This window comes from Sycon ciliatum, chromosome 1 (assembly GCF_964019385.1).
Source record: "Sycon ciliatum chromosome 1, ocSycCili1.1, whole genome shotgun sequence".
Taxonomy (NCBI): domain Eukaryota; kingdom Metazoa; phylum Porifera; class Calcarea; order Leucosolenida; family Sycettidae; genus Sycon; species Sycon ciliatum.
The window spans coordinates 63,722,433-63,794,521 of NC_088643.1; the positions used below are offsets into that span (position 1 = coordinate 63,722,433).

The 72,089-nt window shown below is 48.0% G+C and overlaps 4 protein-coding genes across 4 annotated transcripts in view; all 4 read left to right on the plus strand.

The window, feature by feature from the left end:
* The first annotated feature begins 9,374 nt into the window (after nt 1-9,374).
* LOC135806306 (uncharacterized protein K02A2.6-like) lies at nt 9,375-11,189 on the plus strand. The gene has a single exon (XM_065320479.1). The coding sequence runs from the start codon at nt 9,375-9,377 to the stop codon at nt 11,187-11,189; it is 1,815 nt and encodes a 604-aa protein (XP_065176551.1).
* A 9,051-nt stretch (nt 11,190-20,240) lies between these two features.
* On the plus strand, nt 20,241-44,045 carry LOC135807059 (uncharacterized). The gene is made up of 3 exons (XM_065321142.1): nt 20,241-21,339; nt 27,593-27,917; nt 42,040-44,045. Exons 1-3 carry the CDS (start codon nt 20,333-20,335, stop codon nt 43,384-43,386), a joined length of 2,679 nt encoding a protein of 892 aa, XP_065177214.1. The 5' UTR covers nt 20,241-20,332; the 3' UTR covers nt 43,387-44,045.
* Nucleotides 44,046-51,388: 7,343 nt separating this feature from the next.
* LOC135807060 (uncharacterized) lies at nt 51,389-55,900 on the plus strand. Its single transcript, XM_065321143.1, has 3 exons — nt 51,389-52,540; nt 53,158-53,482; nt 54,417-55,900. The coding sequence occupies exons 1-3, from the start codon at nt 51,483-51,485 to the stop codon at nt 55,884-55,886; spliced, it is 2,853 nt and encodes a 950-aa protein (XP_065177215.1). The 5' UTR covers nt 51,389-51,482; the 3' UTR covers nt 55,887-55,900.
* A 4,348-nt stretch (nt 55,901-60,248) lies between these two features.
* The window catches only part of LOC135807061 (protein nubbin-like), a 12,141-nt gene continuing 300 nt past the window's right edge, over nt 60,249-72,089 (plus strand). The window contains exons 1-3 of the mRNA XM_065321144.1: nt 60,249-61,348; nt 68,617-68,941; nt 69,917-72,089. The exon at nt 69,917-72,089 is cut by the window's right edge and continues 300 nt beyond it. Coding sequence (XP_065177216.1) covers nt 60,300-61,348; nt 68,617-68,941; nt 69,917-71,263 — 2,721 coding nt within the window. The 5' untranslated portion in view covers nt 60,249-60,299 and the 3' untranslated portion in view covers nt 71,264-72,089. The remainder of the gene's footprint in view (nt 61,349-68,616; nt 68,942-69,916) is intronic.

Genomic DNA, 72,089 nt, shown 5'->3' on the forward strand with positions numbered 1-72,089 from the left:
GACGCTCGTGCCATTGGAACACCTCAGCCAGCGGGCGAGATCGGTACGACTGTGCGTTATTATTATGGGGGTGGCTTTATTGGTTTTGTGTTTGTATTATGCAGCATCCCGGGTCATTTAAGACCATGGGGAGTACTGCTGTTGTATGTGAAGAAAATATAATAAGGAAGACTGAGAAAAAAGAAAGAAAAAAGAGAGAAATACTGTGAACAGCAAATCTACAATGATGCATGTACAATCTATTATACAACTAATCTGCGAGAATGAGACTTAACACAAGCAGGTACAGTAATAGCAAGAGAGCTAAATCAGAAAACAAAATCCGTTGAAAAGTAACCGTCATCAAATCTGAAATCGAGCCCTTCAGCGACACAATAGCACTGAAGGCAGCAATATAATTCTTCTCATTCGACATCAGTGAAGCACCGTCAAAACCGGTGAATGGGGGCTGATGGTATTATTGTTGTCTTTGTTATTGGCAAGTGATCAATATTACGATCATAATTATTTTCTGCAAATAGGTGCTTCAACTAATAGTTCAAACCATGGGCATTCGCAAACCAATGTAACTTATTAGAGTGTAATTATTATTTCATCTGAGTTATTGACCTGATGATGTCAACTGTGCCAAGGAGCGCCTCCTTTTGCAAGATCGATACACTGGCTGCGGCATCCAGTTCCCTCACAAAGTCAGCAGTCGAGGGGGTTAATCCACCTAATGCCCCCACAATTACTGGCACGATCTTGGCCCGCACCTGCCACATCTGCTCCACCTCACGCTTCAGGCCTTGATATTTCTGTATCTTTTCCACAGATTTTCGGCGGATGTTCCTATCCAGAGGGACACTTACGTCCCGAACGCTTCATCTTTGCCCTTGATAAGAATGTCGGGTCTGTTTGCTCCAACGGGCGCTGCTGTTGGAATTGGCACTTCCCAGTAGATTGACACATCCGTTTCAGCACTGTACACGACGTTGGTGAGTTGGTGACTTGTGTACTTATTCGAAATGTCCGATGCACCATACTTCCTGCACAATGTCCAGTGGAGATATTTTGCTAACCTGTTGTGGCGATTGATATAGTGACTCCCCGCACAAGCTGTACACGCTCCAATAAGGTGGAAAACCGTTTCCTTGTCCTTGCCACACATCCTGCAACTCGTTTTCGTTGACACACCTGTTCCTCGATTAAATATCTCTTGTAAGTTCCGTGTTGGGATAGCCTGGTCCTGTATGGCCATGACAATACTCTCTGTCGCCGGACGCAAAGCGGAAGGCCGCAACCACGCAAAGGAGAGCCCTCGATCCAGCTCAGCATCCTGCAGCATAAGCCAAAATTGGCCATGCAGAGGCTTCTTTCTGATTGTCTCCTCCCGATGCCGCTGGTATCCCTGGCGTATTTGCTCCTTTGTGGCCGACTCCTCCATACCAATCTTTGCCAAATATTTCGCAGCATCACTGGAGACAGAATATTTTGCTTTTTCATGATGGTACTGTTTTAGGAGAGCAATGGCAATGTGGTCTTGGTGGCCCTCGATGTATTTATTGATCTGGATGATGGATCGTTCATGTAGATCTACCACACTTTGGAATCCACGGCCGCCTTCGGCGCGCACCAAATGCACCCTCTCTCTGTCAGCCCGAGGGTGATGCCATCCCTTCTTGGTGAGCTTCTTCCTGAGCAAGATATCCAGCTGCTCCAATTCTACGGGTCGCCAGTTGATGATGCCAAAGCTGTAGGTGAGCAGTGGCACCGCGTATGTGTTTACTGCCTTTGCTAAATATCCAGCCGTTAATCCAGACTTGAAGATCGCATCTAATCGCTTTCCATAATCCTCACGAAGCTTGCTCTTTATCTCACCATGCGGCAGCGCAGCCGATTCAATGAATCCGAGATATTTGTACATGTTATCTTCTTGCAGGGTGGGTAAAGCCATACCCAACAGTGTTTCGACAGGTTCCGCATCACTTGACTCAAGCACTCCCCGGTGTACATGAAGCGTGGCGCACTTCGAAACACCAAACTCCAGGCCAATGGCCGAAGCTGTGATCTGGGCGACGTTGATCATGGGCTTCAGCTGGTTGCGATGTTTGGCATACAATTTAATGTCATCCATGTACAGGAGTTGAGAAACGACCTTTGAGACCTGTCCAATTTGCATTTGATATCCGCCGCCTGTCTTCTGCACCTCTCTTGAAATGCAGTTAATAGCTAAGCAAAACAAGAGGGGTGATAGCGTGTCTCCTTGGAAGATACCACGGCGAATCCTGACAGATTCTGTAGAGACCCGTGCATTTTGATATGATAAACTCATGTGTGTATTCCAGAGCTGCATGCTTGCCTCCAAGAACTTGACAAGAGCTGGGCTAAATTTGTACATCTCCAGCATCCGAATAATCCATACATGAGAAACGCTGTCATAGGCTTTCTTGAAGTCTATATACGCAACAGAGATATTGCGCTTATTATGCCGAGCGTGCTCCATTATCATCTTATTGACAAGAAGTTGCTCCTTACAGCCTAGTGTTCCCGGGGTACACCCTCTCTGTTCATCTGGGAGTATCGAATTGGTGTCAATGTGTTTCCACATGAGACTAGCAACTACGGCTGTCAGGATCTTGTATTGTGTGGGTAGACAGGTGATAGGGCGATATTGGGCTGGGTTAGATGTGGGTGGCTCCGTCTTGGGCAGCAGGATTGTGCGGCCAGTCACCAACCATTCCGGAATTGGCCAATCACCGACAAGGGTCTTCTGGAAGGCGATTCGCAGGGCAATGTGTAGATTAGATAATTTTTTCCACCAGTAACCATGAATTGCGTCTACACCACTAGCTTTCCACCTGCTGACCTTAGCTAGCGTGTCCTGGAGTGCCCGTTGAGTCACAGATACGGGTTCATCCTCTGCAATGGTAGTCTCATATTCCACTCTTTGTTCTTGATACCACCCTGATGACTCATCAAACGGCACAGGCTTGGCTAGTATACCAGACCAGAACTCGAATACGGCACCCTCACTCGGTATTTCCCCGGGATGCTGCTGCTCCGGTTCCTTTCTCAGTCTACGGTAGAATTCTTTCTCATTTGTGCGGAATAGTGTGTTAGCTCTCCTGCTCTCCCAGATGTGTTTATCACGTCTTGTCCTCTCCGCTAGCGCAAGCAATTCCAGCTTCCTCTGTTCCAGGGCGTATCCAATCTGGGAAGTGTTGGTTATTATTATTATTATTATTATTATTATTATTATTATTATTATTCAAAGGATCTGTCGGGGAAGTGAACTGCCTGAAAAGAGAAAAAAACGCCAGACCCACCAGGACTCGAACCCGGGACCCTGCTTGTCATGAGCAATGCTCTAACCACTGAGCTATGGGACCAGGCTGAAGCTAGAAGGCGCTGACAAGTTTTTCACTCCAAAGGCAGCTCACAACACGTGCCACACATACTGATGGCACTTGGGTCTTTTTCCCTCCCCCAGGGGACCAACCACGGTCAGTTTCTGGAAACTACCAGAGGTGAAAGAAAGTGATTAAATTTTGAAAGGATTGGGAGAACTTCAAATTCAAAGGATCTGTCGGGGAAGTGAACTGCCTGAAAAGAGAAAAAAACGCCAGACCCACCAGGACTCGAACCCGGGACCCTGCTTGTCATGAGCAATGCTCTAACCACTGAGCTATGGGACCAGGCTGAAGCTAGAAGGCGCTGACAAGTTTTTCACTCCAAAAGCAGCTCACAACACGTGCCACACATACTGATGGCACTTGGGTCTTTTTCCCTCCCCCAGGGGACCAACCACGGTCAGTTTCTGGAAACTACCAGAGGTGAAAGAAAGTGATTAAATTTTGAAAGGATTGGGAGAACTTCAAATTCAAAGGATCTGTCGGGGAAGTGAACTGCCTGAAAAGAGAAAAAAACGCCAGACCCACCAGGACTCGAACCCGGGACCCTGCTTGTCATGAGCAATGCTCTAACCACTGAGCTATGGGACCAGGCTCAAGCTAGAAGGCGCTGACAAGTTTTTCACTCCAAAGGCAGCTCACAACACGTGCCACACATACTGATGGCACTTGGGTCTTTTTCCCTCCCCCAGGGGACCAACCACGGTCAGTTTCTGGAAACTACCAGAGGTGAAAGAAAGTGATTAAATTTTGAAAGGATTGGGAGAACTTCAAATTCAAAGGATCTGTCGGGGAAGTGAACTGCCTGAAAAGAGAAAAAAACGCCAGACCCACCAGGACTCGAACCCGGGACCCTGCTTGTCATGAGTAATGCTCTAACCACTGAGCTATGGGACCAGGCTGAAGCTAGAAGGCGCTGACAAGTTTTTCACTCCAAAGGCAGCTCACTTTCTCTTTTCAGGCAGTTCACTTCCCCGACAGATCCTTTGAATTTGAAGTTCTCCCAATCCTTTCAAAATTTAATCACTTTCTTTCACCTCTGGTAGTTTCCAGAAACTGACCGTGGTTGGTCTCCTGGGGGAGGGAAAAAGACCCAAGTGCCATCAGTATGTGTGGCACGTGTTGTGAGCTGCCTTTGGAGTGAAAAACCTGTCAGCGCCTTCTAGCTTCAGCCTGGTCCCATAGCTCAGTGGTTAGAGCATTGCTCATGACAAGCAGGGTCCCGGGTTCGAGTCCTGGTGGGTCTGGCGTTTTTTCTCTTTTCAGGCAGTTCACTTCCCCGACAGATCCTTTGAATTTGAAGTTCTCCCAATCCTTTCAAAATTATTATTATTATTATTATTATTATTATTATTACGAAGTAGTGGTTGCGACTTCGGCGATGACTTGTAAGAAAGGGTTTGCTCCCCACACCGGAGCTCGCGCTATTCCGCCGACTTTACTTGACACTTGACTGACTCACGACTGCCATCCAGAGCACACGAGAAGTCCATCGAACCTTCGACTTGGCAAACCTGCAAGAAAGCACCGCTCCCTGCTCAATGCACAGTGTTTCGGGGAATTCACCCCTCATCAGTTGAGCTTGAGTAGGCTGAGGAAGTGTCAAGTAAAGTCGGCGGAATAGCGCGAGCTCCGGTGTGGGGAGTAAACCCTTTATTATTATAATATTTTTTAAATATGACCATACAGGACTCTAGAAGTAACAATAAATAAATAAATACAGTATACTAGTAATCAATCAACAAAAAATAATCAATAAATGCAAAGAAACCGCTGGAAACAGTACGAGTAGTAGTCTCCGGCCAAGATACCAGAAACCGTATCAAACTCAGCACGGGGTTCGAGGTACTACAACGATTACCAAACTAAGTCAAGAATTGACCATTACATGCTGCATTCTGCCACTGCTAACGTGATCGAAGGGCAGCCGTTGATTCTTGGCGCTTTGTGCCGATGACCTCTCAGGGCTGTGACTGCGGCATTGACCAGTGCAAAAGACCTCTCATTATAATTATTATCGACTTGAAGCAAACCTAGAACCAGTGAGTGAAATAATAACTTGGTGCTAAAAATTATTAATAAAAGAAAATGATAACACCCGAAAGCGCTAAATACAAAATTAAGAAAAAAGAAAATCATAAACCACGTAGCACTAAAAGTACACAAAATTATATTATAAATAATGAGAAAAGCCGAATGAAAAACCAAGAAATCACAACAAACAAAGCAAAATGATAATACATTGAAGCTCATTATCATGGGAACACCATAACCAAAGAAACTGTGCATGTACATGTATAATGTACACAGTTTATGGCACCAGGCCGGGCACATTCAGCAGCCTCTAGCACAACCGAACCAAACAGATGTTGAGGCGGGTTCCGACGGTGACCACGTAAACTGGCAACCATTGCCCGAACAAGGCAAAAAGAGATCTTCGCCCGTACGAAAGCCATCATGACCGGGAAAGGCTCACGACGCTTCTCACTCAGCTTACTGGTAATCCTGGCGAAGAGGGCCGAAGCAGCTTTCCCCTGCCCACCAGTTGTTGCGAAGAGTACGGAACAAACGAGGAATGCTCCACCTCCAGGACTCGCCGTTCATACTTGCGCCGCTTCTCCTGCTGGTGCTTTCTGTAGACAGACGGGATGGTAAGGTTTCGGTCGGAGGGGACAAAAGGATTAAACACTCGAACATCAAACATTTCCCTCTCTAACCTACTCACATACACTCCACGTGATGCCACATCCAGACGAGCATGAGCCTCCGTGTTGGCCGACCGGAGAGGGAATGTTTCACCAGAGAGGGGTTCCACCTCTGGCTCCACGCTGACGTCATGCGCAACCTCACCCAGCAGATTAGGGGTGAGATAGGCTCGGGGAGCCATAATGGCTTGTTTGAGCTCCAGTTCCACCTTTTTGACTATCCTCCTACCTTTCCAGCTTCTCCATGGCTGCGGTGAGCTCCTCCAGATTCTTCTTGGCACCATCCAACATTGCACCAATAGAGTTTGACTCCTCCCGATGTAGTTTTGTGACTCGATGCTAAGTCCCCGGCGCTGCCTGGCATGAAGCCAATGCCTCGTGTAGGACAGAATTCGCATTTCGAAACTCTACCAATTGCTTGTCCTTCATCTGCAGAATCTCAATTGTGACTTGACAACTAGGACAACCAAGCGGGGGGTGATGACCAGAATGACTGGCATGACTGGGATGAATACCGGGATTGAGTGGGATGTCTGGGATGACTCGAATAACCGGGATTAGTAGGATGAGTATGGTGACGTGTGTGCAGGCATGGTGGGCTGCTTCATCATGGCAAGATTGTGACGTCATCATGATGTACAAATAACCTACGTGGAGATAATAATTTTAATATAGCTATGAATAGGATGAAGGCCGCAGACATCACGCAACTACGTTACTTGTTTGACATGTATTACTGTGTATTTTATAACAAAAATATTATTGAAAACCCAGAATCGATTTTCTCGTTCCTATCATCAGTGGGAAAAAACGGAACTAAGGATACAACCAAAGAAACTGAAGTTAAGTACTGAAAATAGAAAAGGACATAAGCATGTTTTCAAGAGTCCATAAACATGATAAACAAGAGTATGCAACTGTGATCTCTTTTCTATGGGCCAGATGCGCGGCGCGCTGCCTTCATTACATCATTCAGCTGCAGTCCGCGCACTGCGGACAATCAAACACCACACTTTCCCTCTGGTTTGAAATGAACTTTCGTACGGAACTGGAGTTCACGCGCCAGAATTTAGAGATCGCGTAGGTACTGGAACGAATCAAACAAAAACGGATGGGCTCGTACGAGAAATTGTGAGTTTGAATGCATGCTTTCAGAGCGTGATCAAGGCAAGTTACGTAATGAAGGCAGCGCGCCGCGCACTAGGCCTTGACGGATTATGCTAGCATAATTTTTCGCATAATTCCTACCAAAATCGAATAACTGCATAATTCGAGGCAAATTGCATACAAATCGCATAAATTGGAATAATCCGACTGTTCGCATCAAATTCCATACAGTTGTACATGTTTTACAAGTACAAGTACAAGTAGATGCACCAGGAAGTCGAAGGTTTACGGCTCCCTTGATAACATGTCCAGTCCACTACAATCAGTGACGGTCGTAGCTGGGTCGGACAGTGCGCGTTGTCCAGACCTCGTTGAACTTCTGCTACTACAGTACAACGCCCTCTACAAAAAATTCCCCTGTTATTTTGCACAGAACCATCATATACATTAGCAGCATATGTGAGCATGATGCGGCATAATTATGATAACTTTTAGCATAAAAATAGCATAATTCTGCCATTTTTTCAGCAATGCGAAAAGCATAATTTCACGAAAATATTAGCATAATCTGTCAAGGCCTACCGCGCACTGACCCATAACCACAGTTGCATACTCTTGTTTATGCACTCTTGCTGTTTTGTGTAAGCAGAAAGAGCACGTTGTTGCACTGAAGTTGTATTCGTAGGTTGACACTTCGTTCAGTGCCTTCTCGCCTTTGGTTACGTAATCTTGTTACCTTTTTTGCGTTTCGTGGTTTTATTGCACCTGTATCTTGATGTTATTTCTAACACCTTTCTATTTACAGTACTTAACTTCAGTTTCTTTGGTTGTATCCTTAGTTCCGTTTTTTCCCACTGATGATAGGAACGAGAAAATCGATTCTGGGTTTTCAATAATATTTTTGTTATAAAATACACAGTAATACATGTCAAACAAGTAACGTAGTTGCGTGATGTCTGCGGCCTTCATCCTATTCATCATGATGTCACCGAATTTTGGTTAGTGAAGGGATTTCCACATTACGTTTTGCATCTTTTTGAATCTTGGGTGGAAAATCGCATCGTCCCAGAAAAAGAACATCTTCCAATTTTTGGGGGTATTTTCAGCTATTTTAGGCCTTAAAGCATTTAAAATGGGGTCATTTTGCATCTTTTAAATTTTTTTGGAGACAAAAACATCATTCCCCGAAAAAATCGAGTTTTGCATCCGCATCTTGCCGTTATTTTTTCGCGTAATGTGGAAAAGCCTAAATTTTAGTCTGTGAAAACGGGAACAGCTCGGGAACAGCTGCTCCGATCACCCGTTGGGATGAGTGCATTTTTCGCTACAAATTTTGGAGTAACTGTTAGGGAGGGCCCAAATATGCTCAAAAATTTCGCATATTATGCTTTTCGCATATTGGCCACTTAGGCCGTGATCGTTTGGTCGGATCCAGATCCAGATCCATCGGATCCACTGGATCTGCAATGATCGATTGGTCGAATCCGGATCCAGATCCTTCGGATTTGGATCCGAGCAACCCTGCCCCGGGAGCAGGGTTGACTGGATCCATCGGATCCAAATGTGACCTTTGTGCGTATATGGTGGGTAAAAATCATTTTTATACTCATTGTCGTACGTCTAGTGGACTTTTGTTGACTTTTCGTACGACGCGGGCGATCAGTACGACTTGTGCCTTTTTTGGGTGACCTGTCAGCGCCATTTTTTACTTCGTGAACATGGCAACAGCCAAGGTCCGCAAAAAAGTGTTCGGTTGATTCTGAAGGATCCGACGGATCTGAGATTTGGATCTGGATCTGGATCCGACCAAACGATCATAGCCCTAACTTGCTTCAAAATATGCTTCGAAATCACACAAAATTATTATATAATTATTAAAAGCATGTCCGCGTAGGTGGCGGGTGTGATGTTGCAGGCCTCCTGGTTAATACTATATTATAGTATTGTACTATTATAGTATCTTGTACGATATTTATATGTGTATCTGTTTTGTTCCCTTTCTCTGTGCTTTATGTTCCTGGTTCTTGGTCTTTAGTTTTGTCTTTGTTAGTGCTTTGGTTTGACCAGTTCTGTAATAATAATAATGTCCCAGAACATTACATTGGCGACGAAGATGAACTGGATTTAATAGTTATAGTCATATAGATGACCTGAGTAGGCCTCAGTGACAATGGCGCTCACAGGAGTAGGCCCGGCTTTGGAGCCGTTCGATCTCGAGGGTCCTGCCCATGAAGTTTCGGCAAGATGGCGCAGGTGGAAGAGATCATTCCAGTACTATGTGGATGGGCAGAACATTACATCCGCGAAGAGGCAGAGGAGTCTGTTGCTGTACTTGGCTGGTATGCCAGTACAGGAGAAATTCGAAACGCTAACAGAAGATAAGGACACCGACAATTTATTCGAGCGGGCTGTGAGTGCTTTGGACAAGGCGTTTGAGTTCGTGGCCAACAAGAGGTTCGAACGGTATAAGCTTCGTCAGATGTCACAACGGACTGGTGAAACAGTATCTCAGTTTTCGACCCGTTTGCTTGGGCAAGGCAAATACTGTGACTATGGCACCGACATGGAGGATCATGTATGCGACCAGCTCCTCATAGGGATATCGGACAATCGCCTCAGAAAGAAATTGTTGGAAGTCGACGACCTCACTTTGGCGGTGGCCTTGAAAAAAGGTCGCGAGTATGAAACAACGGAGCAGCACGCACGTGATATGTCAACATCGACAAGTACAAGTGCAAGTCACAGTGCAAGCCATGATGGGCATGGGTCCAGTTCGTACGGTACGGGTGAAGCTGCACCAGGAAGTGTGAATGCTGTGCACGGCGTACCCCAGCAAGAGTGTCACAACTGTGGAAAAGTTGGCCACTTCGCCCGCGACCGGAACTGTCCTGCACGTGGCCAAAGGTGTAGAAAGTGTGGCATAAACGGTCACTTCGCATCCAAATGCAATGGAGGTGACAAACAGCGTACAGGCAACACGCGTCACGCTCCCAAGTCGTCGGGAAAGGCAAGTTCGTACAGAAAAGAAAATCACTCGGCAAATCAAATTCAAGATGTAGACGATTTTGTGTTTGGAGTGCGAGGAAGTAATTATTTGACACAGGCCTCTATCGATGTCAGCCTCAATGGTGTGTCGACGCGAGTGCTAGTCGATTCTGGAGCATCATGCAACTTGTTGGGAGAATCGACTTTGGGCCAGCTGCAATTGCAAGGCCTCGGTGTCACTTTGACGAAGTGCACCAGGAAGCTTTTCGCGTATGGAGCACACCAGCTGAATGTCGTCGGCAAGTTTACTGCAATTTTCCAATGCGGCTCAGAGCTCACTGAGGACGAAGTGATCGTCGTCAGAGGAGATGGAGAGTTCTTGCTGGGACGTAGTACTGCACTCAAGTTGAAGGCCTTGGTGCTACCTGACGTGAATCAAGTTGGCAGCGCCACAGCTAGCCCCAGTACCAACGATGAAATCAAGAATGAGTATCCTGGTGTGTTCAGTGGTGTGGGCAAGTTAATTGGCTACCAAGCACGCCTTCATGTAGACTCTGAAGTTCCACCTGTGGCCCAACGCCAGCGTAGGATACCATATGCGTATGAAACCAAGGTGGATGAAAAACTTCAGGAGTTACAGCAATCAGGAATTATTGAAGAAGCTGTGGGCCCGACGCCGTGGGTAAGCCCAATTGTGATAGCACCAAAGAAGCATGGCGACATCCGTTTGTGCGTGGATTTACGCCGGGTCAATGAAGCCATCGTCCGAGAACGACATCCGATGCCAACAACAGAGGAGTTGCTGCATGAAGTCAATGGCAGCACGGTGTTTTCGAAGATTGACCTGAAGTGGGGATTTCACCAAGTAGAGTTGGAAGAAGAGTCCCGCTACCTGACAACTTTTGCTGCAAATGGGAAGTTGTACCGGTTTCGTCGACTGCCATTTGGTATAAGTTCAGCACCAGAGCTGTACCAGAAGATCATCAGCGATGTGATCTAGGATTTGGCCGGTTGCAGAAACGGAGCTGATGATATCTTGCTACATGCGGACTCACTGAACCAGCATGATGTGAGGGTTCATGCATTGATGAATCGCTTGCAGCAGGTCAACCTCACAGTCAACCCAGCAAAGTGTGAGTTCGCTAAGAGCTCCATTGAGTTCTTCGGCTTGCAGATATCTGACAAGGGCATACAGCCAACTCCGGAAAGGATACGATCCTTGGCGGAAGCATCCAGGCCGAGCAATGCGTCGGAAGTAAGAAGCTTCCTCGGTACAGCCGGTTTCAGTGCAAAATTCATCCCTGATTTTGCTACAGTTGCTGAGCCACTGCGTTGCCTCACGGTCAAGGGAGCTCAGTTCAAGTGGACTACAGAGCAACAGCAAGCGTTCGACCACCTGAAGCGATTACTGGTGTCCAGCTCAACACTGGCATACTATGATCCTGAAGCGCCGATCGAGTTAGTGACGGATGCCAGTCCAGTTGGGCTCGGAGCTGTGCTTGTCCAGAAGCAGGATGGTGTTTGGCGGCCAGTTGCGTATGCGAGCAGATCACTGTCAGCGGTAGAGCGGAGGTACTCGCAGACCGAGCGAGAGGCTCTTGGTATTGTCTGGGCGTGTGAACGATTTCACACCTATCTGCTTGGCAGGGAGTTTACACTCTGCACCGACCATAAGCCGCTGGAAGTGATTTATTCGGCAAGATCCAAGCCCAGTGCCAGGATCGAGAGATGGGTTCTGCGCCTACAGCCGTACAGCTATCGAGTCAAGCACATTCCTGGAAAGACGAACATCGCTGACGCTTTATCTCGCCTGCCCGTTGCAGCGGCGGATCCAGGAATCAGCAGTGATGAAGAGTCGGTTAGACTTATCACTCAGACAGCAGCACCCATCGCTATCGGTATCAGAACGATTGAACGTAGCTCAGCTGAAGATGAAGAGCTATCTGCTGTTCGCAAGTGCCTTCACGACGGATCTTGGGATGGTCTGCCAGCAGCATACCGTCAGGTCCGAGGAGAATTGACTGTTGTTGGCAAGGTGGTGCTCAGAGGTCAACGCATTGTTATCCCTACAGAGTTGCGACACCAGACCGTGCAGTTGGCACATGAGGGCCACCAGGGCATCGTGAAGACGAAAGAGCGTCTACGGTCCAAGGTTTGGTGGCCAGGCATGGACAGCGAGGCCGAGAAGCTCTGCAAGTCGTGTCATGCCTGCCAAGTGGTTGCAGCGCCAGCCAATGCACCGCCAGTCAAGTCCACTCCTCTTCCAGATGCGCCATGGCAGCATTTGGCTGTTGACTTGCTGGGTCCACTACCGTCTGGCGAGCACATTGTGGTGCTTGTAGATTACTACAGTCGATATTTCGAAGTAGATGTGGTCAAGTCAACATCAGCTGAAGCTGTGATTCCGATGATTGAAGCCCAGTTCAGCCGACACGGTATCCCGACGAGTTTGCGTATGGATAATGGCCCACCTTTCAACTCGGAAGGGTTTGCGAAGTTTCTACATGAGTGTGGTGTTCAACAGCTTCGTACTACACCACTGTGGCCGAGAGCTAACGGTGAAGTTGAGCGACAAAATCGATCCCTGATGAAAGTGATCCGTGCTGCATATGCGGAAGGAAAGACGTGGAAGCGGGAGGTTCAACGATTCTTGATGGCATACCGCTCAACGCCACATAGCACCACCGGAGTTGCTCCAGCTGAGTTATTGTTTGGGCGCAAAGTGCACTGCAAGTTACCAGCCCTCGGTGAACCAGCGACAAACGAGGCCGTCAGAGATCGTGACAGCGAGCGTAATCAGAGTATGCGTGACTCTGCAGATGACGCCAACCATGCCACAAGCCAGTCAACGCAGATAGGTGACTCAGTACTGCTAAAGCGTTCGGAGACACGGTCGAAGGTCGACACACCATTCCATCACCAACCTCATGTGGTGGTTAGTCGGAATGGGGACCAAGTAGTGGTTCAGGCACCAGATGGGAAGCTTGTGCGGAGGAACGTACAGTTCACCAAACCATTCCGGCAGCAGCGTCCGGCTGAACCTAGCCCCGAAGTGCAGGAGGCACCCCAGCATCGTGCGGAGCCCCGCAGGTCAGACAGGTTAAGCGTGAAATGCTAAGGAACCTGTCCAGCCCTTGTTCTGTTCGGCATTGACTAGGCTGTGTGACAGTTGTGTTTGACTGGTCGTTCGGCTAACAATGTATGAGCTTACATTATACTGTATATTTACATATTTTATGACATGGATTGATAGAACGCTTTTGGTTATTCGTCGCGTTTTGGACAGCCTAGTTTGGTATATTTAGTTTGTTGAAATGCTACGTTGAAGTTTGCTATGGTCAGTATTTCTATGGACTGTAGTTGTAGACTTTCGAGAAAAGGAGGAATGTGATGTTGCAGGCCTCCTGGTTAATACTATATTATAGTATTGTACTATTATAGTATCTTGTACGATATTTATATGTGTATCTGTTTTGTTCCCTTTCTCTGTGCTTTATGTTCCTGGTTCTTGGTCTTTAGTTTTGTCTTTGTTAGTGCTTTGGTTTGACCAGTTCTGTAATAATAATAATGTCCCAGAACATTACAGCGGGGGTGCCACTTTCGCTTATGCCATTCAGGATTGATGTCTGAAGAGTAATACGATACAATGAAATGACAGAAGTGACGTCAACAAAAGCCGTTAGCAACAACACCAATATGACTAATGGAAAACTTCATCCAAAGTATAAAATAAAATAGAATATGCATACAACATGTCTGGTCAGTCCTGTTAGGTGGGGCGGGCTCCACGCCATGGCTGTCGGTCCGCTGCAATTGTGCGGACTGCGTCAACATCTAGCGGCTGGTGGAGGGTAAGTCCATGCCATGATAACAGTTCCGTCTGCAAGACCGTTACCTAAGTCGTCCGAGGTCGACCCCTGAAGCGTTCAGTGCCCTCGCCGTTGGCCAGGCGAAGATACATATCCACTGCCAACTGTGGAGGAGCAGTTGGGGCCAAACGAAAGATATGGCCAGCGAGACTGTAGCGCTGCCTTGTGATCATCTCGCTGATGGGGACAGCTCCACAGCGCTTATACAGAGTGTCATTGCTAATTCGTTTAGGGTACCGCATGTCGATGATGCTCCTTAGCTGGGTCATGTGGAACGAATCCATTCGCGCGAGCTCCGACATCGGTAGGCCCCAAGTGCCGCAGTTGTAGGTAAGGACTGGGATGACGTAGGCGTTGTAGAGCCTCAGCCGAAGACCTTCACTGATCTGGTGCCTCCGGGTCCAGATCTTGAGGAGTGAGTTGAAGGCGGCGGCGGCCAGTTGACGCCTCCGAGCAGCATCTTCGGCGTCACCCAGAAGGGAGCCTAGTTTGCGGACAGTACGCCACGTTTCTTGGTTCCTATCGGGAAATCGGGCGACTGTGGTATGCTCTGTCTTGGAGGGATTAACGTTCAGGTTCCATCTCGCAAGAACTGCTGGAGCTTGTTGTTCAACTTCACTGAGAAACATCTCATCCCGGCTCACAAAATCAACATCGTCCGCGTATGCGATATCCAGCGGCAGGTCATTGTCCACAGCAGGGCGAGATGGCAGCTCCTGTCGTAGGTCCCGGAGAGCAGCCTCCAGGTAAATGGTGAAAAGCACTGGAGAGAGACTGTCCCCTTGAGGGACTCCGATATTTGTCTTGAAGGAGCTTTTCGATGCACCTTTCACACGAGGTTCAAGCCAGGTTTCAGTCAACAGTATACGGATCATTCGGAGCTCACTTTCTTGGAGGAAGGATTCAAGGATCCTCATCAGGACATCGCGGCGGACAGTGTCGAATGCTCTACTCATGTCAACTCCCAATATGTGGATGGACGTATTGAATCGCTGCGTCATACTGCATAGCCATCTATGGCACCACACCACATCACTTGTGCTGCGGCCACGGCGAAAAGCACTTTGGGATGTAGCCAGGTACTGATCAACCGCTGGCTGTATCCTCTTCAGCACAATCAGGGACAGCGTCTTTCTCAAAGCCGAGAGCAGTACGATAGGGCGCGTACTAGTAAGCGGCCCTAGTGGTTTACCGGGCTTCTGCAGCAGTATTAGGGTTCCTCTGCCAACTTCAAGTGGGTCATGTGTCTCAATAGCTCGGTTCAAGATGTCGGAAGTCATCTCAGCGACAATGGGAGGACTGTACTTGAGTGACTCTCCGGAGAGATGGTCAGGGCCTGCCGCTCTCCCGTTATTCAGGCTTTGGAAGGCCCTCCTAACTTCGGACGATGTGATTTGATTGGGGAGAGGGCTGGGATCACCTAGGAATTGTGGAATGTCAGGGAGGGATTTATCATGGAATTGGCTTTCATAGTGTTTGATGATCAACGCCTGCTGGTCTGCAGGGTTGATAACGACCCGCTGCTTCTCATCGTGAATAACAGGCTGGCTGTACGGTTTTCGCTTCAGTAGCTGGACAGCACTGAATATCTTTGCCCCACTATCATGCAGTCGCTCCACTTCCTCTGCTTGACGATCCAAGGCTCTCTTGGCATTGTCAGATGCGATATCACGAATTTCATGCATTGTGCGATTTCTTTGATTTTTTAGTGACTGTCTTTTCTGGTCATCCTTGCACTCTCCAATCGCCAGGCGAAGATCTTTCTGCTTGCGTGACAGCAACTCAATTTCAGGGGAGAAGTCATGGCGGTGATGTTGTCTCTGCTGAGTGCCGGCCGAATCCAGTGCTGATTTGCTGAGGACTTCAGATAAGGATTCCCAGACTGCTTGGGTGCTGTTGGCTTCTGATGACACGCTGCACTGGACCTGGGTCTCCACAGTTCTCTTGTAGGATTCCCGAATTGCGACATCTGAAGCAAGCTTTCCAGTGTCAGGGCGGATGTTGCCGGCAGTGGTCTTGCGTTGGTGCATACCCAGAACACCATAGAATCTCGACATGTCCAGTCTTGCCACAACTAGGCGATGGTCGGAGAATACATATGTTCCCGCATACGACCTTGCGTCTGTTAGAAGGGGACTCTGGTTCTGACGGCAGCAGATGTAATCTATCATATTGTAAACAGGAACACCGGAATTGTCACGGCAAGGGCCTTGCCACGTTGTTTTATGTCTAGCGCTGTGCTGAAATGCTGTGTTGCCAGCGAACAGGTTGTGAGCTTCAAGGAAACTAGCAAAAACTCCACCACTCAAGTTTCGTTGACCGCAGCCATGGCGTCCAAGAAAGGACTCGCCACTTTTGCGTATCCCTAGCTTCGAGTTGAAGTCACCAGCTACGAACAATAATCCACTGGAAGCGTAGTCAGTCACGGCGTTCGCCAAACTGTCAAAGAACTCACTTTGTTCATCCGGGCTTGCCCGCAGCCGTTCTGTTGTTGGACCGTAGGCGTTGATGACCGTCAACGATGATTTTTTGCTATTGGGAAATTTGAATTGAATACCGGCCGCTCTGTCAGAAATACGCCAATACCGGCTCATACAGTCCTTGAGGGCGCCTCTAACGGCAAAGCCCATACCGTAATGCCTGCACTCTGACGGCAGGCAGATGATTCTCGTTCCGTTGCCCAGCGTTTCAACAAAAGAATTTACTATTTTCGTTTCTTGAAGACAACAAACTTCGACTCGGTACCTCGCGATATCCCGAGCAAGCTGCTCCCGCTTCACCTGACTAGAAATACCTCTAACGTTGAAACTTCCTATTGATATATTCTTTAGACCAGTCCTGAATGAAGAAGACATTCTCCTTTCGCGAGAGAGCGGAGTCACCCAACTCAACCTACCTTCACCCAGGTCAAAAACATACAAAAGCAGAAAAATATGCTCGAAATATGCTCGAAATATGAACTGATATCAGTGATAATTATGCGAATTCTTTGCTCCTTGTAGCAAAATATGCTACATTTGCTACTTTATGCGACCTTGAGTCGCGGACACTCTCTTCTCGGGTCAAATTTTCGCCCCGTGTTTGGATGAGCATTTTTCCTTCCGGGCTAAGTTTGGAAGTGTTCCCTGACCGAGCGTGCCGTAGTAAGTTTCCTTGTCCATTTCCGCAATCTGCCCTATAATTATGCGAATTATTTGCTCCTTGTAGCAAAATATGCTACATATGGTACAATATGCTAGATTTGCTACTTCATGCGACCTTGTGTCAAAAGGACCAAAATATGCGAAAACATGCGCAAGCATATTCGGGCCCTCCCTAGTAACTGTTAACCACTGCAACAAGATACTAGGGAGGTAGGTCAGGTCGTTGTATGCTTCAGTTGTCTTGTTACAGTGGTGGACAGTTTCTCATACTTCGTACCATATTTACGATTCCTCGGATTTACTTTACGAACCTACTCGTGTGTTAAAAAAAGATTATAACTACGTGTATGTGTTTATAGTGGTCCTATTCTGTCAAATTTGTTTTGCGCCAGGTTCCGCGTGAAGATGAGAGCATTGCGTGAGTGTGCTCCAAAGTTCAACCGCGGGCGTACATCACTCCGTCTAACACAAGTCCAAGCAATCGGTTTCAATGGAAGGCACTCAATCTGCAGAATGAAGAGGTCCCAGCAATCGACGGCAGAAGCAGAAACGACTTGAAGGGGCAGGCCGCTAAAGCAGGCAATCTGTCCAACTGGGTCTCGAGCCGTATGATGGATTGGGTCCAGCGGATAATGCTCCGAAAATGTTCGTATAATGCTAACCATAATGCTCCAAAAACTGCCTTATAATGCCGATTATAATGCTTCGGCAAGGGATATAATGCTCTTCGTTTGGTACAAAAATGGAAGAAAGTCTGCACATTGTCAAACTTCCAGGAAATTATACATAATTATCGTCGATCTGCATCTGAAGCTGCCACCTTATCTCTCACGAGCTCCACCACTTTTTAGCACTATAAGACATGATCGCTTCTCCATTGATTGCTCTCTATTCCAACTTTGATGCAGGGTTGTGGCAGAATAGCCGGTGTATCAAATCTTTCCCCTAATTATCCATGTAGTGAGAGATGAAACCATTATTGCAGGTAGTCAGTCATTGATGAAGTTAATCTTGGCAAATAGTATTCCTGCCTGCAGACAAGCTGCCACTGCATCCACTGTGTGAATAATGTCTTCATCTGAAACACCAGACGTGAGGCCAGCTCCTGAGATCCGATCTCAGATGGAGAGCCCTCCCATTTGCGGAAATCTTGAAAACACGTGGTCAGAAGTTATTTAGCCACTCTACATCCTTTGCTTGTGCTCTCATCTTCTCCTTGAGATTGTGTGTAGACGTATGGCTTGCCACTATAACTTTACGTGCTTCCGATGATCAGGAAAGTAAGACAGGCGCTGCTGAGCAATCGACTTGGTCTGAGTCCATGAGAAATTCTAGTTCTTTTCGAGCCTCCTGAGCTGGACTCGGCAAAGGCAGTTCTTTTGGAACGAGCTTCTTCTATAGCAGCTCCTTCATCCTGGTCCAAATTTAGCAATGCATCAGTGTCTACTTCAGTATCGCTAGAGATGCTATCGCCAGAGCCTCTGGCACAACTAGAAAACTCTTCTTCGTCTGTTTGATATTCACTTCGCGTATGTCTCCTCCATAGCTCTCCATTATTCTAAAAGTAAAAGAAACCTCGTAAATAATTTCTCCGGATTTGTGTCACTTGAACTGCCTCGGCCTCGGTTGGGCATGCTTCACAAATGGCTTGTATACATTTACCTGCCCACATCGCTACAATCATAACGTTTTTATGTAGCAATAGTTATGTAGCGTTAGTGCTAAAGGTGTTACTTGTCTACGCAATCACAAAGTCATGCACCGGCACAATGCATAGTGCTCAAATGCCCGGAATGGGCGGAGCGTAGTACGCAAGAGGTACACAAAAGGGGTAAAATAGGGCTGTTTCGTTGTTACTCAGAGTTTCATGGCAAAAAAAACAATCATCAGACAACATCAGAGACTCTCATGATCATGATTGTAGCCGATTGTTGCCAAAAACCTGGGATTTCCCTATATATATTATTATCCACTATGAAACTCGTTATGCCGCTCAAACCTCACAGAATGCTCGTTTTGTTCCTTTCTAATGCTCCATAATGCTCTGATGCTCGGATAGTCGTATAATGCCGATTATAATGTCGGCATTATCCGCTGGACCCTAATGATGGAGATGGCAGTGCTGAAAATACGTCGTGTGACTTGTCAGGTCACAGATACCAAGGTGACCAATGTCCAAAGTAGTACCTGGTGCTGAGGATGGCCTTTCCTATCAGTATGGCGACATTATAGGTCGTGTACGTGTCCTGCACATTGTCATGTTACAGATTTAAGGTGTGGAAGATATTCAATTTCTCTTGTTGGGCTTGTGAAAATGCGAATTGAAGTGCAGGCAATCTGTCCATATGGGTCTCGAGCCATATGATGGAGCTGGCAGTGCCGGAAATACGTCTGTTACACGTTGACCGAATACTACACCATCTCATCATAATTATAACTTTGCAATCAGCTGGTGGCCCGTGGCAGTGCATAGAAATCGACTGGAGTCTGACATTACGTGGCATCGTATTGGAGTGTTGCAGCAGTACTTTCACGGAATACATCACTTACTGGACACCATTCACTGGGAAGTATTCCTTGAAGTTTGAGGAAAAGCTGCAAGCGGCAAAAGTCTGAAGACAAGTTGACTGTCACTACCAGGGTTCGGACCTTCCTCGCTGATGACCAGCGATACTCTATCACTAAGCTATGGTGCTCCGGATGGTAGTCATGAGTCAGTCACGTGTCAAGTTCTGCATAAAGCGTGTGTTCCTCTTACTAGTCTTAGGAACAACCAACTTCATAATTTTAAATAACTAATAATAACGACAGCGACCGAGGCGGTACTGTGGAGAGAACTTATCACATCTGGGTTTGCTTTTTTTTTTAAGCTAGGCAATAAGGGAATAAGGCAATGAGAATGTTAAAACAACACTATGAGCCATAAAGTTCACAGCGAAGAGAGCGGAAAGCGATTGAATTCTCACTTGAATGACTCCCGGAGAGATGGTAATATGCAGCCATAAATGTCAGATTTGCGCACTATTTCTTAGATTTTGTTGTTCCTGTTTCCTGCAGTTCTCTTTGCTGAGCTTGTTATTAGTCAGACATAGAGGAGCAGAGGCAAATCACCTGGGAAGAGACAAACAGCAATGATTGGACGTAGCGATGGCGGGTTGGCTGACGCCAACTATGATGATAGCCAGGCAAACTTTATCAATGTGGAATCTCCCGCAAGGGATGTGCAATCTTTCTCATTGCCACTGGAGCAGTATTCGTCATCTCCTGATGACATGATCAAGCAGCCCACCATGCCTGCACACACAGTGACACCATCACCAAGTGAGGGACTACCCGCCAGAGAACGCGCGTCATCAAGTGAATACCTCTCCAAGCGTGGTACGATGCCCAGCGTGGCTCCAGCAGCGGCACCACCATCGCCCCAACAGCTGAGAGTATCAGAAAACAAGAAAGAAGCAAACGAATGTATCGTCAACAGACCCTGTACCACCAGTAGTCGCAGTATGACCGGCAGCCACAAAGGCAGCAGCGGCGGCGCTAGCAGGAACACAAGTGGCAGGAGAAGCAGCAGCAGCAGCAGCAGCAGTGACAATGAAAGTGACAGGATAACATCTGCAGATAGATTACACAGTCATGGGCATCCTGGTCATCCCAGTCACCACACTCATGCCAGCCGTCCTGTTCATCGCGCTAATCCTGCTAATCCCAGTCTTCATCCCAGTCTTCATCCCAATCATCCTGGTCATCACACTCAGCCTGGTTGTCCTAGTTGTCACGTCACAATGGACACGGTTGAGAGTCTGCGACTTGATAATGAGATGATGGGCGAACAATTGAAAGAGCTTCGAAAAGCGAATTCTTTCTTTTGCGACGCACTGGCTTCATGCCAGGCAATACTGGAGACTCTGCATCGAGTCACAAAACGACATCGGGAAGAGTCAAACTATATTGGAGCAATGCTGGATGGAGCCAAGAGGAATCTGGAGGAGCTCACGGCAGCCATGGAGAAGCTGCAAAGCGAGCGGGATACACAAACGGGTGGAACTGGTGGTGTGCAAACAAGCCAACATGGCTCCCCGACCCTACAAGCATCACTTCCTCAACTCAACGCTGAGAAAACCAGACAGCTGCCTTCCAGGTAAGATGGTATACTGGTCCGGTGCATGCGTGTATGGCTTAGATTTCATTAAAATACTGGTGTTGGACAGGTTTTGCAGTCATAGCTACACCTAGACCTGTCATGTGATTAAAGAGCCACATGTATCTCCAGACTTCTCATAATGATCACGGCTGTAGGCAAACCTGTGTCGTGATCCTACATGTACAGTCAATCTTGTCATGGGTAATTCTGCTAACACTTGAATGTGATCGCCACAACGATAGCCAGACTTGCGCATGATTGTCATAGCAACAGGTGGACTTGGGCGTGATGACCATAGTGAGAGCTGTACTGTAGCTGAACAATCTGAAGCAGGCATAATTGATTTGACCGAGAGTCGGAGCCCTGTTCACACACTGCATAATACTTGGACGCAGAACTTTCTAATAGCACATTTCGCGTAGTAGAACACTAAATAAAGAAATCCAGTGTTTTTTCCGCTTCTGTCTGGTGAGAAATCATCAGCAAGGTGTAATAGCTGCTGATACTGATTTCTCCTCGGGTGTCGAGCTGCACAGTTTCTTCCAGTTTGTCTTGTCCGCTGCTTGTTGTCGGCACCTGGAAAGGTCTTCCATGGTCTTCATTGGCACACCCATCTTATTCAGCTGAGCGACCAGACTTGTGGCCAGTGTCAACCTTGGCCGTCCACGAGGTGCTTTGTTGCCCTTGTCAAAATAGCCGCTTATGGCTACTTGCGGTGGCGTGTCCGTGTCCATCCGTAGCACATGACCCGTCATTCGTGGTCGCCTACATGCAACTGTGTCTGATACAGGGTGGCTCTTGGTTCTGCGGTATAGGTCGTCGTTTGAGATTGTGTCTGGGTATCGTACTCCAAGTAATGATCGCATTTGACGCCGGTGGAATACGTCCGCCTTGGCCATTGCTGTTGACGATAATCCCCAGGTCTCACAATTGTACAGGAATGTCGGCAGTACGATAGCGTTGTACAGGCGTAAGCGTGTCTTCTCCACTACTTTATCCCTACGCAGCCATAAGGCGTACAGCTGGCCAAACACGCGAGAGGCAAGTTCCATCCTGCGCCGAACATCCTCTTCCTCCCCCATCAAGGAGCCAAGCTGCCTAGATGTCCGCCAGCTCTCGGATTCAGGTGACACACGGATCCACTCTGTTTTATCTAGATTTACTTTTAATGACCAATCGTGCAGTGTGTCTGCTATTACAGGCAGAGCATTCTCAAGCCAAAGCCTACAGGTTGAATATTAGGCGATGTCATCTGCATAGCCCGTCCCTGGTGGTAGACTTGCGTCGCCAGCAGGGCGGGGCGCGAGACGAGTTCTGCATTCCTGTAGTGCAGCCTCCAGATAGCAGATGGAGAGAACTGGGCTGAGACTGTCGCCTTGTGGTGTTCCGATAGTGCTCTCAAACGGTTCAGCTGTGGCACTTGCAACCTTAATAGTGATAGTTGTGTTGTGGAGTAGGTGGTGGATGAGACATGTGCAACCTGGATTGGTGATTGCAGACACCACCTCCAGTAGCTTCAGGCGGTTAATCGTATCGAACGCCTTGGACATGTCCAGGCCTAGAATGTGAAATTGCTGTCGGTAACGAATGGCTCTTGCAGCGATCCACCGCTGGGTCCATACCACGTCCGCTGTACTACGGCCCAGGCGGAAGCCGGACTGGGTAGTACCAAGACGACGAGAGAGTGCCCCGGATTCCGTGATGCGCCGAAGCACAATGATCGACATCACTTTGCGGATATAGACTAGTTTAGTAAAGTGATGGGCCGCAGACTGGTTACAGGACCCTTGGGCTCGTTATGCTTAGCGAGAGGTGCATAGGGTGCCAATGCGAGAGCGCAGCGTTGACGAAATTTGCTATGACCGGCGCAAGCACCTCGGATCCATATTTCAGGAGCTCTGCTGGGATTTTATCCAGACCACAATCCTTCCCGTTTCGCAGGCACTTGAGGGCAGTGGCGACTTCAGATTCGGAGATGGGAGTGGTGAGGGAGTGTGGTGATGGCGGTGGTATTTCACCTGCTGTTTTGGCACTGAATTGTGAGGAGAAGTGATCTCGAACATCGACTGGCCTTGTCTGTGGCATGAGCAAGAACACATCCATCAGCTCGCTCGACAATCAATGGTGATCGTTGTCCACTATAACTCTTTAGCTGCGATGCTGCAGTAAACATCTGAGCAGATGTAGGTGCCTTTTCAACCCTCTCTGCAATCCTATCCAGGCGTTCCATGGCATCGCTGCGCTGAGTAGCTCTCAGTGGCGGATCCAGGGGTTCCATGGAACCCCCTAAATTTTGCAAAATGTACTGCTGAGAAATATCGAAAAATTAATAATATTAATTTTTCGATATTGTCATGTGTGTACACAAGGAAGTCTGTCCGATCACACACAGTCAGTGCAGTCACTGAGTCAAGGAGTACAGTACACTGCATACGATAGATCGATACTGTGTGTAGTCCGTACTCAGTGGTGTTCATGGCCGTGATTTACAAACGGACACTGTAGACAACATTGGGTTGTTGTTTCCATTTTGATCTTTCCAAACGATCCAAACTTACCTCCATTGGCGCTGTCATTCACTGCTGCTCTGGATGGGTGTGGTCAGTATTTCTTGGACAAGTTTTTTTCGGAAGAGAAAGGATGTTCCGATTGATTACACTCTTCAATGAACTTCGAATTGTACACGTAGAGTTCAAGCTCCTCATAAGATAAGGGCTCCGAGTCTCAGACATCCTAGCAAAGTCAGTACGAGTAATCTCTACCTGCTGCAGCATGCAGTAGTGGCGAGGTGTTCCTCCGCAGGAACGGAGTGCTGCGCCAGCGATGTGTTTTAGATGACATTGGAAGGATTGTCGACACCGTTTCACTGTTGTTGTTTCTGTCAAGTGAAGGCAATGCTGTTGTCCTGTAATTATAGAGCATCTCTCATCGTAAAAATGCTAAAAATTTCCGAAAGTACAAATGGACAGGGAAAGTTGTCATTTCGCATTTCTGGCTCTCAACGTACCCAATGGCTTGCATAATTATTCGATCTTTACAAGAAGTTGAAAGGGTCTTGAAGCCCTCACTGAACCTGTGTGCCAGTCGATTGCATACATATTATGATTATGTGTCCGTACTAAATGTTACGTATACAATGTAGGATAAGCAGAGGCATTTGGCCCTGTACCGGTTTTCCACCGTCCACCACACCATAACTGCCTTCTTCAGCGCTGGTGGTGTGCTGTGGCAACGTATGAGGCCTGCTGGAGAGCGCAATTATGGTGTGGTCGATGATGGAGGAAAATGTGTCCGTAGTGTGTTTTAAAAGCATGAGATTCCAACTAAAATAATCGGGTTGTCGTAATTACACCCGCACAACTTCAATACAATCTGATTCCATATTTTGGCTGTTCAATTTAGTTCAACCGGAACCCCCCTGTAGAGATGTCTGGATCCGCCCCTGGTTCTGATCTGGTGCATGATGCAGTTCCGCTCCCTCTTTAGCTCTTCTGGATTGTGAAGGCCTGATTGGTGAAGTAATATGATTTCCCTTTGGCGCCGCGAGAGGGTTTCAACCTCTGGATTAGGTACACAAACCCTGCGCGATCCGCTTCTGTGCATGCGTCCAAGAGTACTCTCTGCCACGTCGATGACCGCTTGCGCTGTTGAGTTCCAGGTACTGATCACGGAGCCACTGTCAGATGACCCACAAAATGCAGGTTGTTCATGTGATGACCCTGCGCACACAGTAGTGCTCATAATTAGGCCCCCGTGTAATATGGCGGCATTGTTTCTAGCATTTTCGGTACAATCCGCGAACCCAGCACTTTGGGCTCGTGATGCAGCATTTTGGGGGAAACGGAGCACTTGGCCGCTGTGTATCAAAATTGAGAGAAGTAAAACTTCCCAAACAAGAACGTCACTTCCGCATTACGTGGGTTAGCTTCTTATTAGCTTCTTGTTGAGTAGTTTATGAATTGAAAATAATGGTTTTGACCACGGAGTCGTAAAATACCGGTATTTTCTGACTCCGTGGTTTTGAGTCTTTTGACGGCGTGCGCTGAGGATTACAAAAAAGCGAGCATTTTCCGAGCATTTTCGGCAAGGTTTGGGAGCATTTTCGGCAAGGTTTACGAGAATTTCCCAAAAGCATTTTCGGCAAAGTTTCGGGCATATTACACCGGGCCCTACTCATAATCATTTACACGTAACAGTTATCATGGTTATGTACCCTAATGCTGCGACCATGACTATGCATAATAATTAGAACAGTATGATAGGTACGTTTCTAGAAGATCGAGCCGCGTGCTAGATGTGTTCTACTCCTCGTCATCGCTATTAGTCATGTCCTGCTGGCGCTTCTCAATGTGTTGCCTAGACTCGCCCTGACCACAGAACTATTGTCACTATTCTTGTTGTCTCTCTCTGGCTGGATCGCGTCCAGCTCAGGCAACGCTTTATAACCTAAGTACAGCCATGCTTCGAGGGCTTTTTAGTTATTCCTCTCCTCCGCTCGTATCGTCCGCTAATGCTGTTGCACTTGCTGTTGCACTTCGTCATCCATTACCTGTATCCTAACGGTAAGACGCTATTATCAATATTATTATCATGTGCTTGTTCGCGTAGATATCAGCATGGCCTGCAGACTCTATACATTATGTAACTCACTCTCTCTGTGCTCTGTTGTGGAGATATGGACGTAGTCCGGGTTGTTTTTAGAGTCAGACAAATTGCATGTATCTTGCATGAAGAATCAGGGTTACTAGTTCCGTAGAGAATGCATTTCACCTCAGGGTCCTAACCATAGCCAAGTTATTTGCTTGCTCATTCAGGAATTGTCATAGAAGATCGTAGTATTCACGTATTCCGTAGAGAATGCATTTCACCTCAGGGTCCTAACCATAGCCAAGTTACTTGCTTGCTAATTCAGGAATTGTCATAGACGATCGTAGTATTCACGTGAGATCTGCCGCTAGGGAATACGGAAGCGGGATCATCACATTCACGCAGTTTCTGGCAGAGGCTGGACTCGTATTCCTTACGGACATCAGCGTTTTCTAGTCTCTGGATTGCGATGGGAGCAGTGGCCTTGCCTGCTGCGGCAGAGTGTACACGGTATAGACCAGTCAGTTTCATTTCCGCAATGACAATTTTATGATCGCTGAATGTCTCGGTTCCAGCATACAAACGAGCTCTCACAACTAGTGGCGTGTAGCGCTTTGGGATCACGATGTAGTCAATCATGTTGTGGATCATTTTCCTGAGGCCATCAGGGGATACCATGCATCCAGTCCATGTGGGTCTATAGCGCATTGAGTAGCGGAAGAGCGTATAGCCAACACCAGATGATGCATGTTAGCCCACTCTACCAGCGCTTGACCATTGCCAATTTCTTACACCGTTGCCGTATTGACCCACATACGCTGCTTCACCTGCTCCGACTTTGCTGTTAAAATCACCAAGCCCAACCACGAGTGTTCTTCCACTGCACTTGTTCCAGGCTGTGGACAAGGCGTCATAGAACCTTTCACGAACCTCAGGATTACTCTGCGCTGCTGGGTTTGTGGGGCCATGTGCCACGACGAAACGAACAGGTAAGGTATTGCCTTTGCCTTGAGGAATAGAGGTCGACAGTTCCGACTCGGTCGGAAATTTGTTTGAAAGTTGATACAAATTTGTTGAGCATGTTCGATATGACAAATCCATTACCTCCATGCCTGTCCTCTGCTCGACCGAAGCTGACAAACCGATGCGACTCACCGAGAGGCTTATCGACGGTCGTTGTCATCTTGAGCTCCTGAAGTCCGCAGAAATCAATACGATAGGCGTCCATGTCACGAGCTAGTTGCTGTTGCTTCGACGCAGAACAAAGTCCGCGCACTTTGAACGTGGCGAATCGAAACCCCCGGGATATCATTTTTCAGAAGAGTTATTGAAAGTTATTGAAACGTTAAATGTCACAAGCTTTGACAATCAGGTAAGAAGAAGAATGAAGAAAAGAAGGAGAGAGAGAGAAAAGAAAGCTAGGCAGTCAGCCCAACACCGAATTAATTAACCGAATTAGAACTTTCTAGCACATTTTATTGTGCTAGAAAAGTGCTGAAACTGTTGCCTGATGCATGATTTTTGATGGAACCATTGAATTTCAGCTCCATAGACACCCTACATGGGATGTTACCGGGTGATGATAAGATGTCCTTACTGGGGCAATGTTCTGTGTCTGTGTTGGAATATCTGCCTTCTGCTCCCGTGTGGGGGTACGCAATAGGTCACAGCCATATCCAGCATCACGGTCGGCTTACAAGCAACTTCCGAGCGCTCTTTCAGCATCCCCGCAAAGATCGTATTTGCGAGAGAGAATCAGCACACAACCGCCACTGCAAGCCAATAACTATGAGAGTGAAGACGATCACAATCATATGTATTCTAGAGGTGAAGCTGTGTCTCCACCGTCGCAGGCGCGCCGAGCACCAATCGCCATGCAGTTGCCAGCGCCATCACCACCTGCAGCTCACCGGCCACACTTGTTATTGTTGCCATCCGCTACCATGGATTATTGCGAACGTAATAGCCCAGTGCATGCCATTGATGAGGTTAGCAATGTGTGGGTAAATGTCAGAAATAGATTCAGGGCAACTTCAGGCACAAGGTTGTTTTCTCATTTCCCCTCTTTGATAGATGCATATCTGTAGGAGCATATGATCTCAGTTTCCCTGTACAGCTACATCTGAGTGTTATTCGCAGGTTGAGGTATGCAAAAATGTAAACAAAAAAACATGGCAGGACACATGGGCACAAGTTGTGAGCAACTGTCCACCACTGTGACAAGTGAATAGAGCGATCAGAATAATTATGTGATTACTTGGCACAAAACTGTCAAACTACGAAAGACATTCAACGATTTGACAGCTACCGCCAACACATCTCCTATGCGCAAAACAACAGCCTTAACACTTGGAAGGCTCATAGTTATGAGTTCGGGTAGGAACAAAGAGGGGAAGGTGAGCACAACGAAAATGTGCAAATGCTAAATTTTCACTGTGCAACAAGGAATAAGCAAAGTAGATGAATAGCAGCATTTTGGCTCTCAATTGTCCCTAAGCCTTGAGTTCAGGTGTTGTTCAAACTTCGTTATGGAACATATGGCACCCTACCTGTATTCCGATTGGAAAACATTCTGAGAAGAAGTTTGTTGAAAACCAAGAAAGAAATTGGTCATTCCCCATCTACTCCCAGACAAAGTCTATCTCTCTGACGTCACAGGGAGGCTCTATTCTGGGCAAGATTATCATGATACCAAACAATTTTAAAACTTTAAGCTGTTTTAACTCGGGAACAGCTGCTCCCGTCAACACGGAACATTCACAGTTCGGATCAGTGCATTTTCGCTACAAAACTTCCTCTTTAAAGGGGAAGTTTAGGCAAAAATTTAAATTTCACCAGTCGTAGTCTTCGGGGTGCTGAGTCGAATGGTCTTAGTCCGAAAAAGCTGAGACGCTCCCTTCTTACTTGAATCCCCATCGAACTCGCGCACTTCCACCGAAACTGGGTGACTGCGCCCTACTAGATGGGGATTTGTATGCAAAATGTCACTAAAAGCGCCGTTTCGTTCTTATAAAAGCACGGATGCCCGCGATTGGCCCATATGTTGTAGTCTTTTGGACGCTGAGTCGACTGGTTTTGGTCCGAAAAGGCTGCGATGCAGCGTTCCTCCTTTATTCCCAATCGAACATGGTTGAACAAGTGGTCACGTGCTCCTGGGTGCCCAAATCACCTGGTCACCACGCCAGCAGGCGACAACTTTCACACCGAGGTTCAACTCGAGTTCAACTCGAGTGACAGGACTGCACCCAAAAAAGGTCAAACAGGCTAGTAAGTTGTACCCTGCAGGCACGGTGACCAGCTGACTGGTGTACGCAGGAGCACGTGACCGCTTGTTCAACCATGTTCGATTGGGAGTAAAGGAGGAACGCTGCATCGCAGCCTTTTCGGACCAAAACCAATCGACTCAGCGCCCAAAAGACTACAACATATGGGCCAATCGCGGTCATCCGTGCTTTTATAAGAACGAAACGGCGCTTTTAGTGACATTTTGCATACAAATCCCCATCTAGTAGGGCGCAGTCACCCAGTTTCGGTGGAAGTGCGCGAGTTCGATTGGGATTCAAGTAGGAAGGGAGCGTCTCAGCTTTCTCGGACCAAGACCATTCGACTCAGCCCCCCCGAAGACTACAACTGGTGAAATTTTAATTTTTGCCTTAACTTCCTCTTTAAGATCAAACTGTAAAAGGACACATGTGTAGGTGTCATGAGCAACTGGTTACCACTTCTCAATCTTGTACAATTCGTACGACATGACATGGAGCGATTATTGCAATGTTCAACATCGAGCGGCGCAAATCATAAGGCACGGTTATTGCAATGTTCAACTTCCCTCCGTGATGACATTAATAAGAAGCTACTTCAAGTAGGTGCTTTTAGGCGAGGCAGAGACAACTTGGACAGTAAGGCCCGCCGAGCTTTCTATCTCGGAGTTATACAGAGCAAATTAGAGTACGCAAGCACATCATATGTTTATTCATTACACGCTGCAGAATACGATAAGCTTCTAGGACTGAGCCGCCGAGCTGTTCGTGTTGTATTTACCTACCCTTCCCGTGCTGACGTTGAGCCCATTTTGCGTTGTCACAACCTCCACCCACTCAGCCTACGCCTCACTCTTAAGCTTTTCATTTTTACTTTTCGGTGCATCAGGTCCCTTGGCAGTCCCCTCATCTCCCAAATCTTTACGACCCGAAATGATGCTACCCACACTACCTCCCAAACCAGAGGCCAAACAGCCAGTAGTCTCTTTCTCCCCCCCCCCCCTCCCCCATTCATGTCCCGTCCAGACCTCTACAGTCTCTCATTTCTTGGTGCTGACCGCTTTAATGCACTACCCGCTATCATTCGATCCCAGCGTACTTTGCCTGCTTTTCGCGCTAGCTGCTCACAATTTCTCCTTGGGCACCCTGTAGGCCTGTTGGGTATACCCAAGTAAAATAATAAATACTACTACTACACTACTACTACTACTACATCGAGCGGCGCAAATCATAAGGCACGGTTATTGCAATTTTCAACGTCGAACGGCGCAAATCATAAGGCACGGTTCGTGACGGGGTGACGTTTTGGCCTAATTTTTTGTTTTCCAGGATTTCTTTTCGATTATTTCTCCTTGCATGAAGCGGGATCAAGTTCGTAATAGCAGTTTTCATAAAATCCAGAAAACAAGCCCGAGAAGTTGTGCCATTCCAATGAAACGATAAAACCATGTGCCCAACTCAGTGAAGTCTCTTCTGAGTACGATGGAGATGGTTGGCAGTTTTGGAGCTCCTGCTCCGGCCTCCTTTTCTTTTAGGATTGAGAAGGACTGGTCTGCAGACCACTTGTTTTACGCCAAGGCGCTCAAGCAGAGTAAGGTAGATATAAGTCAGGTCTGCCAGGTGGACCTTCAGGGCAAGCCTGGACATTGCGTAGTTACAGTGAACAGTTCTGCTGAGCGGGAAAAAATACTGGACGCAGGAATCCGGATTTCCGGTAAGCAGGTGCTCTGCGAGATTTCCGGGGTGGACTTAACCCATCTGCATGTGTTTGGGTGCCCTGTCGGGCTTCAAAACAGTAAATTGTGTGCTGCGCTGGGCCAATTCGGCCGAATTGTTGGGTCGCCTCAACAGAAAAAAGTATTGTTTGAGGGATTGGAAATAAGTACTGGCACCCGTGTTCTCAGCCTGGTCCTCCGATCACCAGTTCCATCTACGGTTACCGTAGGTCAGTTGAAACTGCGAGTATGGCACCGTAGCCAACAGCAAACATGTTGGCGCTGCAACAACAGTGGCCACGAGGCTAAAGCATGTCCCAACCGTGGGGCACATGCAGCTTCCCGGCCTCCACAAACGCAGCACCGCAACACAACCGGTACGAGTACAAACCCTCCCCCCAGCGTCAGTACAGCCACTAATACGGGTACGGCGACTACCCAGCCCGCAGAAGCCGCTGCAGAGCCAGCTGTCGTCAGTGTGGAGACAGGTGCAGCTAGCAACGCAGGGCTGAACACTGCCTCAGTCAACAGCTATCGCCAGGCACTTTTAGCCAATGGGACCAGCACTGGCACAACTGATACCAGTAACCATGTGCTGGCTTTCAGTCAACCTGGAGACAAAGAAAAGAGCAGCGGGACAACCCCCTCTCCTGATGAAGAAGGCTTCAGATGTGCAGCAGGCAAACACACCTTCTCCGCCACTGTCTTATCCGGGCGCACTGAACCACCTGCCTCTGCCTTGAACGACCCGCAAATTGCGTGGGCTAAGGAGTATTCAAACCGTGAGCGCAAGAAGCTGGCAGAGAGAGTTGACGCTGCCCGCAGAGGAAGCCACTGAGTAAGTACTCGTTGAAAACTGTCCACATTCTATGAACCCAGCCCATCTATTGCTCTATTTGTATATACCGTTTTCTTCTGTAAATTATCTCCTCCTGAACACTCATGCCGCTGAACCCTCTTGCCAAACCCTTCTCCCCTAGGAATCCTGCCACTCCGCATGCACAGTCACCCTCAGTACACCCTCCACCTACCCAGACCGCAGCGCCTCTCAAGATCGGTGCCATAAACATATGTAGCCTACGGTACAAGCGTGCAGAAGTAGCTGCCCTCATCCGCGACCGCAGCTACGATGTCTTGGGTATCTCGGAGACGTGGCTGAGTCCCGAAATTGCAGACGGAGAACTTAGTATCCATGGTTACAATTTACACCGTAATGACAGGCACGGCCGGATGGGTGGTGGGGTCTGCTTTTATTACCACCAAGACCTTCCTATTCGAGCCCGTTCTGACCTTCATTCCGACAAGATCGAGTCTGCTTGGTTGGAAATAAAAGGTCCACTTGGCTGCCACTTGATTGGTTGTATCTACCGTCCCCCCGGGGAATCAGTATCTTACTGGACAGACCTAGAAGCGGTGATCCTGCGTGCCAAGCTGCAATCGGCCTCCATTACAATGGTTGGTGACTTCAACGTCAACATGGACCCAAAACAGCCTGGTCCCCAGCATCACTATCTCAGTGACCTCTGTGCCGCCTATGGCCTCAAGAACATCGTTAGAGAACCCACTCGTGAAACTCCCCGCTGTCCGAATGGTACTATAATTGATCTCATTCTGGCTGACCCTACTCATGCAACTGTAGCTACTGTCGTACCTCTTGATATCAGTGATCACAGTGCCGTGGAGTGCAATATCCAGGTCGATGTTCCCCGGACTACACGGCAGGCCCCAAGGCACATGAGAAGAATCCATAAGATAGACAGTACCGCGTTCCGTCATGATATCTGTGAGGCCAACCTACATGACTTTTCTGACTTCAATGATGTAAATATCATGTGGAGAGAATGGCATGCCAAGTTTATGCACGTTATGGATAAGCATGCCCCCCTATGTAACTCAAAGCCTCCCAGACAGTCCACACCACGGTGGGTAGACGCAGAACTACACAGGCTAATGCAGCGAAAACGTCGCATTCATAAACGTTGGAGACAGGACAAAACGAATGGAAATCTTCACACTGAGTTCAAACGAGCACGTAGCATTGCTCGGAACGCTTCTCGGCAAAAGAAAAATGCGTACTTCGCCACCCAGTGCAAAGAGAATGCTGGTAACCCAAGAAAGTCTTGGGAAATTCTCAATGCCGTGACAGGGCGCTCACGGTGCCGTCAAGATCCGTGCTGCGATGTCCATGAGATCAGCAACACGTTCCACTCTATTGTTACAGACACAAACCGACCCGACCATCTCGGCGTTCCGTGTGGCCCCAACGGGCCTGTCTCCCTAACCGAGTTCTCCCCTGTAACTCCATCGGACGTTCAACGTCTCCTTCAGCAGGTAGATGATCGCAAAGCTACGGGAAGTGACGGCATACCGGGTTCGCTATTGCGGCAGTGTTCCGATTTATTGGCATACTCTTTAGCAGTACTGTTTTGCACTTCCCTCCGTACTGGCACGGTTCCTTTGGCGTTCAAGCTGGCGACCGTTGTACCGCTTTACAAGACCGGGGACCCATCAGTCCCCACCAATTATCGCCCTGTGTCCCTCCTTCCAGTTGTCTCAAAGCTGTTGGAGAGAGTGGTGCAGCGTCAGCTAGTTCGCCATCTAGACTTGAGTAATGCCCTACCTGATTCTCAGTTTGCTTTCAGGAAGAAGTGCTCCACTGAGGATGCCCTCTGTGTTCTCACGGACAGCTTGCAGAAGGCGAAGGACAGTGGTCTGGTAACTGGGCTGTGCCTCCTCGACATGTCCAAGGCTTTTGACAAAGTCCGGCATGGTATCCTCATCCAAGACCTTTTTGACGTTGGTATCTCTGGTGTCGCCCTGAAGTGGTTCGCGAATTACCTGACAGATCGCAGGCAGCAAGTTACAGTCGCTTCGGCCACAAGTCGTGCTCTTGACTGCACCTGTGGTGTGCCCCAAGGCTCCGTCTTGGGGCCTGTTCTCTTTAACGTCTACACCCGTGATGTGAAATCGGTCTCATCGCCAATACCCAGCGTGCAATTCGCAGACGACATTGCTCTGTATGATTCAAAAGCTTCCGCTGGGGAAGTCTCCAAATCCGTCTCTTCAGCTGTCACTGATCTCGCCATATGGCTTAAGTCACGCGGCCTAATTTTAAACGCCTCCAAAAGCCAGGTAATGACTATCTCACCGCAACATGCCGGGCCTGAGGTCTCTATCGTGTGCTGCGATACCTCTCTACCGATAGTGAAGTCTGCGCGGTATCTTGGTGTCTTTCTTGACAACCGCCTGAGTTGGGATGTACACGTCAGCGCCATAGTGACCAAAGTTGCGAGGAAGATAGGCGCCTTGTGGAGAGCCCGTCGATGCCTCTCCCGCAGCTCGCGCAAGGTATATGTAAAGGCTATTGTCATGCCGGATATGATATATGGTGCCTGCAGCTTCTCTGCAGCCCTCCGCGTGACCCAACTTCAGCGTCTGCAAGCCATGCAAAACCGGGCGATCCGATGCATTGATGGCAGCCCGCCATGTTCCGCGATGCAGCCCCTCCTGGCTGCCAACTCGATTTACCGCGTCACTGAACTTTTCAAACAAAAGCTCCTGATCTTCATCTGGCGTTGTCTAAATGACTCCACTAGCCTTGCTCTAGCCCAGCTTCTCAAACCAGCAGCATGCAGCGGCAGAAGTACGCGCCATCAGCATGCCAATGGTCTGCTCAGCCAGCCAGCTCGCAGTCGGTGTGGCCAAACGAGATTCGCCACCGCAGGAGCATTGCTGTGGAACAGTTTGCCTAGAGAGGTGCGCACCGTATCCAGATTGCAAGATTTTAAGCTAGCCTGCCTTCCTTATGTATGCCTGAAATAGGTGGTGTTTCGTCAGGTTTGACATGTTTCTTTCGTCTCAGTATTCTCGCTCGCATAGTACTCCACTTCTATGATAATATTGCCTATGCTGTTGCTCATTAGGATTTTGGCAAATTCTATCCTTCGCTTTCATATAACTGGGCCAGGAACCCGTTTGAACTTGCGAAGTAAAATAAAATCAATCAATCAATCAATCAATCATTCGTCTATCACACTCCTGGACTATCCCCAAATACAGGAAGTGACATGAGATCTTATCTTGCTGAAATTCAATTCAAATTGTGTTTGGCATTTTTGCGCATTATCATGGAAAGCGTAGTGTTCGAAATGCTATACATGTCCAAGTGCGAATCGGGAGTAGTTGGCACACGTCGTCTCTTGTTCATAATCAAAATGCAGCCGGTTCGTGCGCTTGTGTCCCCACATACGGTATGAAAGATAGAACCTCCTCTGCAGCCCTTGGAGGGTGAAAGGCTCCGGTATCGCTCTGCCATCTTGGAAGATGGTGCTCATCTTGATGTGGCATCATCCGGTGTCTGGGGAAGTCGTTTTGAGCGCACGTTCTGTGATGTTCGGGTTTTTAACCCTCATGGGCGCTCGAACACTTCCTCAACTCCTTCTCGAATCTATCTCTTCTCTCTCATCATGCATGCGTCACACTCTCATGGAAATTTTTTATTTTTTTATTTTATAAGATTGCATGCTTCACACTCTCATGTAATATTTCTTTCCTTTCTTCGTCTTTTTGTGAGAGCTTGGACAATCCACTTGTCCAGGCAAGAAGGCAGCAATGCCTGTTCATTCTGGCGAAGTAAAATAAAATATACCAACCAACCAACCAACCAACTCCCGCGTCCACCTATGCCAAGCACGAACAGCAGCAGAGAAGGGCCTATGAAGAACGCGTCGGGGAGGTGGAGCATGCTTCCTTTCTCCCACTGGTGTTCAGTGCATCTGGTGGGTGCGGCAAGGTAGCCCACGCTTTCCTGAAGCGTCTTGGCCACATGGTTTCGGAGAAGCGGCATGAACCCTACTCCTCCGTCATGTCCTGGATCCGCTCCCTTGTCTCCTTTGCTTTGGTTAGATCCTGCAACATGAGCATCCGTGGTCACAGTGCTTCTCCCTACCGCAGTCGTGTGAATGCTGGCAGTCCTGTTGTGCTGGCAGTCATCGGGCTGTCAGTTGCGTGACTGAGACTCTTGCGGAGTAGCTGTGTCTTGCATTTATATTCCACACTTATATTATCCGATGATCTTGTTTTGTTTGCTATGATTCCGTGATTTTCTGTTGGTTGCTTTTCTGCTGTGCGAATAAATGCAGTGTCCACTTTGTTAAAAAAAAGTATGAAAAGCAGCACAGCTACAAATTGGATACCGTATTTCCCCGTAAGTAAGTTCTCCCCTATGACTTAGAACACCCCAAAAAATACACTTTCCACTGCCGAATTTATCACCCCCGAAAGACAGTTCCCCCCGAAAGATAGTAAGTTCGTACCCGTCCTACATGTACAGACACCGTACAGTACATACATCATATGCACGGACACTAGAGTTGCGCAGGCTTCCCACTGCGTGTCATTTACCCCCGATAAAAAGGTATTCCCCGAAAGATAGTACCACCCCCGAAAGTTGGTACTCATGTGGCGTCGTAGCTCGTTTTTTTTTAGTGCGGATGCAAGTTTTGGCGTTTTGGAGCTCTGAGGCTGCTGACTGAATCCGGTAGTGGTATCGCGACATAAGCTGACAAAGGGTCTTCAGCGTGCATGCATGCTGTAAGTGGATCCTGTCCAGCTGTATACGTAGGAGTATACATTTCGCGAACACCGACCGGTTTCCGAAGCGCATCCGTCAAATCCAAAGCTACTGTCTGGTATGTCCAGTCATGAAGTGGTGCACTTGTAATAAGCACGGCTCGTGCAAGAGATGTATCTGCTCCACGGAGGGTCGAGAATGCTCGAACTGAAAGCCGGGCAGCTTTGGCAGGTGCAGTAATCAGATCGCACTTCGAGTCGCTGCCTCACAGCCAGAGCTGACGAATACCAGCAAGCCAACAACGTCCCACCAGCCCCCAATCCCATCGTCAAGCATTGTACAGATCGATGTTCAAGCCGAAAATACAACCGGGGAACAACAATCCGCCCCTCAGTCAGTCACTTGAGCGTACCGCATTGCCGCCAAGTGCTAGTGCGGACTCGCTACAAACCGCCACTGGTTCCTCTAGCTCTAGCTCTGTGCGACCAGAACGTGCACCCCGTCCAGCAGAAGTTGTACCAGCGGCACAGGTACGTGCAGGCCAGATTTGAATGCGGGTGATGTAGACGCCTGTGTTGAAGCACTGTTGGAGGCGTGCAGGGGGGCAAGCAGCCATGATACGCCATCAGGTACCGAGTCAGCTGGTATTACTACGGCCACAGGAGCAAAGGATCATCATAATAGAACTTCCATCCAATATGCCACCGCCCCGCTGTGCAGCATCTGATGGTACTGTGGTATTCAGTTAAAAAAATAAAAAATAGTGGCCCCGCTGACCCGCGTACACCGTCCAGTCCAGTGTCCAGCTCCCAACAAGCGGCGTGGGATATTCTGGATGTTGAAGTCGACACACGCACACCTACATGTAGTCTACCAGCGTTTACAGCAGCGGAAGGGTCGTTGACCCTTGAGAGACTGGACGCCACAGACACCTGTCAAGTGGTAGCGGCCGCCTATGAGAAGACCGTCCACTTCGCAGCAAACCTGTTCGATGTGCCACTCGGCACAATTGGATCGAAATTTGTTAACCTATTAACATCGTTGTACAAGAGTTTTGATGAACGCGGTGCCGCGGAAGGAATCGCCATCAAAGCAGCCATGGTGGCCACCCAACTCTTGCTCCAGCGGCCGCACAGGTGTTTGGACCAGGGCGAACACCGGAGGCTCCTGCAGAATCGCTTGGTCCTGTGGGATAACGGAGACCTGAACCAACTAGTCCTGGAAGCTCGCACGATCCAAGACCAGATCAGAGCAGCTTCCAAGCACTCCAGCAAACATCCCAAGCACCAGGATAGCGCCAGGCACTTTGGCAACCTTGTCACCTCTGGAAACCTGAGTGCGGCCGCGCGCACCCTCTCAGCTGACCACTGTCACAGTGTGCACAGCCTTGACTCAATGGTAGGAACGGAGACTGTCCGGGACATCCTGAAGGCAAAGCACCCTCACGCCGGACCCATCAGTGCAACAGCAGTGACATTTGGTACACCTCCAGACGCCCCGCACCCTGTGCGCTTCGCTTCCATCAACAGAGATGCAATAAGGAAGGCAGCCCTCCACACTCAGGGCTCAGCAGGGCCATCTGGCATGGATGCAGGCGGATAGAGACGGATTTGCACCTCTTTCAGCAAATCGTCTGATGCTCTTTGCGATGCACTTGCCTCCACAGCCCGACGGATCGCTTCGTCATACGTATCACTCGAAGCCTACGTTGCCTGTCGACTGATCGAATTTGATAAGCAGCCTGGAGTCCGACCTATTGGTGTTGGAGAGATTGTACGCCGCATCATCGGAAAGGCCATCCTCTCCACAGTTGGTGAGGCCATTGAGAATGCCGCGGGATGCCTTCAGCTGTGTGGAGGGCAAGAGTCAGGCATAGAGGCTGCCATCCACGCCATGCGATCCGCCTACGACCAGAACGATATGGAGGGAGTCCTGTTTGCAGATGCATCCAACGCGTTTAACTCGCTCAACAGACAGGTATGCCTCCAGAATATCCGTCATCTCTGTCCGGAAATCGCGCCGGCTCTCATCAACACGTATCGCGTTCACAGGCGGCTCTCTACGTGGATGGCGAGGCCATCATGTCAGTTGAAGGTACCACCCAGGGCGACCCATTGCCGCATTGGCGATGGCAATGTACGCGTTGGGCACCATCCCGCTGATCCGAGTCGCTGCTGAGAGTGACGCCCTGCAAAGCTGGTATGCTGATGATGCCAACGCAGCAGGGAAGATCCCCCGCCTCCGAGCCTGGTGGGACATCATCGAGCGGAGAGGTCCAGAGTTTGGCTGTCACCTTAACGCAGCCAAGTCGGTTCTTCTTGTTAAGCCCGAATGCACTGAAGCTGCACGGGCAATCTTCGCCGACACCGATATCGTCATCAAGACGGACGGCAACCGACACCTTGGAGCCGCAGTTGGATCACCCGAGTATAGGGCCTCCTTTGCTTTGGCGAAGGTGAAGGCATGGCGAGAGGAGATCCGCGAGTTGTCCACCGTGGCCTCCACCCAGCCACAAGCAGCTTACGCAGTGTACACCAACGTTCTCCGGCACAAGTGGTCATTCATCGCCCGCACAATGCCAGGCGTTGCCTCGCACCTCGAACAGCTGGAGTCCACCATCTCTGAGTCGTTTATTCCCGCTCTTCTTGGTCGTCCCCAGCCCGGAGAGACGGAACGCCAAGTTCTCGCGCTCCCAAGCCGCTACGGAGGCATGGGGATTGTCTCCCCAGTATCCCTTGTGAACCAGTTTCCTTCCTCCCTTACCATCACCGAGAGCTTAGTTCAGCGCATTTTGAGCCAGGATACACTGCCACAGGAGGAGGCGGACAACACCAGGGCAGCCAAAGCTAAAGCCAGGGCAGACGCCAGAAAGACGGAGCAGCGTCATGCCAAGGATGTGTACGTTTGCGTGGATGGAGACCTGCAGAGGTCCATGGATCTTGGGGCCGAAAAGGGTGCGTCGAACTGGCTCACCTGTCGACCACTCAAGCAGCATGGGTTCTTGCTACACAAGGGCGCGTTTCGAGATGCTGTCTGCCTCCGCTAGGGATGGACTCTGCCCCACCTCCCCCAGAGCTGTGCCTGTGGAGCTGCCTTCACTGTCCCGCACGCCTTGTCTTGCCTAGTAGGTGGCTATCCGTCTCTGCGGCACAACGAGCTGCGAGACCTGACGGCTACCATGCTCACATCAGCAGCTCATGATATCAGCACTGAGCCACGCCTCCAGCCGTTATCCGGTGAGTATTTTCATCACCGGACGGCTATTCGTGAAGATGGTGCCAGGCTGGATGTTGCTGCCAGCGGGGTATGGGGTGGCCGGTTTGAGCGAGCTTTCTTTGATATTCGGGTGTTCAACCCTCATGCTCGTTCGAACTCGGTCCACTCCATCCCCGCCGCATACGCAAAGCATGAGCGTGAGAAGCGTCGGCATTATGAGGAGCGTGTTCGCGAGGTGGAGCATGCCACCTTCGTTCCCCTCGTATTCAGTGCCACCGGAAGCCAAGGCAAGGCGGCAACTGCCCTTTACAAGCGACTCGGACTGATCATCAGCGACAAGAAGAATGAGCCGTACTCCATCACAATGGCATGGATCAGATGCAGGTTGGGGTTCGCCCTTCTTCGTTCGGCCATTATGGCCCTCCCAGGACACCGGTCCCGGAGCAGAGTTGCAGTAGCTCAACCATCATCGACCGAACTGTTGGCTGCTGAGTGCAATTTGCATTTCTAACCTGTGGCATGTGCGTAGCACTCAAACAAACATGTGCGCACCGCACTGCACAGACTGTCTTTAATGTTTTGTAGCTTCTCATTGTGGTTTTTTGTGTGTTTTTTTACCAGGCGTGGGCCATCCCCTGATGTCATAGGTGCCAACTGTACTGCTGCATGTACATGTCCAATAAAAAACTATGTACAGATTTAAAAAAAAATTAAAATGCTAAGTTCGAAACTCGAAAGTTAGTACAGTCAAACCTCGTTAGGACGAACACTGATAAGGCGAACTTTCCATTAGTACGAACCAAGGCCAATCCTATGGTTGGCCAGGCAACAATTCAAGTCAAAATTATTCGTTTACGACGAACTTCTGTACAGCGAACTTTCGCGAAGACGAACTATTTTCAAGTGTGATTTGAACAAAGTCAGTGTGAGTCAGTGTGAGTACATGTGGTACGAACTTTCGGTCCACGAGCGTGCGCGTGCGCTGGCTGCTTTTCTTCTTCTTCTTTTTTCCAATAGTCGAGGTCATATTGTACGTACAGTGCAAATTGCTTTCAAGCGTGTTTTGAACAAATCAATCAGTGCGTTATAGGAACTTTCGACACAGTCGTGATTCATTGCACTTTGTCATTGTACTTACCTGTTTCTGGCTTATGCTAAGAAGGACATGCTTCCCATGTACACGTTTACCACAGCATGCACCTTTACGTAAATACAATCCATCTGATTTTTTTTTTACGGGGTAACGGCCTCTTTTACGGGCAAAATAAAGTCATGTAGACGTGAAAAAAATTGAGATACCATGAAAGTTAAAATAGAATTTTATTCAAGTACAATACATTGGGAAACTCCAAGAAATTCCACGTAAAACAGACGGAATTCAGTTTTCAATGGCCGATGCCTACCCCAGCACTATCCTGCGATCCATCTGATATGCATATCGATTTTTGGTCAGATCTGGATAAGAAGAACTCCCGATAAGACAAACATATTTGTTCAGTCCCTTGAAGTACGTCCTAACGAGGTTTGACTGTACGTACTAACTTACGGGGAAATACGGTACTTCCCGTGGCTTCCCGATCCCTACGGTAGTACGGTTGCGCTCCTGGTCATACTCATAGTGTTCTAATTGGATGCCGTCAGGCGGTCCTGTCGCACCCCATCGAATGTGAACTAGGCTTTTTCGCACTTCTGACTGCGTATTGTTACGGTGACGGACAGTTACTCACAACTTGTAGCCATATTATGTTTACATTTATTTTGGTTCAGTACCCGGTTCCAGGTACGAAACCATTCTTTTTTTACTCTCTTTCTTACTCCTGTGCACAGCCACACCATACATGCCTTAACCACTGACACAACTCACTCACCTCCGACATGATAGCGAACAGCTATGTTAGACATACCAATTTATGCTGGGATAACACCATTCAACGGCTTGCAGGGCTAATAAATTGACCGCCACGGATTTTAGCCTGGTATTACCCCAGCTGATTGAAGTGGCGTATTTTTGGCCAGTGGATCACTATTTCCATTTTTCTTTTCTTTTTACACACACACCTCACCACATGTACTCCAGCATGTACTGGTTGTTGGTGACCACCATGGAGAATGAAAGAAGAGTCACACCCACACCCACACATCCATACACATGCGCGCGAACACACACACATACGCACACACACACACACGTACACACACACACACACGTACACACACACACACACGTACACACACACACACACACACACACGCACACACACACACACGTACACACACACATACACAACAACAACGACGACAACACAACCTTACAAGGTGTTTACTGTGGTGATATGTGTTGCTGCAGGTTCCACTGGAAGTTCAGAGAGAGCTGCGTGAGTTTTCTGCAAAGTTCAAGGCCAGGCGTTTAGCACTGCGTCTAACACAATTGGAAGTTGGTCAGACTATCGGTCAATTGGGCACGCCAGACGTTCCTCAGAGCACTATTTCTCGTTTCGAAAAACTGACGCTCAGCTACGTGAATGCGATGAGGTTGCGTCCGTACATTGAAAAGTGGATGTCGCTAATGGACCAGGAGGCATTGTCAATTTGTTCTCCTGCAACCGCTGCTATTAGCTCATCAGCCGCCAGTGGCCGAGTCAATGCTGAAAATAATGATCCTGCCGCTAATAGAAGTGACATGGACATGGCACAGTCCAGTGTTGTCCTCACTGCTGTTGCTCCACAAGATCTGCAGCCTGCTCGCAGCATTGCGTATCAAGTTCAGCCCAAGAATTTCGTGCCCGTGTCGGCTGCTACACATGTGTGCGCTATGCCAGTTCAGGCTGCCCATGACCCCGAGTCCCATCATGGTCAGCTCCATCGCCACCAGCACCTGAAATACCAGCAGCACAAGGAACAACAGCAGAATTACCACCACCACCACCCACACCCAGTTCACAACTCTCGCGAAGCAGCAGCAGAAGCACAGCAATCGGTTGTACTGGAAGGCATGCACATGGCAGCTCCAGAATACAGCACAGACTACGCGCAGCAACCGTTTGTAATGGAAGGCATGCATATTGCAGCTTCAGGATACAGCAACGACTACGCAAAGGCCCATCATCAACCGCAGAACCCTCATTCCCATCATGCACAGCCCAGTTCTAGCAATCCTCACCCCGTCACCTATTATGGCTCCGGACAAGGCGTGCTGACGGCTTATGGGCATTCAGCTCTCATGACTCCAGTGGATATCCGAACACCATCAAATAGCATGCTGATGATACCAGCTCTTCGCAAAAGAAAGCGTCGTTTCGTGCTGGATCAAGACAAAAGAAAATATTTGGAGGAGAGCTTCAGAACGCAGCCAAACCCATTGCCAGAAGATCTCCACCGAATTGCTCACATGCTCAATCTGGAGAAGGAGGATATCCGAGTGTGGTTCTCCAATCGACGTCAGAAGGAGAAACGACTTACAGGGGCCGGCCCTCAAAGCAGGCATCAATCTGCCTATATGGATCTCGAGCCCTACGATGGTAATGTAGGAAGAGATGGAGCTGGAGGTGCTGAAAATACACCCAGTGCACTGTTAAGTCACAGCTACGATACACACAACTCTCCTGAGGCTTATAATAATAATGAAGTTGGAGTGACTGAGGATGATCTGAACAGCACACATGACATTGACAAGGATGACTACTACAATGACTAACTAGTCCAAGTGCAGTCCCCACCTGGTGGTTCTGGCCAGGTTGGAGTTGCTTCCAGTGGTCTAGCACAGCATACACACGTCCGTAATCAACGCCACGCTGACCAACTGGCCGGAGAAATACCTGGTGCTGAGGGAAGCCATCCCTATGAGAGCCTATAAGTCCTGTATATAGCTGAGGTTAAATGACGCGGGCTTTTACTCGCCTGGATAGCAAAAGGTATTGGCTATCCGACTCAAAGAGAAAATAACTTGCGCAGCAGTAGCAGCGTAGCAACCAGTTGCAGGCATGCACATGGCAGCTCCAGGATACAGCATAGGCAACGCAAAATTAATGCCTATCATCAACTGCAGAAATATCATTCCCATCATGCACAGCCCAGTTCTAGCAATCCTCACGCCGCTAAAGCAGGCAATCTGCCCTTATGGGTCACACACCATCGCCACACTGTACAATGCGGCGATGGCAATTGTTACCGCACTTACACTATTCCAGTAATTTTGCACTCACCACAGTTACCCTTACATCGCCACATTATAGAGTGCTATCTTTGCTGAATGTCCCATCATATCCTCACCCATATAATATTTTATCACTTCCCAGGGTAGTATACTCTTATCAATGATATGTTACTTTCTTACTGGTATCCTTGTGTTTGTCACCCCAAAGCTTTTAAATCTTATTGCTATTGCTATTGCTATTTTTGATTTTATCTTCAGTCACGAGTCTCCATTGATAATTATTGTGACGAGAAAACGTTCTGTATCAATATATTCGTTGCTAAGATTTTGATATGAATGCGCCTTGAGTTTTATTCATTGCATTATTATTTTTATAGGGGTGGCTTTATTAAATTTGGTTTTGTGTCTTATCTGGATTATGAAGCGTCCCGCGCCGGGTCACATTCAAATATCGACGGTATACCGTCGATGGACTAAGACGCTCGTAACTCACTTGAAACTTAACGCATTTCCACGATCGAAATATCTGGGAAGAAGCCGAAGAGCTCAGCTTTCTAATGCAACAATCGCCGAAGAGCCACGATGTCGCGTAGCAGAGATATCGCGCTCGACATTTCAGTCACGGCAAAAGTCGAACTTTTTTCTACAGTTGTTGTTGTTGTTGTTGTTGTTGTTTATTTATTTTACATCGCATGGCAAACGGGCAGTTCTGCCCAATATTATGAAAGTGATGACAACCAGTAAGAAGAGTCAGAAATGAAGAGAAAAATAAATAAAAATAAAAATACGAAAATGGAAGTAGCAATCAGGGGAGGCAGGGTCAAGACGAGCAGAAAAAATGGATCTCAAATTATACAAGTCGGGTCATCGTAGCATGATTCTATGGAGCCTCATCCACAGTGACTGGACTTGAGTGAGGGATTTCCCCTTGGATGACAATCAGTCATGTTGATCCAGGCACGCTTCCTGCACGCGGCCAGCATGTGGATGACATTTTTTGTATTAATATTATGTACATGTATGTACAGTGCTGGCAACTGAAATCCGACCCCTGAGCGGTGCGTTCACATTCTAGCGGTCTCTTTTTCGTAGTTTTACAATCCCGTGTTGGGTCTTTGCGATTTGAGCGCACGGCTCATCGGTCGGATTTCATTTGCCAGCACTGTACAGGGCGAAGGAAGGTAATTTGGTTGGTTGGTTGGTTGGTTGGTTGGTATATTTTATTTTACTTCGCCAGATTGAACAATAGTGTCCAGCGGATAATGCTCCGAAAATGTTCGTATAATGCTTATCATAATGCTCGAAAAACTACCTTGTAATGCTGATTATAATGCTTCAACAAGGCTATAATGCTCTTGGTTTGGAACAAAAATGGAAGAAAGGCTGCACATTGTCAAACTTCCAGGAAAGGACGCATTTAGTCGATCTGGCTCTGAAGCTGCTACAATATCTCTCATGAGCTCCACCACTTCTTAGCACTACACGACTGGATCGAGTCTCCATTGGTTGCTCCCCATTGCAACTTTGATGCAGGGCTGTGGCTGAATAGTGGGTGTATCGAATCTTTTCCCTTGCTAATCCATGTAGTGAGAGGTGAAACCATTATTGCTGGTGGTCATTTGGATGCTGGAAGCATATCATGGGAAGTGGTGTTCCTGCCTGCAGACAAGATGTCACTGCTTCCACTCTGTGACAAATGCCAGTCTTCATCTGAAACAGCTCACGTGAAGCCAGTTGACAGACGATCTCAGATCGAGATCCCTCCCATTTGCGGAAATCCTGAAAACATACATGTATGGTCAGAAGTTGTTTTGCCGCTCTACATCCTCTGCTTGCGCTGTCTTCTTCTCCTGAGGTTGCGTGGGGGCAAAATATTAATGGTTGGCCACAATACTTTTCTTTTCTGATAGCTCTTGACTGTAGGCCTTGCATTACAATCGTCCACGACGAACTGTACGTGCTTCACCAGGAAAGTAAGACAGGCGGCGCTCCTGAGCACTCAAATCGACTTGATGATGCGTGCATGAGAAATTCTAGTTCTTTTCGAGCCTGCTGATCTGGACTCGGCAAAGGCAGTTATTTGGAACAAGCTCTTTCTGTATATAGCCGCTCCTTCATCCAGGTCCAAATTTATCAATAGATGAATGTTTTCTTCAGTATCGCTAGAGATATGCTATGGCCAGAGCCTATGGCATAACAGGAAAACTCCTCTTCGTCTCTTTCATATTCACTTCGCGGACGTCTAGTCTCCTCCATGGCTCTCCATGATTTCTCAAAAAGAACTCCTCGTAAATCATCGTTCCGGATATTGTGTAACAGCCTCAGTTGCAACGTTGGGCATGCTACATCACCTGTACATTTACCTGACTACATTGCTACATAAAGACTTTATGTAGCAATGGCATGAAGTCAGGTAAATGTAGCATTAGCGCTAAATGTGTTACGTGTCTACAAATCACAAAGTTATGTGCCGGTACAATACATGGCGTTGCACCTTATGGCTTTAGCCGATTGTTGCCAAAAACCTTATATTTCCCGACATTATCCACTATGAAACTCGTTATGCCGCTGAAACCTCACATAATGCTCGTCTTGTTCCTTTCTAATGCTCCATAATGCTCTGATGCTCGGATAGTCTCATAATGCCGGCATTATCCGCTGGACCCTATCGTGTGACCTGTCAGGTCACAGATACCAAGGTGACCAATGTCCAGAGTAATACCTGGTGCTGAGGATGGCCTTTCCTATGGGGACATTATAGGTCGTGTACGTGTCCTGTACATTGTCATGTTCCAGATTTAAGGTGTGGAAGATATTCCTGTTGTCTTGTTGGGCTGGTCAAAATGCAAATTGAAGTGCAGGCAATCTGTCCATATGGGTCTCGAGCCATATGATGGAGCTGACAGTGCCGAAAATACGTCTGTTACACGTTGACCGAATACTACACCATCTCATCATATATATTTGCAATCAGCTGGTGGCCCGTGGCAGTGTATAGAAATCGACTGGAGTCTGACATTACGTGGCATCGTATTGGAGTGTTGCAGCATGCAGTACTTTCACGGAATACATCACTCACTGGACACCATTCACTGGGAAGTATTCCTTATAGGGCATTCACACTACGATCCCAGTCACGTCTGGACGCACGTATCCGTGGAGATATTGCAATGGCGCGAAATGTGAATCGTGGTCGTGAAAATCGTGGCCGCGATCAAAACCTGGCGTTTGGTCGCGGATCGCCGACCACGACTCGTACTGCCAGTATAGTCCAGTACTGGGAGACTACTTCCGCCATATCAAAAGTCATTTCTCTTCTTTTTTTCTCTTGCACTCGATTTGACTATCACGATGGGCCGGACTGTGTTTTCTGTGGAGGCGGAGAAGAAATTCATCGAGTTGTGGGGAGATGTTCTTCTCAACAAAGACAAACAGATGCTGTCCAGAAGTGCAAAGGTGCGGCTTGTGACAACAACAAAGTTGATTCGACCAAGAAGCGTGGGCGAGAACTCTACGCGAAACACCAACGCCAGCAGACTGGGAGTGCTGCAGACGACGCGACGGCTCCGTATGATCTACAAGCAGCTTTCGCTGTGTGGAGCAATTTTCGGACATACATGTACCATAACATTTTGTTCACTCACCCCAACTGGGGCCCTGGGAAGTCGAGGGGGTGCTGCGTTGTGCAACCTGTTAACATTTGCAGCGACTCAACACCTGGCACATCTCTCCATCACTCTCAAGGTTCATCCCCGCTAACCCAAGCAAGGACTTTGAGACCACCATCACCACCACCCGTCCAAGTCACTCTCCCAGAATCTGCCCCATCTGCGCTGGCCTGCATTCAGACAGCCTCTAGTTTGCCCACTGCCAGCGCTGGGGCAGTAGCATCCAGCACACTGAGTACCAGTGGTCCTGGCAGGGTTCGACGCCCACCAATGCTGATGGAGGATGACAGCACCCCAGATCTGGTTGTGCCGAGACGACGTCCCGCATCTCCTACATCTCCGCTTGATGATTCGAGCATGCTTGATGCTGATGGTGAGCTGGATAGCTTGACACAGTTAACATCACCCTGCACGCCCTCTAGCACACCAAGTGCAGCGGCTGCTCTAAAGAAGCCGCGGCGCTCCACCACAGGCCAGGATTCTGCTTTGCTAGAAGTGGTGGAAATGCAAGAGAAACTGCACACTTGGCAAATGGAACATGACTGGCGAATGATGATTGAGATGCAGAAGTAAGAAGACAAGAGAGACAAGGAGAAGGCTGAACAGAAGAAGCAGGCGCAGAAGGATGACATGGAGTTCCAGGAGAAGTTTCAACAAAGGCATGGCATGCATATGCAGCAGCTGCAGCAAGATAGCATGACATTCATGGCTTCACTTTCAGCAAAATATGGCTTGTAATCTTTACACCAGTTGCTCAGCCTATCCGAAATTTGTTACTGTACAGCCGTCGTTTGCATTTTGGTATGGTGTGCAAGCACAATGTTGGCCCTTTGTGAACATCCTTTCCATTATTGTTTTGTTTCATTAGTTTGAAGCAGATCAGGAGAAGTTTGGAGTCTTCCTGCAGCTTCATAATTTGATGATTGTTATACCTATGTATTGAAGCAGGGGCACAAGGCACAGCAAAAAAACAGCACAGAGAGTGCCATAGCCTCAATGCATACGATCATGGACGAACTGAGTCAAAAGTGTCCGCAGCTGACCTGCGGGCATGACACCAGCAGCTTGACGGACAGCAGCATGAGCGGGCGGGACACCATCTCGCTCCAAGCATGATGGCCTTTCACAAATATTGTGCAGGACACAGGCCACAGTAGCGACATCCGCTGCCAAGTTCGGATCACGAATGTAGTTGTGGCACAACACAGTCCAACGCTCTTTCAAGCGATCAATGGCGTTTTCCACTACTCGCCTTGTCCGGATAATGCAGTAGTTAAAATCCTGAATTTGCTGAGTCTGCTGCGCAGGTGCCTCGCTATAGCATTTCATGAGATGTGGGGACGGCGCAAAGGCAGCATCTGCGACTAAATATGGTTGCACAGGAACCCCATTAACGTTGCAGCCAACACCTGGAAGCCAGTTTCGACTCTCAATTCTCTCCTTCAGCAAAGACGTATTGAAGACGGTAGCATCACCAGCATACCCGCCATGTCCAACATTGCTATGCGTGATAAATCCAGAACTATCAACGCAAAGCAGGACGAGAACTGAAGCGTAGCCTTTGTAACAATAGTATGCATCACCACACGTGACAGGTTTCAGGATCCGCATGAATGCACCGTCGATGGCGCCCGCACATCCAGGAAGGTTTCAGAGGGCCTCGAAGCCACGAATAACAGTGTTGACTTCATGTTGTCCAACAGGAAACCTCACGATGTCAGGGGCAAGCGGCAAGAAAGCAGATAGGCAGCTATGCACTATATGATGGACAGTTGAAGTGCCAATCCGGTACTCCTTGGCTAGCTGTTGAAAGGCCTCAGCGTGAGCCATCCATTGCAGGAATACGGCTACACGCTTCTTTCCTGGAATGGTAGTACGGAAATGCGTTGGCTGACGATCGATGGCATCTCTAACGGCTTCGTACAGAGCAAGAAACAGCGACTTGGGCATCCTGAACTTCTCCACATACTTGGTGTCCTCAACGTCAGGGAATTTTCGTCCAAGACGGCTCCAAGTGCCATTGATTTCGTTCTCCCATGCCCCTTGGTCTTCCGGTTCAGGATGAGCCGTCCAGAAACGACGCTTCCTGGGGAATGGGCCTGGCAAACCCATGATTGCCGAGCTGAGGAGGAGACTGGATTCCAACACTCGCCTCGACTGCCTTCTCCGTGACAAAAAACGAGACGCATCCTCACAATCCTCTTCATCACCATCATCTCCTGTGTCCCGGCTCACATTCAATCTCCGACAATCAGCAACGCTCGAGATATTTGACAATGTCATCCATTTGAAAAGCAGACGCGACATTTCGGCTGGTACATCTACTGTGACAACATGAGATATGAAGAACCAAACAATAAAATTTCCTCGTTCCATCCTTGCCTCTTTCCTGATCTTTGAGTTTGAACTAATTACTTTTTCGAACAAGTCGCGGGCTTCTGCCTGTTGCCACAGTAATAATGATGAGAATCCGTCCAAATGAGGACTTGAAACGTGAGTGAAGTGTACAGCGTGAACATGTTGTGATGTGAACGCCAGCCAATCGAGTGAAACATGGGATCGGGTGAACGTAGTGTGAATGCCCTATTAAAGTTTGAGGGAAAGCTGCAAACGGCAAAAGTCTGAAGACAAGTTGACTGTCACTACCAGGGTTCGGACCTTCCTCGCTGATGACCAGCGATACTCTATCACTAAGCTATGGTGCTCCGGATGGTAGTCATGAGTTAGTCACGTGTCAAGTTCTGCATAAAGCGTGTGTTCCTCTTAGGAACAACCAACTTCATAATTTTCAGAAGAGAAAAGGACATATGAATACGAGTTAAGATTAACTCTCCATCACTGTAACATGATACTATATACAGTCAGAAAGTGCAATAACTAGGCACAAAACTGACAGAGTACTGAGACATTCGACGTTCTGACACCTAGCTTCAACACATCTTCGTAGCGTTAACCGACAGCCTTCCAACTTGGAAGGTTCAAGGTTATGGAAAGACCAAAGAGGGGAAGGCGAGCGCAACGAAAACGAGCAAAAGCTACAGTCCCAACGGAACAAAGAATGTCGATTGTTACTGGACGATGACGAGACCAGTACGATATTTGACAAAGCGGTCTAACTACAATTCGAAGCAGCAAAGCAGCACACCACCCAACTTGGGTGGGTCATAAATATCAAAGATAAGTAAAGAAAGGGAAGCTTTGCGAAAACGAATTGTACAAGCCGAAAGCCAAACTCCTATAGTACTTCTCATGCATGACATTGTGATGGACTAGTTGACAACAAAACAAGTTGTTTCACACGACGTACGGTTTCGCCGTATGGTTCGTGACGGCTCATCAGGTGTGCAATTTGAAACTCGGATGTTGAGCCGTAAATAAATGTCGAAGAGAAAAGGACATATGAATACGAGTTAAGAGTATCTCTCCATCACTGTGACATGATACTATAATTATACAGTCAGAAAGTGCAATAACTAGGCACAAAACTGACAGAGTACTGAGACATTCGACGTTCTGATACCTAGCTTCAACACATCTCCGTAGCGCTAACCGACAGCCAATTTGGAAGGTTCAAGGTTATGGAAAGACCAAAGAGGGAAAGGCAAGTGCAACGAAATAATTTAAATAACTAATAATACCGACAGCGACCGAGGCGGTACTGTGGAGAGAACTTCTCACATCTGGACTTGAATTTTTTAACGTACCAAGCTAGGCAATAAGGGAATAAGGCAATGAGAATGTTAAAACAGCACTATGAGCCATAAATTTCACAGCGAAGTGCGCGGAAAGCGATTGAATTCTCACTTGAATGACTCCCGAAGAGATGGTAATATGCAGCCATAAATGTCAAAACTGCGCACTATTTCTTAGATTTTGTTGTTCCTGTTTCCTGCAGTTCTCTTTGCTGAGCTTGTTATTAGTCAGGCATCGAGGAGCAGAGGCGAATCACCTGGGAAGAGACAAACAGCAATGATTGGACGTAGCGATGGCGGGTTGGCTGACGCCAACTATGGTGATAGCCAGGCAAACATTACCAATGTGGAATCTCCCGCAAGGGATGTGCAATCTTTCTCATCGCCACTGGAGCAGTATACGTCATCTCCTGATGACATGATGAAGCAGCCCACCTTGCCTACAAACACAGTGACACCATCACCAAGTGAGGGACTACACGCCAGCGAACGCGCGTCATCCAGTGAATACCTCTCCAAGCCTGATACGATGCCCAGCGTGGCACCAGCAGCGGCACCACCATCGCCCCAACAGCTGAGAGTATCAGAAAACAAGAAAGAAGCAAACGAATGTATCGTCAACAGACCCTGTACCACCAGTAGTCGCAGTACGGCGGGCAGCCGCAAAGGCAGCAGTGGCGGCGCTAGCAGGAACACAAGCGGCAGCAGTAGCAGAAGCAGAAGAAGCAGTAGCAGCAGCAGCAGCAGCGGCAGCAGCAGCAGTGACAATGAAAGTGACACTATAACATCTGCAGATAGATTACACAATCCCAGTCATGGGCATCCTGGTCATCCCAGTCACCACACTCATCCTAGTCACCACATTCATCCCAGTCATCCTGCTCATCGCGCTAATCCTGCTAATCCCAGTCTTCATCCCAGTCATCTCAATCATCCTGGTCATCAGACTCAGCCTGGATGTCCTAGCTGTCACGTCACAAGTAAGATTCTGCAACAGGATATTAAGTTAATTAAGATGAAGGTCAAGAATATGACAGAGTTTCGAAATATGAATTCCGTCTTACGCAAGGCATTGTCTTCATGCCAGGCATTGCTGACGGCTCAGAATCGAGTCAGGAACCTACTCCAGGATCAGTCTAAATCTAAAATAGCAATGCTGGATGGAGCCAAGAGGAATCTGGAGGAGCTCACCGCAGCCATGGAGAAGCTGCAAAACGAGCGGGATACACAAAAGGGTGGAACTGGTGGTGTGCAAACAAGCCAACATGGCTCCCCGAGCCTACAAGCATCACTTCCTCAACTCAACGCTGAGAAAACCAGACAACTACCTTCCAGGTAAGATGGTATACTGGTCCGGTGCATGCGTGTATGGCTTAGATTTCATTAAAATACTGGTGTTGGACAGGTTTTGCAGTCATAGCTACACCTAGACCTGTCATGTGATTAAAGAGCCACATGTACATGTATGTCCAGACTTCTCATAATGATCACGGCTGTAGCCTAGTGTTGGCAAACCTGTGTCGTGATCCTACATGTACAGTCAATCTTGTCATGGGACATTCTGCAAACAGTAAAATATGTGATCGCCACAACGATAGCCAGACTTGCGCATGATTGTCATAGTAACAGGTGGACTTGGGCGTGATGACCATAGTGAGAGCTGTACTGCAGCTAAACAATCTGAAATAGGCATAATTGATTTGACCGAGCGTCGGAGCACTGTTCACACACTGCACAATACTTGGACGCAGAACTTTCTAGTACATTTTAATGTGCTAGAAAAGTTCTGAAACTGTTGCCTGATGATTATTTGATGGAACCATTGAATTTCAGCTCCATAGACACCCTACATGGGATGTTATCGGGTGATGATAAGATGTCCTTACTGGGACAATGTTCTGTGTCTGTGCTGGAACATCTGCCTTCTGCTCCAATGTGGGGGTACGCACTAGGTCACAGCCATATCCAGCATCACGGTCGGCTTACAAGCAACTTCCGCGTGCTCTTTCAGCATCCCTGCAAAGATCGTATTTGCGAGAGAGAATCAGCACACCACCGCCACTGCAAGCCCTTAACTATGAGAGTGAAGACGATCACAGTCATATGTATTCTAGAGGTGACGCTGTGTCTCCACCGTCGCAGGCGCGCCGAGCACCAATCTCCATGCAGTTGCCAGCGCCATCACCACCTGCAGCTCACCGGCCACACTTGTCATTGGTGCCATCCGCAACCATGGATTATTGCGAACGTGTTAGCCCAGTGCATACCATTGATGAGGTTAGCAATGTGTGGGGGAAATGTCAGAAATAGATTCAGGGCAACTTCAGGCACAAGGTTGTTTTCTCATTTCCCCTCTTTGATAGATGCATATCTGTAGGAGCATATCATCTCAGTTTCCCTGTACAGCTACATCAAAGTGTTATTCGCAGGTTGAGGTATGCAAAATGTAAAAAAAACATTGCAGGACACATGGGCACAAGTTGTGAGTAACTGCCCACCACTGTGACAAGTGAATAGAGCGGTCAGAATATGTGAAAACTTGCCACAAAACTGCGAAACTACGAAAGACATTCAACGATTTGACAGCTACCGCCAACACATCTCTTATACGCAAAACAACAGCCTTCTAACCTAGCTCATAGTTATTGTTCTGGTAGGAAAGTGAGCACAACAAAAATGTACAAATGCTAAATATTCACCGTGCAACAAGGAATAAGCAAGGTAGATAAATAGCAGCATTTTGGCTCTCAATTGTCCCTAAGAGTTCAGGTGTTGTTCAAACTTCGTTATGGAACATATGGCACCCTACCTGTATTCCGACTGGAAAACATTCTGAGAAGAAGTTTGTTGTTGTAGAAAAACAAGAAAGAAATTGGTCATTCCCCATCTACTCCCAGACAAAGTCTATCTCTCTGACGTCACAGGGAGGCCCTATTCTGGGAAAGATCATCATGATACCAAATAGTTTGAAAACTTTAAGCTATTTCAACTCGGGAACAGCTGCTCCCGTCAACATGGAACATTCACAGTTCGGAAAGAGTCACACCCACACCCACGCACCCATACACATGCGCGCGAACACACACACACACACACACACACGCACACACACACACGTACACACACACAAACACACACACACAACAACGACGACGACGACGACGACGAGAACCTTACAAGGTGTTTACTGTGGTGATATGTGTTGCTGCAGGTTCCACTGGAAGTTCAGAGAGAGCTGCGTGAGTTTTCTGCAAAGTTCAATCGCAGGCGTTTATCACTGCGTCTAACACAAGTGGAAGTTGGTCAGAGTATCGGTCAAATGGGCACGCCAGACTTTGCTCAGAGCACTATTTCTCGTTTCGAAAAACTGACGCTCAGCTACGAGAATGTGATGAAGTTGCGTCCTTACATTGAAAAGTGGATGTCGCTGAGCGACCATGAGGCATTGTCAATTTGTTCTCCTGCAACCGCTGCCATTAGCTCATCAGCCGCCAGTGGCCGAGTCAATGCTGAAAATAACAATCCTGCCGCCAATAGAAGTGACATGGACATGGCACAGTCCAGTGTTGTCCCCACTGCTGTTGCTCCACAAGATCTCCAGCCTGCTGGCAGCATTGCGTATCAAGTTCAGCCCAAGAATGTCATCCCCGTGACGGCTGGTACACATGTGTGCGCTATGCCACTTCAGGCTGCCCATGACCCCGAGTCCCATCATGGCCAGCTCCATCGCCACCAGCACCTGAAATACCAGCATCACAAGGAACAACAGCAGAATTACCAGCAGCATCACCACCAGCACCACCCACACCCAGTTCACAACTCTCGCGAAGCAGCAGCAGAAACACAGCAATCGGTTGTAAGGGAAGGCATGCACATAGCAGCTCCAGGATACAGCACAGACTACGCGCAGCAACCGCTTGTAATGGAAGGCATGCATATTGCAGCTCCAGGATACAGCACAGACTACGCGCAGCAACCGTTTGTAATGGAAGGCATGCATATTGCAGCTCCAGGATACAGCACAGACTACGCGCAGCAACCGTTTGTAATGGAAGGCATGCATATTGCAGCTCCAGGATACAGCACAGACTACGCGCAGCAACCGTTTGTAATGGAAGGCATGCATATTGCAGCTCCAGGATACAGCACAGACTACGCAAAGGCCCGTCATCAACCGCAGAACCCTCATTCCCATCATGCACAGCCCAGTTCTAGCAATCCTCACCCCGTCACCTATTATAGATCTGGACAAGGCGTGCTGACGGCTGATGGGCATTCAGCTCGCATGACTCCAGTGGATGATATCCGGACACCATCAAACAGCATGCTGACAATACCAGCTCATCGCAAAAGAAAGCGTCGTCTCGTGCTGGATCAAGACCAAAGAAAATATTTGGAGGAGAGCTTCGGAGTGCAGCCAAGACCATTGCCAGAAGATCTCCGCCGAATTGCTCACATGCTCAATCTGGAGAAGGAGGAGGTCCGAGTGTGGTTCTGCAATCGGCGTCAGAGGGAGAGACGACTTACAGGGGCCGGCCCTCAAAGCAGGCATCAATCTGCCCATATGGATCTCGAGCCCTATGATGGTAATGTTGGAGGAGATGGAGCTGGAGGTGCTGAAAATATACCCGGTGCCCTGTTAAGTCACAGCTGCGATACACACCACTCTCCTGAGGCATAATAATTATTATGAAGTTGGAGTGAATGAGGATGATCTGAACGGCACACATGACTTTGACAAGGATGACTACTACTATGACTAACTAGTCCAATTGCAGTCCCCACCTGGTGGTGCTGGCCAGGTTAGAGTCGCTTCCAGTGGTCTAGCACAGCATACACACGTCCGTAATCAACGCCACGCTGACCAACTGGCCAGAGAAAAACCTGGTGCTGAGGAAAGCCATCCCTATGGGAGCCTTATTATGTCCTGTATATAGCTGAGGTTAAAATGATGTAGGCTTGTACTTGCCTGGATCGCAAAAAGTATTGGCTATCCGACTCAAAGAGAAAATAACTTACGCAGCAGCAGCAGCGCAGCAACCGGTTGCAGGCATGTACTTGGCAGCTCCAGGATACAGTACAGGCAACGCAAATGCCTATCATCAACTGCAGAAATCTCATTCCCATCATGCACAGCCCAGTTCTAGCAATCCTCACGCAGCCATCATATACGATGGCTCTGGACAAGGCGAGCTGACGGCTTATGGGCATGGCAAAAGCAGAAACGACTGGAAGGGGCTGGCCGCTAAAGCAGGCAATCTGCCCTTATGGGTCACACACCATCGCCACACTGTACAATGCGACGATGGCAATTGTTACCGCACTTACACTATTCCAGTAATTTTGCACTCACCACAGTTACCCATACATCGCCACATTGTACAGTGCTATCTTTGCTGAATGTCCCATCATATCCTCACCCATATAATATTTTATCACTTCCCAGGGTAGTATACTCTTATCAATGATATGTTACTTTCTTACTGGTATCCTTGTGTTTGTCACCCCAAAGCTTTTAAATCTTATTGCTATTGCTATTGCTATTTTTGATTTTATCTTCAGTCACGAGTTTCCATTGATAATTATTGTGACGAGAAAACGTTCTGTAACAATATATTTGTTGCTAAGATTTTGATGTGAATGCGCCTATAGTTTTAGTCATTGCATTTATATTTATAGGGTGGCTTTATTAAAATTAATTTAGTTGTGTGTCTCATCTGGATTATGAAGCATCCCGCTCCGGGACACATTCAAATATCGACGATATACCGTCGATGGACTAAAACGTTCGTAACTCACTCGAAACTTGACGGATTTCCGCGATCGAAATATCTGGGAAGAAGCCGAAGAGCTCAGCTTTGCAATGCAACAATCGCCGAAGAGCCACGATGTCGCGTAGCAGAGATATCGCGCTCGACATTTCAGTCACGGCAAAAGTCGAACTTTTTCTCAAGTGACTGGACTTGAGTGAGGGATTTCTATGCGATTTGAGCGCACCGCTCATGGGTCGGGTTTCAGTTGCCAGCACTGTAAAGGGCGTCGGAAGGTAATTTGGTTGGTTGGTATATTTTATTTTTACTTCGCCAGAATGAACAGGCATTGCTGCCTTGCCTTTTTGCCTGGACAAGTGGATTGTCCAAGCTCTCACAAAAAGACGAAGAAAGGAAGAAATATTACATGAGAGTGTTAAGCATTCAATTTTATAAGAGAAAATTCCATGAGAGTGTGACGCATGGAGAGAGGGAGAGAGGGAGAGAGGGAGTGAGGGAGTGAGGGAGAGAGGGAGAGAGGGAGAGAGGGAGAGAGGGAAAGAGGGAGAGGGAGAGGGAGATCCAATGCCTCGTGTAAGACAGAATTCTCGCATCGACGCTCTAGCAATTGCTTGTCCTTCATCTGCAGCATCGCTCCGCTAGAGTTCGACTCCTCCGGATGTAGTTTTGTGACTCGAAGGTGAGTCCCCAGCGCTGCTTGGCATGCACCAAATGCCTCGTGTAAGACGGAATTCTCGTTTCGAAACTGTACCAATTGCTTGTCCTTCATCTGCAGAATCTCAATGTTGACTTGACAACTACAAGGACAACCAGGCGGAGTGTGATGACCAGGGTGACTGGGATGACTGGGATGAGTACCGGGATTGAGTGGGATGACTGTGAACAGCAAATCTACAATGATGCATGTACAATCTATTATACAACTAATCTGCTAGAAAGAGACTGAACACAAGCAGGTACAGTAATAGCAAGAGAGCTAAATCAGAAAATAAAATCCGTTGAAAAGTAACCGTAATCAAATCTGAAATCGAGCCCTTCAGCGACACAATAGCATTGAAGGCAGCGATATAATTCTTCGCATTCAACATCAGTGAAGCACCGTCAAAACCGGTGAATGGGGGCTGATGGTATTATTGTTGTCTTTGTTATTGGCAAGTGATTAATATTACGATCATAATTATTTTCTGAAAATGGGTGCTTCAACTAATAGTTCGAACCATGGGCATTCGCATTATTATTAACTGGTTTGAGGGAAAGAGACAAACGGGAAAAGTCTGAAGAAAAAATTGACTGTCACCACCAGGACTCGAACCAGGGACCTTCGCTTGCAGCCAGCGATGCTCTAACCACTGAGCTATGGTGTAGTCGACATCCCAGCAGAGGCCGTTCAACATTTTCTTCAGACTTCGTAACTTTATTAATATTATTATTATTTGAGGGATTCCCCAAAGGCCGAAGTCTAAATCAAGGGGTCTCCGAGAATTTAATATGCGTGTACAATACGTGTACAATACGGTGCAATTTTTAAAAGGAAGAAAATTCAAGATAAAAAGATTAATGTGAAAAGGTCAATTTAGAAGTCTGAGTAGAAGCAAGCGAAAAGGGTACTGGTAAAGAAGAGGGGAAATCAGGAAGTGAGGATACCTCGAGGATGGAATCTATGCCTGTGGAATTGGGAATTAACGTGCCCCCGGCTAAATACACCACGGGTTTCATATACTCTAATCTCGGTAGGCAGGGAGTTCCACGTGGTGATCATGGAATGTAGTAGAGTGGAGCGGAAACAGGGACCAGTGTGAGTGGGCAGGAGGTAAAAGTGAGGACGTCGTGCACTCTTGGATATAACTATGTTGAAATTATTGAGAGTTTCCGGGTATTGGCGGGTGAAATGGTAAAACAGTTTGAGGCAATGTATGTGCCGCCACCACGCAAGACTTTCCCATTCAGCAGCTTCAAACACGTTCTCCATGCCATGAGGAATGGGCACTTTCCGACAATGTAAATACTGCCTGGCCACGCGTGCTTGCAATCGTTCCAAAGTGTCAATATTCCCAGCGGGCCGTTTGTTATTCCACAGAGGTGAAGCATACTAGATGGAGGGACGGACGTATCCTTTGTAGAGGCGGGCAACGAGAGCAGGGGTCAGATTGCGTGACATGTAGGATAGCAGAACAACGCGACGACGAAAGTTGGAGGTGACACTATTGATGTGGGTCTGGAAGGACAGGCGGGGATCCAGGGTGATTCCTAGATGGCGGTGGGTAGTCGAGGGACATAGGTCTGCAGCATCCACACGCAGTGCTGGGGCAGGAGTCTGGGCGGGGTCAAGTTTGCCGAATACAACACGCACGGATTTAGCGGCATTAAACCTGCCACCAAATGTTGCAGCCCAGTCCATCACCATGTTCACTGCTGACTGGAGCTGTTGAGGTGCTGCTGCTGGTGGTCGGGATAACCCCAGCGCAGTGTCATCAGCATAGAGTTATGTGTCCGTCCTGTTGCCATTAGGGATTGATCTCGGGAGGGCATTAATGTACAGGAGAAATAGGATGGGGCCAAGGTGGGATCCTTGAGGAACTCCCGTCAAGATAGGGGCGAGGGGGAAAGGTCTTCACCAACTTTGACCTGTAACTGGCGAGCCTCAAGGTAACCTGCAAACCAATAGAAATCGACTGGAGTCTGACATTACGTGGCATCGTATGGGAGTGTTGCAGCATGCAGTACTTTCACGGCATACATCACTCACTGGACACCATTCACTGGGAAGTATTCCTTAAAGTTTGAGGGAAAGCTGCAAACGGCAAAAGTCTGAAGACAAGTTGACTGTCACTACCAGGGTTCGGACCTTCCTCGCTGATGACCAGCGATACTCTATCACTAAGCTATGGTGCTCCGGATGGTAGTCATGAGTCAGTCACGTGTCAAGTTCTGCATAAAGCGTGTGTTCCTCATAGGAACAACCAACTTCATAATTTTAAATAACTAATAATAACGACAGCGACCGAGACGGTACTGTGGAGAGAACTTATCACATCTGGACTTGCTTTTTTTAACGTACCAAGCTAGGCAATAAGGGAATAAGGCAATGAGAATGTTAAAACAGCACTATGAGCCATAAAGTTCACAGCGAAGAGAGCGGAAAGCGATTGAATTCTCACTTGAATGACTCCCGAAGAGATGGTAATATGCAGCCATAAATGTCAAAACTGCGCACTATTTCTTAGATTTTGTTGTTCCTGTTTCCTGCAGTTCTCTTTGCTGAGCTTGTTATTAGTCAGGCATCGAGAAGCAGAGGCGAATCACCTGGGAGGAGACAAACAGCAATGATTGGACGTAGCGATGGCGGGTTGGCTGACGCCAACTATGATGATAGCCAGGCAAACATTACCAATGTGGAATCTCCCGCAAGGGATGTGCAATCTTTCTCATTGCCACTGGAGCAGTATTCGTCATCTCCTGATGACATGATGAAGCAGCTCACCATGCCTGCACACACAGTGACACCATCACCAAGTGAGGGACTACCCGCCAGCGAACGCGCGTCATCAAGTGAATACCTCTCCAAGCGTGGTACGATGCCCAGCGTGGCACCAGCAGCGGCACCACCATCGCCCCAACAGCTGAGAGTATCAGAAAACAAGAAAGAAGCAAACGAATGTATCGTCAACAGACCCTGTACCACCAGTAGTCGCAGTGCGGCTGGCAGCCGCAAAGGCAGCAGCGGCGGCGCTAGCAGGAACACAAGTGGCAGCAGTAGCAGCAGCAGCGGCGGCAGCAGCAGCAGCAGCGGCAGCAGTGACAATGAAAGTGACAGGATAACAATTGCAGATAGATTACACAATCCCAGTCATGGGCATCCTGGTCATCCCAGTCACCACACTCATCCTAGTCACCACATTCATCCCAGTCATCCTGCTCATCGCGCTAGTCCTGCTAATCCCAGTCTTCATCCCAGTCTTCATCCCAATCATCCTGGTGATCACACTCAGCCTGGTTGTCCTAGTTGTCACGTCACAATGGATACAGTTGTTATGCTGCGACTTGATAGTGAGATGATGGACGAAGAATTGAAAGAGATTCTAAAAGAGAATTCTTTCTTGCACGAGGCACTGGCTTTATGCCAGGCAGTCCTGGGGAATCAGCATCGAGTCACAAAACTACATCGGGAGGAGTTAAACTCTATTGGAGCAATGCTGGATGGAGCCAAGAGGAATCTGAAAGAGCTCACCGCAGCCATGGAGAAGCTGCAAAACGAGCGGGATACACAAACGGGTGGAACTGGTGGTGTGCGATCAAGCCAACATAGCTCCCCGAGCCTACAAGCGTCACTTCCTCCACTCAACGCTGAGAAAGCCAGACAACTGCCTTCCAGGTAAGATGGTATACTGGTCCGGTGCATGCGTGTATGGCATAAATTTCATTAAAATACTGGTGTTGGACAGGTTTTGCAGTCATAGCTACACCTAGACCTGTCATATGACTACCCATAAATTTCATATGGCATTCAATTGACCGTAACTTTGGTGTATCTCAATGGATTTGAGTGACATTTTCACCACACACTCTTGCCACTGTGCTGACCCTCTGGACATGATTATAAAGTTCTTGGACCTCACTGACAGGCTTTCCAGGCCGGAAAAATTAAAAAATTCCGGCATAGTGCCGCTGTGTGCGAGCCACCCAGGAGCCAAACAAATGCATTTACAATGTTTTCACTTTTTCCTGCCCATTCTGTCCGTGCGCGGGATCCAAACCTAAAACAAGTCCAGAAGCAGCCCTGGGTCGTGGGACAGGCCCCCCTCCCCCCCCCCCCAACGTGGCCCTGGAATCTGTCACACTGGCACGAGTGGGCGTTCTCTCACAGACTCCCACAGACCGAAGTCAATTTTTGAATTTTTTTAGATTTAGGGTGTGCTAAGTTGATGTGGTTTGGCCATGTTACGAGACATGAAGTTTTCTCCAAGCCCTTCCTGCAAGGATCAACTCCTGGATCTCGACCGAGAGGAAGGCCCGCGACATCATGGATTTCTAACATTAAAAGTTGGACGGGTCTTCCCTTGCATGCTCTCTCTCATGCAGCACACGATAGAGTTGGATTCAGAGACATCATTCACAATTCTCTCGCTGATTAATGCCTCTACGATCACCTTGTCATTATGAGTTATACATACATACATACGAGGTCGTACCTTTGATACATCCAGTCCTGGGACGTCCACAGCAAGACATTTCCACAGCGCTGCACACCAAATCCAGGATACCCTCAAAAATCGGCAAAGACTACCACTCACGTTCCACTACTGCCTAGTAATGAATCCTACCTGACTTCTTGATACGACTCAAACTTGCCAAAGTCACTAAATCAACGTCAACTTCAATAATCAAGCCACATACATATATCTGCAACGTCACGAGGGTGCTGGCAAAAGTCCTGCTGCACGGCGGTAGGCACCGGCGGATTATGCCGGCATAATTGGCAAAATTTGGTGGTTGAAAATTTGGAGCATAATTTGGCATCCTCTCGGAGGTAGGAGCATAACTACACGATTATACCACAGTTCTAGTATGTAGGCTATACAATTGTGTGCAATGCACCTGATCAGTGCTGGTGGTCTGCATATCATGGCAAAGGGTTCGGAGGTCATCCAGATAGTGTTTTCAATGAAAAGCAGGGTAGAAATCATGGCAATACATTACTGTATGCTCGAACTCGTCTTCTTCAACGTTCTTTCTCACACTGATGCAGTACATGTAGCAGAAGATGCGAGTGAATCAGCCTTCATCAGGTATCCCGGGGCGGACGAGATAGTGGCGGGTAGTCCGCAAAACTCCGTGTACATGTAGATCTACATGTACATTACATTTGTACATTATGCATGTTACCAAGTCATGACCAGTCTGGATTTTAGCAGCCATGTTATGACTGCAGGCTACGGATATTGCTCTAGATTGATGTTCATGTATAGTTGATGTTCGGTCATGATGGAAGGAGAAGTGGAGCTACGGGAGAGATGAGCTGATTATTCGCAGGTTGAGGCCCAGGGTGACATCGGATGGACGAGTATGATGATTACGAAGACAGTTGAACATGATAATTTTCAAAGGTAACTCAAACTAATTTGGAAATGAAATAACATTTTTGCTGAAGTACAAAAGAAATCAAGTTATGAATAGAAGAAGTATTTTTTTCTCTTTTCCATGTTGACCTCTTACATGTACATGCATAGACACCTCGGTATGGGGATACTCATGTACATGTATTTTGTTGTACTTATGGCCACTTGCAACTTGCAAGTACGAAAAAAGGCACAATTTCCCGAACTTTGAGGCTCCATAAGTACAACAAAGTGAGTACATATCCCCGGGTTCCAAAGCATAATAATAAATTATGAGGATTTTACGAGCATAATGCGAGAATCCATAAAGGCATAATTCCTTGATTTCGCGAGCATAAACCGCGGGAGCCTACATGGCGGCGGGCAAAGCCCAGGGCAAAGCCCGCCGCCGTGCAGCCCAATACGTGGCTAAAAAACGTGATTTTTGGACTTGGGAGCAAACTTCTGCACACTTTCACGTGTTTCCATGATACGATAGGTTGCGCACGGTCTGCTCACATTCAAATACAGTGCTGCCAAAAAATGAGAGCGTGCAACAAAAAAATCTTTCCTTGCAAGGGCACATTTTCGGCCATAACTCTTGAACGGCTGGTCAAATCGAGACCAAATTTCCAGAGATTTTGCAGCTATTCATGTTCTTTGAACTGATGTAGCACTTGATACGAATTTTGAAATTCGATTTATCAGCGAATGTTTGGGTAGGCTGCTACCTTAAGGTGGCAGCCTGGTCGTAAAATTACTGAAAAATCGAATTTGTAAAGTCATATCGAGTGCTACATCAGTTGTAAGAGAATGAACAGCTGCAAAATCTCTAAAAATCTTGTCCAAAAAAGTCCAAAAATCACGTTAAAAACCATGTTTTGGGCTGCACGGCGGCGGGCTTCGACTTTTGCCAGCACCCTCGTGACGTTGCAGATATGTGGCTTGATTATTGTAGTTGACGTTGATTGAGTGACTTTGGCAAGTTTGAGTCGTGTTAAGGTGGCAGACTACCCAAAATTCGCTGAAAAATCGAATTTGTAAATTCACATTGAGTGCTACGTCAGCTGAAAGAGCTTGAATAGCTGCACATTCTCTGAAAATTGTGTCCCGATCTGACCAGCCGTTCAAGAGTCCAAAAAATCACGTTTTTGAGCCACGTATTGGGATCCCTAAGTCTGGAGACCTTCGGCAGTGCCAAAACTACAGGACAGTGAGCCTCATCAGTCATCCGAGCAAAGTGCTACTGAGGATCTTGCTGAAGCGCCTGCAGCCGCAAGTGGAGGGTTTGCTGGCGGACGAGCAAGCAGGGTTCCGGAAGGGAAGAAGCACAGTGGAGCAAATCTTCAACCTCAGAATGTTAATTGAAAAGTACCGTGACCATCAGCAGGCTGTGTATCATTGCTTCATCGATTTCCGTAAGGCCTTTGATAGGGTTTGGCACAAAGCGCTATTCAAGATTATGAGAGCGCATGGCATCGAAGCAAGAATTGTGGACCTGATTGAAGCGCTTTACGCTACTACTGAAGCTGCCATCGTTGTTGGATCCACTATCACCGACTGGTTCACCACGTCAGTGGGTGTCAGGCAGGGCTGTTTACTCTCGCCTTGTCTGTTCAACGTATTCCTGGAGTACATCATGTCTGACGCTTTGGAGGAGTTTGATGGGTCAGTATGTATCGGCGGCATGTGCGTGACCAACCTACGTTTTGCGGATGATATAGATCTAATCGCATCGTCTGTGGAGGAGCTGATGGACCTGACCGAGCACGTGGATACGAGTGCAACAAGACTAGGCATGCAGATCAATGCTTCCAAGACCAAGTCAATGGCAGCGCCGGAGGGCGGTGGTGATCTGGGGTGCATTCAAGTAGGCAATGAGCGAATAGAAGAGGTATCCCAGTTTAAATACTTAGGTGCCGTAATCACGTCGGATGGCAAGTCCGATGTGGAGATAAGAAGACGCTTAGCACTAGGGAAGCAAAAGATCATTGAGCTTCAATTCATTTGGAAATCGCCATCACTTTCTTTGCCTACTAAATTTCGTTTTGTTAGGTCTATTGTGCTAGCGACTGTTTTATACGGATGCCAATCTTGGACATTATCTGCCTCATCAATGAGAAGAATTTCATCCTTCGAGATGAAATGCTTCCGCCGACTCTTAGGAGTAACATACCACGACCGGCGTACCAACCAATCTATCCTGGAAGAAATCAATGACATCATCGGAGCAAGGATGCGGCTAGCGAACGAAGTCAAGAAATTTAAGTTGATGTGGTTTGGCCATGTTACGAGACATGACGTTTTCTCCAAGCCCTTCCTGCAAGGATCAACTCCTGGATCTCGACCGAGAGGAAGGCCCGCAACATCATGGATTTCTAACATTAAAAGTTGGACGGGTCTTCCCTTGCATGCTCTCTCTCATGCAGCACACGATAGAGATGGATTCAGAGACATCATTCACAATTCTCTCGCTGATTAATGCCTCTACGATCACCTTGTGATTATGAGTTATACATACATACATACATTGGGCTGCACGGCGGCGGGCAAAGCCCGCCGCCGTACAGCAGGACTTTTGCCAGCACCCTCGTGACGTTGCAGATACATGTATGTGGCTTGATTATTGAAGTTGACGTTGATTTAGTGACTTTGGCAAGTTTGAGTCGTGTCAAGAAGTCAGGTAGGATTCAGTACTAGGCAGTAGTGAAACGTGAGTGGTAGTCTTTGCCGGTTTCTGAGGGTATCCTGGATTTGGTGTGCAGCGCTGTGGAAATGGCTTGCTGCGGATGTCCCAGCACTGGATGTTGTATCAAAGGACTTAGGTACGACAGCATCCTGAGCCAGCCACTTGAAACATACAATGGGACTCCACAGGGAGATTCTCTGTCGCCGGTATTGTTTACGATATACCTGGAAGCTGCGTTAAGAGAGGTACGAAACCGTCTACCGCCGCGACCAGACCGAGACGTCCAGCTGCTTCTGCCCGGAGAGTCGGAATATGCAGATGATGTGGACTTCATCAGTACCGACCAAAAGTATCTAAAAAATTGCCTTCCTACAATATCCTCTTCGTTAGCAGAGTGGAACTTGAAGATGAATGAGGGGAAGACGGAACACACCATGATAAGCAGACAAAAGGATCGAATAGAGGAACAGTGGCGACACACAATAAAGCTGGGCTCGATGCTTGGAGTGGATGAGGACATAGGCAGACGAAAGCGGTTGGCTGCAAGCGCACTTCACTGGATGTGGGTGATATGGCTGAGAGGGCAACACATCAGAGAGTCTCTACGAGTGAGTGCGCCTCTATAATAGCTTCATTCTACCAATCCTGCTTTATAACTGTGGCACATGGAGTCTCACGGGGACACAGGAGCGGAAATTGGACTCGTTCCACAGGCAGCAGCTGCAAACAGTAATAGGCATTAAATACCCGCTCATAATAAAGAACACTTCCCTGTATAAACGCACAGAATCTCGCCCCGTGAGCCAAATCATCAGAGATGCTAGATGGAGGCTGTTTGGTCAAGTTCTGCGTTTGGAAGAGGCAGCCCCAGCCAGACGTGCCATGGGAGCTTACTTCTTAGGGGGTAACGGCCCCAGCTTTAGGGGACGCCCAAGAACAACGCTCCCGCGAACGCTCAATAATGATCTCAAAAAGCTGAAAAATAATACCGCCCTAGAGACTGGCGATGACTTGAACATGCTGCAGCAGCTTGCCCAAGACCGTCGACAGTGGCGGGAACTGGTGAAGGCTGTATGTAGCTGCTAATGAAACAATGGACATAATTTATACCTTTTTATATAGATAATGGAGATGACTGCAACAGGCTGCAGCAGCTCGCCCAGGATCGCCATCAGTGGCAGGACCTGGTGAAGGTTGTATGTAGCCGTTAATGCAACAATGGACATAACTTTGCGTTTCCATCTTGTCTTTTTTGCGATTGTGATGCTTGATGTGCACTGTGCTTCCTCGCATTCACTTGCTCCTTCTTGCAGCTTGTCTCTTTCTTTCTGTTTTTTTTGTTTGTTTTGTTTTGACGCTCTGTGTGCATTGCGCTTCCTCGCGCTCACTTGCTCCTTCTAGCGGCTTAAGCGAAGGCTATATGTGAGCTTTATAAGCTCACTGATGCTAACGCGAATAGAGCATAATAATAAATAGGTACGACCTCATAGAACGTGCTTAACCTATCAAAAAAATCAAATATTGACTTGGGTCCGTGGGAGTCTGTGAGAGAAGCCCACTCGTTCCGTTGTGACAGATTCCAGGGCCACGTTGAGGGGCCCTACCCCACCACCCATGGCTGCTTCTGGACTTGTTTTAGGTTTGGGTCCCGCGCACGGACAGAATGGGCACGAAAATGTGAAAAAATGTAAATGCATTTGTTTGGCTCCTGGGTGGCTCGCACACCGTGGCACTATGCCGGAAATTTGAGTTTTTCCGCCCAGAAAACCTGTCAGTGAGGCGCAAGAACTTGTAAATCATGTCCTGAGGGCCAGCATAGTGGCAGGAGTGTGTGGTCAAAATTTCACTCAAATCCATTGAAAAACACCAAAGTTACGGTCAATTGAATGCCATATGAAATTTATGGGTAGGCTGCCCCCTTAAAAGCCACATGTATGTCCAGACTTCTCATATGATCACGGCTGTAGGCAAACCTGTGTCGTGATCCTACATGTACAGTCAATCTTGTCATGGGACATTCTGCAAACACTTGAATGTGATCGCCACAACGATAGCCAGACTTGCGCATGATTGTCATAGTAACAGGTGGACTTGGGCGTGATGACCATAGGGCTGACTGTTGCCTGATGATTATTTGATGGAACCATTGAATTTCAGCTCCGTAGACACCCTACATGGGATGTTATCGGGTGATGATAAGATGTCCTTAGGGGTCGTCCGCAATTATCGAAAGTTTTTTCCAATCCGTAGTAGCTTCGAAAGTGGGTGGGTGGGTCAAGGCCAGTTACGGATTGAAAAACTTCCGAAATGACACGTGCGCGTGCCACGTGTACGTCTACGTGTAGCCCATGTTTTCCACGTGCGGCTGCACGCGAAGTGTCTACTACAAATATTTTTGTAGTTCTGGCAGTTTCTGCGCCCCGGCGCGCGCTTCCTTGGCTGCTCCTGGGCCGGGGATCATAAAGTTCGGCGCATTCGACGGCGAGTCGACACTTTCTATTTCTGAGTTTTACTGTCTCCTTCGTCCATAGTACCGTCTTCCATGCACTCCTTTGAAGTCCTTCCGTCTAGCGCTGGCGCTGACGACTGTTATTGACTATGTCCAGACAGGCGACGTTGTTTGGAAAGGCGGTGAAGAAGCAGCCCTTTTTCAAAACCGCTGGTGACTCTGATTGTGTGTCCATCAATAATATTTTATTACGGACTGGTGGGGGGGGGTGGGTGAGGAAAAATTTGAAGCTACTACGGATTGGAAAAAACTTTCGATTATTGCGGACGACCCCTCCTTACTGGGACAATGTTCTGTGTCTGTGCTGGAACATCTGCCTTCTGCTCCAATGTGGGGGCACGCACTAGGTCACAGCCATATCCAGCATCACGGTCGGCTTACAAGCAACTTCCGCGCGCTCTTTCAGCATCCCCGCAAAGATCGTATTTGCGAGAGAGAATCAGCACACCACCGCCACTGCAAGCCCTTAACTATGAGAGTGAAGACGATCACAGTCATATGTATTCTAGAGGTGACGCTGTGTCTCCACCGTCGCAGGCGCGCCGAGCACCAATCTCCATGCAGTTGCCAGCGCCATCACCACCTGCAGCTCACCGGCCACACTTGTCATTGGTGCCATCCGCAACCATGGATTATTGCGAACGTGTTAGCCCAGTGCATACCATTGATGAGGTTAGCAATGTGTGGGGGAAATGTCAGAAATAGATTCAGGGCATCTTCAGGCACAAGGTTGTTTTCTCATTTCCCCTCTTTGATAGATGCATATCTGTAGGAGCATATCATCTCAGTTTCCCTCTACAGCTACATCAAAGTGTTATTCGAAGGTTGAGGTATGAAAAAATGTAAACAAAAAACATTGCAGGACACATGGGCGCAAGTTATGAGTAACTGCCCACCACTGTGACAAGTGAATAGAGCGGTCAGAATATGTGATAACTTGGCACAAAACTGCCAAACTACGAAAGACATTCAACGATTTGACAGCTACCGCCAACACATCTCTTATACGCAAAACAACAGCCTTAACACTTGGAAGGCTCATAGTTATGAGTTCGGGTAGGAACAAAGAGGGGAAGGTGAGCACAACGAAAATGTGCAAATGCTAAATTTTCATCGTGCAACAAGGAATAAACAAGGTAGATGAATAGCAGCATTTTGGCTCTCAATTGTCCCTAAGCCTTGAGTTCAGGTGTTGTTCAAACTTCGTTATGGAACATATGGCACCCTACCTGTATTCCGAATGGAAAACATTCTGAGAAGAAGTTTGTTGTTCTAGAAAAAACAAGAAAGAAATTGGTCATTCCCCATCTACTCCCACACAAAGTCTATCTCTCTCACGTCACAGGTAGGCCCTATTCTGGGCAAGATCATCATGATACCAAATAGTTTGAAAACTTTAAGCTATTTCAACTCGGGAACAGCTGTTCCCGTCAACATGGAACATTCACAGTTCGGAAAGAGTCACACCCACACCCAAGCACCCATACACATGTGCGCGAACACACACACACACACACACACACACACACGCACACACACACACACGTACACACACACAAACACACACACACACACAACAACAACGACGACGACGACGACGACGAGAACCTTACAAGGTGTTTACTGTGGTGATATGTGTTGCTGCAGGTTCCACTGGAAGTTCAGAGAGAGCTGCGTGAGTTTGCTGCAAAGTTCAAGGAGAGGCGTTTATCACTGCGTCTAACACAAGCGGAAGTTGGTCAGACTAGTATCGGTCAAATAGGCACGCCAGACTTTGGTCAGAGCACTATTTCTCGTTTCGAAAAACTGACGCTCAGCTACGAGAATATGATGAAGTTGCGTCCTTACATTGAAAGGTGGATGTCGCTAAGCGACCATGAGGTATTGTCAATTTGTTCTCCTGCAACCGCTGCCATTAGCTCATCAGCCGCCAGTGGCCGAGTCAATGCTGAAAATAACAATCCTGCCGCCAATAGAAGTGACATGGACATGGCACAGTCCAGTGTTGTCCCCACTGCTGTTGCTCCACAAGATCTGCAGCCTGCTGGCAGCATTGCGAATCAAGTTCAGCCCAAGAATGTCATCCCCGTGACGGCTGGTACCCATGTGTGCGCTATGCCAGTTCAGGCTGCCCATGACCCCGAATCCCATCATGGTCAGCTCCATCGCCACCAGCACCTGAAATACCAGCATCACAAGGAACAACAGCAGAATTACCAGCAGCATCACCACCAGCACCACCCACACCCAGTTCACAACTCTCGCGAAGCAGCAGCAGAAGCACAGCAATCGGTTGTAATGGAAGGCATGCACATAGCCGCTCCAGGATACAGCACAGACTACGCGCAGCAACCGGTTGTAATGGAAGGCATGCATATCGCAGCTCCAGGATACAGCACAGACTACGCGCAGCAACCATTTGTAATGGAAGGCATGCATATTGCAGCTCCAGGATACAGCACATACTACGCAAAGGCCCGTCATCAACCGCAGAACCCTCATTCCCATCATGCACAGCCCAGTTCTAGCAATCCTCACCCCGTCACATATTATAGATCTGGACAAGGCGTGCTGACGGCTGATGGGCATTCAGCTCGCATGATCCCAGTGGCTGATATCCGGACACCATCAAACAGCATGCTGACAATACCAGCTCATCGCAAAAAAAAGCGTCGTCTCGTGCTGGATCAAGACCGAAGAAAATATTTGGAGGAGAGCTTCGGAGTGCAGCCAAGACCATTGCCAGAAGATCTCCGCCGAATTGCTCACATGCTCAATCTGGAGAAGGAGGAGGTCCGAGTGTGGTTCTGCAATCGGCGTCAGAAGGAGAAACAACTTACAGGGGCCGGCCCTCAAAGCAGGCATCAATCTGCTCATATGGATCTCGAGCCCTATGATGGTAATGTTGGAGGAGATGGAGCTGGAGGTGCTGAAAATACACCCGGTACCCTGTTAAGTCACAGCTGCGATACACACCACTCTCCTGAGGCATAATAATTATTATGAAGTTGGAGTGAATGAAGATGATCTGAACAGCACACATGACATCGACAAGGATGACTACTACTATGACTAACTAGTCCAAGTGCAGTCCCCACCTGGTGGTGCTGGCCAGGTTGGAGTTGCTTCCAGTGGTCTAGCACAGCATACACACGTCCGTAATCAACGCCACGCTGACCAACTGGCCAGAGAAAAACTTGGTGCTGAGGAAAGCCATCCCTATGGGAGCCTATATGTCCTGTATATAGCTGAGTTTAAATAACTCGGGCTTTTACTCGCCTGGATCGCAAAAAGTATTGGCTATCCGACTCAAAGAGAAAATAACTTACGCAGCAGCAGCAGCGCAGCAACCGGTTGCTGGCATGTACTTGGCAGCTCCAGGATACAGTACAGGCAACGCAAATGCCTATCATCAACTGAAGAAATCTCATTCCCATCATGCACAGCCCAGTTCTAGCAATCCTCACGCAGCCATCATACATGTATACGATGGCTCTGGACAAGGCGAGCTGACGGCTTATGGGCATGGCAAAAGCAGAAACGACTGGAAGGGGCTGGCCGCTAAAGCAGGAAATCTGCCCTTATGGGTCACACCATCGCCACACTGTACAATGCGACGATGGCAATTGTTACCGCACTTACACTATTCCAGTAATTTTGCACTCACCACAGTTACCCATACATCGCCACATTGTACAGTGCTATCTTTGCTGAATGTCCCATCATATCCTCACCCATATAATATTTTATCACTTCCCAGGGTAGTATACTCTTATCAATGATATGTTACTTTCTTACTGGTATCCTTGTGTTTGTCACT

Bases quoted from the DNA above. Each gene is read 5' to 3' on its own strand.
- LOC135806306 (XM_065320479.1), top strand. From the start codon at position 9,375: ATGGCGCTCACAGGAGTAGGCCCGGCTTTGGAGCCGTTCGATCTCGAG.
- LOC135807059 (XM_065321142.1), top strand. From the start codon at position 20,333: ATGATTGGACGTAGCGATGGCGGGTTGGCTGACGCCAACTATGATGAT. The intron at 21,340-27,592 runs GTAAGATGGTAT...GGTACGCAATAG, and splicing joins ACCAGACAGCTGCCTTCCAG to GTCACAGCCATATCCAGCAT. The intron at 27,918-42,039 runs GTTAGCAATGTG...GTGTTGCTGCAG, and splicing joins CAGTGCATGCCATTGATGAG to GTTCCACTGGAAGTTCAGAG.
- LOC135807060 (XM_065321143.1), top strand. From the start codon at position 51,483: ATGATTGGACGTAGCGATGGCGGGTTGGCTGACGCCAACTATGGTGAT. The intron at 52,541-53,157 runs GTAAGATGGTAT...GGTACGCACTAG, and splicing joins ACCAGACAACTACCTTCCAG to GTCACAGCCATATCCAGCAT. The intron at 53,483-54,416 runs GTTAGCAATGTG...GTGTTGCTGCAG, and splicing joins CAGTGCATACCATTGATGAG to GTTCCACTGGAAGTTCAGAG.